The sequence below is a fragment of the Emydura macquarii genome, unplaced genomic scaffold, assembly GCF_026122565.2.
Source record: "Emydura macquarii macquarii isolate MOO-44397 ecotype Brisbane River unplaced genomic scaffold, CSIRO-AGI_Emac_v2 contig_71, whole genome shotgun sequence".
Classification (NCBI taxonomy): Eukaryota; Metazoa; Chordata; order Testudines; family Chelidae; genus Emydura; species Emydura macquarii.
The window spans coordinates 2,203,192-2,275,280 of NW_027130208.1; positions in this window are offsets into that span (position 1 = coordinate 2,203,192).

The window sequence follows — 72,089 nt, forward strand, 5'->3', positions numbered from 1 at the left end:
TGCATAAGAGAGAACGTCTGTTCCTTACTCCAGCGCTGAGAGAGAGTCTGGTGCAAAGAGAGTGTAATTTACCGTAGCTGCTCCTTGGCCACACTTCGCTGAGTTTCTGGATACAAAGCCTCGTGTAATTCCTGACTTGGTTTTATCTATCCGAAGTGACGATTTGGCAGGCAGCGGCGCCTCTTCCATGTTTAATTAATTCCTTTAATTTTGTGGTAAATGAGAATAATGGAGGCTTCATTTTGCTATGTACGTAGAATTGATTGGGAATTGTGGCGCGCACAGGACATTTGGCTTCAGGAACCACAATTAAGTGACCTCTCCATCGGGATGACTTGGCACGTCTCCTTCGTTCGTTGGGAGAACGCAGACATGGCATGGACGCAGATGTCAGTGAGCCGCAGTTAGGTTACGGGAAGTCACAATATGAAAATGTCTGGGACTAGATTGGTTTCAATTAAACGGATGCGAACTAGCACTAGGGATGTCGTGCAGGACACAGCACAGAAACTGTTCCTACCAGAGCCAATTGGGACACTGTCGCTTGACCGGAAATATCAAGACAACGTGAGGGTTCCTCGTAAGGTTTTTACAACGCTAGGTGTAGGTAGAGAAGTCTTAGAAAGCAGCTGTGAGGAGCAATCACTTTGTGGCTCAGGCACTGAAGTGGGACTCAGGGAGCCTTTTCCCTCCCTGTCAAATGGGGTGAATAATACAACTGTGGCTGTCTTGGCTATTTAGGGTGTAAGCTCTTCGGGGCAGGGACTGTCTCGTATCATGAGAATATACAGTGATTAGCACAATGGGGCCCTGGGCACTGCTGTATGGAAGTAGCAAATAGAAATCAAACCGGAGGTGCATTTGCACGCTGCCGCTCCTGATCATCCCCAGCGTGCAGGGATGTGGTGGACTAGTGCTGCTGTGAGCGTGAACTTGCCACGCTGCGCCTAGCAGGGACACAGGGCTGCCGCTCGCTATGCAGCTGGCGCGGCCCTTTGTGGAGAGGAACGTTCAGTCTCCAGTCTGTGAACCCGCGCCCCGCAGGCGGAACATGAGCGCGGGTGGGAGGGGACAGGGATCTGAGGAGGTGTTGGTCGAAGTGTGAGTCTCGGAAAGCTGACGAGGACCGTGGCGGTCTGTTCCCCCTCTTGGTGCCCCGCAGCAGGGTCTTGTTGTGCTCGTCTGTATTCCCTCCCCTGCTCGTTGGTCTGAACCTTCTGCTTCTGTACGCCGCACTCCGGCCTGGCCTCCTGCAGCTTCCAGCCCTGTGTGAGCCGGTGTTTGAAGCACGTGGGACTCAGGTTGGGATGAAGCAAAAGTATATCTCGGCCTCCATCCGAGAGGGCGAGATGCATTTGTGGGGAGGAGGTGCAATAAGGCTTGGCTAAATAGGGCTTCTTTGAGTTTAGCCTCAAAATACAATTTCAGAGGCAACCACTTGCAAATTTTCTACATCTTTTAGTTTTAATGTTGAAAGCCCCTTGCGTTCCCCTAGTGGCAATGTTCAGCCGCCCTTGAAATGATTTCCAGTCTACATCTTAAGTTTCAGAAGAAGGAAGCATGGGGAAAAAACCAATCTCAATTCTCCTCAGCGAGGCTGCCTCAATTCTTGGAAGAGCTGTATAACGCTAAGCACACTGGAGCGGAGCGGAGCTAGCTGTGTGCTAGCTAACGAGAGGATTAGCTGTGCCTGCAGATGGGCGGGCATCATTTAAGCAGGAGGGCAAATGTTTAGAAAAGTCGAACTTGCCCTCTAGGGAAGGCTTTGCTGCTCTCATGACCTCCTCTCAGGAGCTTCCAACACACACAGCAGCCAGGAAACGAAGTCAAGGCAAATGTCTGTCTGGGACTTGAAATGTGGTTTGCAGTGAGTTAGTGCAGCCTGGTTCAGACTTTGTTACTAATGCTAGTAAATGTCTTTCTAATCCTGACCTGCCAGAACACTCAGTGTCTCAGATGTCAGCATGAAATGCAATTAAAATATATTCACAAACAATAAATCTCCTCTCAAAGCTCCGTGACTCGCTCTGCTGAAAGGGGGCCTGCGGAGCAGGAAGGGGAGAGATAATGACTCTAAAACAAAGGGTTTTGCAGCTAAAAAACCGTTTAGCAATATTTTTTTAAGCAGGAAACGGACCGAGACAGTTCTGGTGGGGTGGGCATGGAACTCATCCTGTGGCCCCCTGTGGCCGAAGGCTGGTAGCCCGCTGAGCTAAGGTGCCATGGTGGGTTCCCTAACAGCGTGTGGAATGTGACTGCAAGGACTCCTCATCGTCATAGATCTGAAGGCCAGAAAGCACCAGTATGATGATCCGAGCTGACCTGCAAACAAGTGAGAATCTCACCCTGGAATTCGTGCTTCAAACCCAAGCTTTTGTTCTGAGCTTTTACAGGGAGATGCGGGCTTGACTGAGAGATTTCCAGCGATGGAGACCACCACATCCAGAGATGACTTGTTCCAGCCCCGGTGACTGGCATCAATAATGCAGCAGGCGCTTGCGTTGCAGCAACACCTCGTAAGAGCAAGGAATATTTCCCCTGGGACACTTTCCCAGCTGTGAATTGTCCACCCAGCTACAGCAACGCAGCCACCGCGTGAGAGCGACAGTTGTGATGTTGCGACGCCCCCTCCAGGGGCAGAGGTGGGGTGGACGTGCGGGGGCGCTGCCTCCCCAAACTGCATTTTTCCTCTCCCCTCCCAACCCTGGTCCTTCAGCACAGCCCCAGGGCATGGGCCTTGTGTGGATAGCGTGTGTCGGGGAGGGGGGCTGGCAGAGAGGGGTTTTTCGGGGTGCGGGACGCTGGGGTGGGGGCAGCAGCAGAGACAGCGGGAAGGTTTCCTCCTCCCTTCCTCAGTTCTGGCTTGCAGGAGGGGGAGTTGCTATTTTGCAGTGGGGAGTAGTGGGGACCCCTCCCCGTGCCCTGAGCTGTCCCCTCCATCTCCATTGCCGGGGGCGGGGCGGGGCGGGGCTGTTTTGCAGTGGGGCGTCACTGACCTGTCCCCTTCCCCACTCCCATCTCCGCTGTCCATGCCAGGAGCCACCATTGCAGGCTGCGCACACTGCCCTCCCCAGCCAGCCGTCCCGCGCCAGGGGGCCAGCAGCTGCATCCGCAGCCTGTCCCCGGCAGGGTTTGCACAGTCGGTGTGTTGACTGGGGGCTCCCCTGTCCCATTCCCCCCAAACTTGGGGCTCCCTCACCCCACGCACCCCAACTGCTCCCCCCACAAAGTGGCTGCCCCGCCCCTTCTGAAACACTCTTCGCCCTTCATAGGCCTTGGCTCAGACGACACTCCCCAGAACAGCAACAGCGGCTCAGGAGCAACACAGCACAGCAGCCGCTCGTTAGTAGCAACACATCGGTGCCATCGTCCTGCAATTGGCCACCGACCTTGTCCCAGATCAGCCTTTCAATGGCTTCGCCTGGATTCAGTGTCAGGCTAACCGGGCTGTACTGCTTTTCCCTATGTAAATATTGGGGTGAGATTTACATTTTCCCAATCTTTTGGATCTTCCCCAGTGCTCAAGGTGTGATTGAAAACGAATATAAATGGTTCCGCGAGCCCCTCGGGCAGTTCTTTTAATATTCTTGGGAGCGAGTTATTCAGTCCTGCACATTTAAAATGGTTTAACTTGAATAGTTGCTCTTTAACATCTCAGCTAGCTATTGATGGAAGAGAAAGTATTTCCTTACCATTGTAAGATACGAATACATTATCCTGCTTTTTAAGTACAGAAGAGAAAGGTTTGAATTCTTCTGCCTCTCCTGCATGGTGGACAATTTTATCATCCTTATCTAGTACTGGATGTATGTCTTTTCTAGGAGTTAATTTATTCCTGATGTATTTAAAGAATTCCTTCTTTTTTTCTTTAACTACAGGCCATTTATTGAGAATTTTTGCTTTTATTGAGACCTTCTGCCTTTCCTGGCTGCTGATTTGAACTCATTTCCGTCAACTTCCCCATTTTTCCACTTGTTCTATATTTTTACCTTTTATTGTTGCTTTCACTTCCCTTCTGAACCAGGATTTTTTATTCAGAGAAGCCTTTTGTGATTGCAGAGCTGTGCTGGCGTTATCATTTTGGCATCTCAGAAAAGTCCCAATGATCACGCCCATGTTTGTTTAAATGTCTCTGCTCAATTTCCCTCCGATTGTTTTCAGCTCTGAGAAACTGGCCTTTGGACAGCATCACCTATCTATAATTCCTGGTCCGGACTATATTCTGTTTGACAGACCTAACGCATGAAATTAGGTCCTGATCTCTTGCACCTAGGCAACAGTCAGCATTTAGTTCTCTGATCAATTCATCTTTCCCCATCAGCATGAGATATAACACAGAGTTACCCTGAGCTGGGGACAATATTTTTTGCTGTAACAAAGTTATCTACGTTGATGAACTCTAGGGATAATTTTCTGGTGGCAGCATGAGATCTCCGAGACGTGTCCCCATGGGAACGCAATGTTTCTCTCTGTACATCTGTAGACAGATGAACGTAGGTCAGACAGGAGGGGCTCACGGAGGATGGCTCCAATGTACTGAAGTCCTCCACCAATGTGCTCTTTAAAAATAAACAAGCTGATATCCAAGCTGCCAATTTGATTCTTATAGCATCTCAACGGGTCAAGGCCCAAAGCAGAACCACTGCTGCCTTCTCCACAAGCTGCAAGCGAGGAAGAAGCCCTACCAGTGAGAAATTGCAGTGATGGTGTCTGACGATCGGGAGGGGCAGGCGCTGCAGATACAAGATCAACACTGGCTGATGAGGGCCAAGGTGGCTTACCGTGGAAAGAGGTTGGTCTAATGGGACACCAGAAGTCTTTGCCTAGGTCACTGTCGAGCCCCCACAATACATGTTGACAGGACGGGCCAGGAACTGGGGAAAACAAAACTAAGAGTTTATAGGGAACTTGCAGCTCCCCCAGTCTAACAGTCTGGAGAGACCATCCCCTGACCAACCTCTCTCAGATTTGAAGAAGGTACCAGTAAAGGTTTTTTGTTGTTTTAATGCAGCTGCCTTTGTCAGAGCACCTGCTGGTTCCACAATGGGAGGTTCCAATCTCCTCTACTGCAGCAACCACAACACAGCAAATCTTGTGAGCCGCCTTCAGGGTAAGAAACTACAGTTGTGCCTGAAGAATCTATTCACGGGATGAGGCAACCCGGATTTAATCCGAAAGTGATTGATCAACTTTAGGAGTTCACCTCATGGAAACAAAGAAAAAAAAAATGCAAGTATCAGCTAAAAGTGCTTGAAACTCCTTGGGACTACGGCTCTGAAGGAAGTTCTAGAAAGCCACTAACAATGTCTTTCTAGAAAATTAGCTGATGATTAACGCCTATCTTTTGTTCATTCATAATACCTAAAGGCAGATGGTAACACCTTCCTGTCTCTCCACCCATCTTCGCAGGGGGTTGGACTAGGTGACCTCTTAAGGTCCCTTCCAACCCAAATATTCTCTGATTCTGTGCTTCCCTCAAGGAGTTCTATGAAAAATAGGATTTTGGCATTAGAGTCAGCCCTTCATTACCATGTACAAGTAAGACTTGTCACCACTAGCACTTACGCTGGCACAACTTTTGTCAGTCAGGAGTGTGAAAAAACACACCTCTGAGTGACACAAATCTCGCTGGCATAAGCACTTGTGTGGACAGTTCTAAGTCAGTGGCAGACACTTTCACTACACAAGCGCTCTTACCATGGCACGGTTGTACCGATACAACTATGCCGCTGTCAATTTTAAGCCCTAAGTTATCCTGTACATCTTACCAGGAGCTGTTCATATACCTATCTGCTGTAGCTTAGCATTTTACAAGCATGGGCTGGATCAGCTGGTAAGATTTTTTCCCCTTTCACAGTTAATTTTTTCTGTAAAATAATTCTTCCTGTGCCTGCAAACAACCCAAACCGTTATCATGTGTGTTTCTCACAGGTAAAAAATGGAAGAGTGTTTTCCCAGTTAGACACAGAAAAGAGAGACTGACTATACCATAAACAAATCTATTGACATGATGCCCCTGCCTATCTTTATTTTGTAACAGTTTGGTTGTGGTTCGTTTAGAATGAGATTACAACTGCTCACTCCCTGCTTGCTATCTACTTCCCACATCACTCCATTCACTGATGTATAAAATAAAACGGAGGTGACTGGAAAGCCTAAGGGATCAATTCCAAATATCACTGTGTAATAAAAAAACGTATTTCCTTAATTTTTTTATTGATTCTGCACTCACTCTCCTTTAATATGGCTTTGATGATAAAACTCACTGACTGACAATGGCCTCCTGTAAAACTCATTTAAATAGCAGTACCTGGGAAGAAATGTGCTTTGCTTCGCCAGCAATTTTGCTCTAGTCAGGTCACAGGATCTCTCTTATGGGCAGGAATTTACCATATGCCTTTTTCCCTTTGACATTTATCATCCATTCATCTAGGGGCTCCATCCTGCATGCATGAAGTCACTGGGATTCTTGTTGATTTCCCTGAGCATAGGGTTGGGGCCCTTAAAGGGAACTGGAAATATTTAGAGATCTCTGTGAAAGTCATTTATATATCTAGCGCAGATAGACACAATCATATTTTTTTTCAAATGCAATTTTCAGGTTGTTGGTTGCGTGGTATACAACAAAGTTAATACAACAAACATGTTGGTGCACTGGCCTAGGGGTGGAAGTTGGTTAACTAACAACACTTAACGTTATCTAGCATGCATGGCCGGGAATTTCAAAAGAGCCTAAGGGGTTTAGGCATCCAAATACTATTGAAATTCAGTGGGAGTTGGGCACCTAACTCCTCTGGAAATCCCGTCCTGCATATTCAAAGAGCTGTGCGGTTAATTATATTGCGTAAACCCCTTGGGTCTTTAGCCCTAGACTGGAAATCTCATGACAACAGGCTTTCTCATCTCCTGCTGCCAGCTAGACCATAAATAGTGTGAGCTGAGTCTTTCTGGGGGTGCTGTGGTACCTCTCCGGGTCCTGGCTGGAACACAGAAATGCAGAAGAATGCAAAATAATGAAATATAACTGGAAGTTCACCACCCGCTGTTGAGTGTGTTAATCCCGTGGTGTCAGTCCCTGGAGGATGAGAGTCTGTTTCAGGGTTAGTGAGATTTGGTTTTTAGTTCAAGCAGTAGTTGCTCATGCTTTTCCTGGCTTAATCCCTGGTGTGCTAGCCTGGATGGTGGCTGTCACACACACTTCAGACCCACACCAAAGACTTGGTCCATGTTACATTCCAGATGTGGGAAATGCTTAGGTATCATGTTTTCCACAATGGTTCTACCTCCGTTGACGAACAGATGGACCCAGATATGAAATGCTGCTAGAATTTAATGGACACAAACTTCAGCATTTTTGACTCACGTATCCAATCAAATTGATCCAGCTCACACTCTGCGGAGCTAGAACTTTTCACAGAAAGTGAACACATCGGAGAATATCCCAGAGTGCTCATTGACAAATCGGGAACTGCAAAAGAGACTAAAGCTGTTGAATAAACTATTTTGTTCTGATCTTTTTTAACAGTAGAGGAGCAAACTGGACATTTTGATCCAGGTTTAGGGGCCTTAGTCCTTGGCTAGCGATGTCTTTATTTAACAGCAACAAAAACCTGCACGAGAAAATCCACACCATTGACAAAGTACAAAAAAATGCTTGTTTAGAAAATTACTGTTTATATTGAACAAAGGCCTGATTTTTGCCTATATCAACCACAGACTGAAAGAGCTAAAAAAACCAGTTAAGATCCTGACCTGCAATGAAATCTGCATGAACTGACCCGGATACCTGGGCAGAGCTGTATTGCTGTTAGGAGCGATTCATGGGAGCAAAAAGGTCTTTTTGCCCTGTTCTTACTGCAGGATCAGGGCTATATCTGCTCTGAGGTCGAGGTTTGATCAGCAACTGCAAGGAAAATATAGAGCTGGAACCAAAATATCACACCCAATAGACCCTGTCGTATCTAAGAGTATCGTATCGTTATGTCAGTTCAGGCCAGCTGCACCTGTATTCATCCAGGATGCTCCAGCAAGGACACCTATTCTAAGCTCCCGCCTCCTCAGATGCACATCTCTTGGGCAGAGACCTGCATCTCTCTTTTTCCTGGCTGCATGGTTCACTACGTACGCCGTGAATTCCCCAGCAAGTCAGACTGCCTGCGCTGGTCTGCTTTTTTTGCTTTCTCCTCAGAGGCTATGAACAGTGTGATTGCGACAGTTATAAGGTATCGCACAGCTTTTCTACGCAAGCACATTTATTCTTAAGATACAAGCATTTCAGAGAACACTAAAAGAACCTATATGCCTGGTAATTAGCTTACCAGAGAGACCTCTCCCAATTCCAGCAAGGGCTCTAATAGGACTCAGTCCTTCAACCCCAGCCAGGGGTTTCCTGTGGTTACCCCTCTCGCTCTGACCCGGAATCCATGTGTGCAGGTTAGCATTTCCTCTGTACCGCCTGGGTCTTTGATCTGTACAGAGCAGGAACAGGTAGTCAGCAGCCAACCTGAGTCTCCTCAAGGCGGAGCGTCACCAGTTTGTGTTTGGAGGTAGGAATGTGCGTTCCCCTCCCTCTGGGTATTTCCTAGGAAACCCCTTCACTACTTGTCTGGCACGTTGCTTAAAATAGTGCTTTGATGCTCAGAACACTTCCCAGGGTTTATCCCGCCCCAGTGTACGCCCGTTACGTATGATGACAAAGCTAAGTGTTTATCACACAATGGACGTCAACGCTATTTCAGCTGGAGTTGATAAGGTTTCACAAATTACCGTTTCTGTCACGGTGCTGATTTCCTGTACAGCGTTGTGCGTGATGTGGATTACGACACCCCCCTGTACCTCCAAACTGGAGTAAAGGAGGATTCTCAGCCAGAGATTTGAACTTTCTGTTAGCTGAAGTCAGGCAATGATACAGTTTTGAATGTAATACCGTAAGAATAGCAACTGTACTTGTAAGAGAGAGAGCCATTATTTAGGAGCTCATTAAAGTGATGGCTCTGAAAAGATTTTTCATGCCTAATATCCTCTTCCATCACCGTGTCAAGACGAAGACCTAGTTTAGCAAAGAGCTGCATGCCATTAACACGTTTAATTATCTCCCTTTACTTGTGGGGGGCTGCTGGCTTCAGACTTCGTTCAGCCTTGAGCTACCCCACTCTGGACCTTTTGTCTTCTGTTCCCACCCATGCCTCCATGTAAACTGCTGAGCAGCTCCAGCAAAGTCCTGCCTTGGCCCTGGTTTCCCTTGAACCCAATGGGGGTCAGGCCCAGGTCCACAAGGGAGGCATTGAAGCTGCCTGCCCATAATGGCCTTACAGCCGTTTTCTATATACTTGAAAAAGGTTCCTTCCTCCAAGGAGCCAAGCTGGGCTGATTTCCTTTGAAAGCACACATCTGCCAGCTAGTTTTCCTCAACTAACTAATCCACCCACCCACCCAGTTTTCTTGCCTCCTCTCATGAGTGTGACATTCGCCTCATGTTGTTATGTTTCATGGCATGCAAACAAGTTAGATTAAAAACCATAAAATGCTCTCTCGGGAAGGTTACAAAGTAGCACTGCTCTATTTGTTAAAATCCAGAATGATAACCCATGAGAACCCCAACGCAGACGTTCAAAGCAGGCTGTTCTCTAAAACTGAGAAAGAACTCACCATTTTAATAAATCTCCTTCTTAATTAAGTTAGGTAATTTTGATTATATTCCTCTAATGTCCACTACCTTTTTGTTCTCATCACAGTCTGATTTTACGATGGGAAGTAGTGTTCAATTATAATTGATGTAAGCTGTAATTCAGAGCTAAATTATAACATATAAAGCCATATGATCATTGAGGAATATAATAGATGTCCACACTAGTGTCAGCTGGATTGATTAGCAATGTTTTCAGAGTCTTATTAAAGGTGAGAAAAGGCTTAATTGCAAAGGACTTTTTTAAATACAGATACTCTATTCTGCCGCACAGCTGTCAACACGAACACTTTTGTGAATTGGTTAAGCCACACCGTTACCCACTTGTATTTTGGTTCTAAACCTGACCTCCTCTGATTTCTGGAACAGGGGACTGGAGGTACAATTTTATTTAGTGATTTCTATTAAATCCCTCTTTTGCGTGACATAAATGCTTGCAAACTTGATACGTTACTGCTACTACCCAAGCATGAAAAGCAGGGAGATACATAATAAAACAAGCCTGAAGGCATGTTCAGGAATTCATTGGAATATTATAACACAACTCCCATAGTATCTGAAATATTAATTCATCACCAGGAAGATTCCCACTTGAGACCAGGCACGAGAGCTCCGTTAGGACCAGGGCCCTGATTTTTTAAAAGGTATTTAGGCTTTGCTCCGCCTCATGTATCAAGGTTTCTAGCCCAGATCTTTAAAATAATTGAGGTGCCGCGCTGCCTATTTAAGGTCCCGTGTGCACCATCCAGACACCACTGACTTCTCCAAACTGCTACTCCGCTGCCAGCTGACCCAACAGGTGCCTATGTTTCTGCCGGTCAGCCTGCCTGAGCCCCGCAGCTGCCTCGCAGCTAAGGCATTGCTCAGGAAGGAGCCCTGCAGTGCAATGCTCAAATTCAGCGGGGGAATGACAATTTCACCTATGGGGGCCGATCCTGTCAGCATCCGTGGCAACCCACCTAAGCCCTGGTTGTCAGTAAATTTTGGAGCACTGGGGAAGGTCCGGAAGACTGGAAGAAAGCTAATGTTGTACCAATTTTTAGAAAGGATGAATGGGATGACCTGGATAATTATAGGTCTGTCAGTCTGACATTGATTCTGGGCAAGATAATGGTGTGGTTGATACAGGACTCGATCAATAAAGAATTAAAGGAGGGTAATGTAATTAAAGCACATCAACATAGCTTTATGGAAAACAGATTCTGTCAAACTAACTTGATATCTTTTTTTTTATATGAGATGACAAGTAAATGTCTTTTGATGTCAGGGCAAAAGCAACTAAACAACCATGCTCACCTAAATGCTGTAAAACCCGGATGGGGCCCTAAATGCACTTGGCTCTAGGTAAACGTTGCCTTTCAGGTCATATATAATTTTCTCTGCTTGGTTCACCCACACCCATGCTCTCATTATATATTCACATTATGAACTTCCTGGGTATTGACCAAAGGTGGAATCTATACTTCTGCGTGTGAGTAGATTCACCTTACACCTGGAATTTTATGTGAAAGGCTATAATGCATCTGTTCACACCACACTAATCGCCATCTACCCTGAACTGGAATTGGTTGGTTAGTTGTTTGTTTTAAACATTTTGTAGGTGGGTCGGTAAATGGCAGACAGATTCTCAGAACCATACAAGGGAACCACAGAGAACTGCCTGCCGTCTCCCAGTGGGCGTTGTGGGCCTGGACTGAGGTCACTATATGGAGCTTCTGTCTAATCATCAGTAGGCATCCAATGTCTGCTTCCAAAGTGACATGAGCAGAAGAAGCACTTCTCAGAGCTTCTGCGTGTGTTTTGTTGCTAGGAGACATCGTCTTGAGGAGCAACATTAACTTGTTGGAGGTGGATACAAAAGCACGAATTAAAGTAATTTAAAAACCCTTTTACCTTCAAACATTAATTGCAAACATAGGCAAATTATCCTGGAATTTAAGGTCTGTTGGTTACTGTTTAAAATGTGCTCATTTAATAGAATGTTTGGGTGTTTCAGAGTGGGGCTGAGAATGCACAGCTGGTGCATAATTATTGCTCTCTCTGTTACGGTGTACAAATGATTCTGAATACAGTGAGCCACGGTTCTCAAACTCCTGCTTCTGAACATCCCACCCAGGCCACCAAAAAGCCAGAGACTGTTAGAAGTGCAAGCACAGTGATCCTGGAAAGTCAGCACTGGTGAAACAGTTCCCTGTTGGCAATACCTGAAATACAGAGGTTATTCCCTATTCCTAGCTTTGGAAGTGGGATGGTGAACACCAGAGGCTGTTGGTAAATGATGGTTCTTTAATGATTACCACTGCAGTATAATACATATTTGCAAATGAATGCAGATATCACGGTGAGGAGGACAGCATAAGAACCTGAGGAGAATAGAATAACATACGAATCCAAGGTGCTTACAAGACTGTGAGCCATCCTTCTCCAATCGGAGCTAGCAAGCGCAATCCCAGTATAGCAGTATACAACTTACAGCTGCACAGGTTCAAGTGGGGTGTGGAGTGTGGCTGCAGGTAGCAAAGGGCACCCTCCATTTTAGAAGGCAGAGTTTTGGATGGCCGGGGGCAGAGATGACAGCACGTAAACCAGGCTGTCTTTGTAATGCTTGCCTAAAAATAATATCATTGTTAAATAGACATTCGGTTGCTTTAATACGAAAAACACCACGGGACATGCATGGCTTGGTGTGGAGGATATACACGCAGTCTATGCATCACGGCAGTCTCACTTGACCCTCCAAGTAGGATTTCAGTGGTACATAGACCTCATACATGTCCTCTATCCAGAGGAGAAGTGCCCCCATGTAAAGTACCTGCTCTGATTTTTCTTCATTCACCATTTTATGATCTTCTGACCATGATTCATTCTGCTTTAGCAATTTCTAAACATTTGACTTCTTCTCTTCTAACTCCAACCCCCGATGCTCCATATCTCTCTCTCTGTCTCTCGCTTGCCCTCATTTTCTCTGTGTTTCTGACCTCTTTCATGATGTTAACTCCCACCTCAGAATCTCGCTCCTCTTCTTAATTCTCCTTCTACGAGCCATGTGATATTTCCTCCCCTTCTGACAACCCCATTGCTGGGCTCTCGTTCCACTTTGCCCATTGCCAACATGTTTGCTTCCAGAGCTCATTAGAGTTGTACACTGTGCCCATGTCTAATCTTTCCACAGATCAGAGGAGCTAGATTAAAAGATCGCAAATATAGAATGTAGGGAGGATAAGTTAAAGGTAAATGTGCTCAGACACTATGGTGCTACAGGCCATTGAATACCAATGATACTTAAAGCTACTCTTAATATATCTGGACAGTGGACCATAAAAGTCATGGTGCCAAATCATTGACTTCAGTCGGAAGTGAGTTTGGATGAAGACCAAGGATAACAGTAAAATCTGGGTCAGGACCTTAGGGTTTGTCCCATGGTAGAAGAAATAGGAGAAAGTAGAAGTTGGATGAATTATCTAAGGGCCAGATTGATGTTGAACTCCTTATTCCTGTACACAAGTGAGCCATTACTCAGATGAGTGATGCCATTGGTTTCAATGGGACCATGCAGGTGAGTAACTGCGCACCCAGGGCATCATAAGCTGGTCCTAAACCTTTGTGGAAATCTGTACTCAAGAGAACAATGCCGTTTGGATCCTTTCGTATCAGCCAAGTCACTCCTGAAGGGCTAGACTGCGTCTGTAGACTCAGTCCTGTGCAAGGGCCATTGTGTAACTGCTCTTCCCCAGGAGGATACTCACAATCCCCCTCTCATGGCCTCTTGCTCTGGTAGGTAACTTGCAATAACTCTGTGCGGGTTATAGCATGATTCCCCTCCTCGTGGTCTGATTCAGCTCTGCTGGCTGATACCTTGCAGGTTGGAGCTGGTCCTGGAGTCAAGATGCAGAGAGACTGGGCTGGAGTGAAAAGGTTTTTACACCCTTGTGTGGCTGCATTAGTGACCCTGATGTTCTGGCCCTACATATGTTGCTCCAGCAGATTGGCTGGGCTGTGTGCTACAAGGAACTGCAGTAGGGCAATGCAAATGTGTCCTCTTAGCTCAGAATCTGTGTGAAGACCAGAGCTGACTGCACATTGGTGGGATGTAGCAGAAAATGTGAATGATACCGCTTCGCTCCAAGGTGGTGCGTGCCAGAGCTGCAAGCCTCAGAAGAACTGAATGTCTTGAAGAAGGGATCGTATCAATGCTGATAATCTTGTCCAGCAAAAATGAAGTGGTTCATGCAGCGATTGGACATTGAGGGTCTGCTGACATTAATCTCCCTTAACTTTGATTTTCTCTCCTATCAGCTAGAATCATGGAAGATGAGGGTTGGAAGGGACCTCAGAAGGTCATCTAGTCCAACCCCCTGCTCAAAGCAAGACCAACCCTGAGTAAATCATCCCAGCCAGGGCTTTGTCAAGCCAGGCCTTAAAAACCTCTAAGGATGGAGATTCCACCACCTCCCTAAGTAACCCATTCCAGTGCTTCAGCACCCTCCTAGGGAAAAAGCTTTTCTAAAACTTACCAAAGGTGAAAGCAGAACATGTGCCATAGAAAATTTCACACTCTCCCTGCCCTTTGCAGATGGCTGATACAGAAATCTGAGACAATCCTAAAATAATTAACAGAGAAAAATAAACTAGGGCATGGAGCTAGCTCATAAGGCAGTAGAAAGGAAACTTTCCATGCATTCCAAAATGCACAGTTTAAATGTGAGCAGATCTTATTAAGATTCTGCTTGGCTGTTAGAGAATCCTCAGCCATCACTCATTGTTTAGAATCACTATTAACAGGGTTAAGAGATTATTTTAGGCTACTTCGAGACACCATTGATACACACAGCAGGCTTCCCATGCTGCTTGAACTTGTACATCACTGTCCTGCTATGTGACAAGTACAATGCTGAAAATACATAAGAGTTCGCACATAAAATCCGTGTCTTCTTTATCCACCCTGTCAAGACTAGAAAAATTCTTGGGTGAGCTGCAGAGGTCAACAAATCACCAAAACAGCAGCTAAAGAAGGAAGTTCAGCATGAGTTTAACTCATTAGAATTCTCCTTAATGTATGCTACAGAGCCTCTCTCAAACCACTGGACTGAACATGATCTTGGCAAGTGGAAGAGCGTGCGTGGACTAGTAGGGAAGGAGAAAATGGACCTGGTTGATGTGAATGACCTTCAGCATTGATACCTGATTGTTCTTTCATTTGAGATGGCTACGTAAGAAGAAAAGGTCTTCAGGTTTGTTTGGTGTGGTGAGAATCCTGCTTTTCTGACCAGCTCTCTGTAACAAATCTAACCCAGACTGCAAATAAGCGTGTTGTATTTATCTTTGTGTGCTCTGCTGGTATTTGCAGGGGGCACAGCTCTCCAGCTGGTAGCACACCCCCAAAGGAAAGGCGCACTGAATTAGGAGTAGGCAGCATGAACGTTTGATTATTTGTTTGGAAGATACCTTCCACTAAGGACAGTACTTCCTATAAGCAACAAGAGATCCATATAAGTGAATAAAAGAGGAAATATACACTTCACTTCTGTTTCCCAGAGCAGATCACGTAGTCCAAATCGGTCCAATCCTGCGTTGCTTACATTGGGCAAACTTCCCAACAACTGCAATGGAAGTTCTGCCCAAGGTCTGCAGCATTGGACCCTGCAGCGATGTCTCCATTTATTCAGTAGTTCTGATAGTGAAGACAATAGAGGTTGGACAACTGAAATGACGAGAATTGCTTATCTGTTACTCTTCGTTAAAAAGCTGAAACCGGCAATGAGAGAGCAAAGACATTGCAGTGCCACAAGAGTGTAAAAGAGTCTCCCCTCTCCTTGTACAATATGCACATGATCAGAAGACTAAAGACAGCAAAATTATCTCACTTCCTTATAAGCAAGACAGTACTAGCCACCCTTTCAGATGCGTGGGTAGTAGAGAATTTTTCTTAATGAGCAAATTTGGCTGTTCAAAGTATAAAGTGTCACTGACTTGCAAAAAAAAAAAAAAAAATGTTATCCTTCTACTTAACTTGGAACATTAGCATTCAACAGGTGCAGAATTAACCTTATCAAAATAAGGAAGATATGACAAAATACAGTAATGCCTACTCATAAAGTGTGCTCGGAAATTAGCCCCGACACTGCATGTTCCTTGCCTTACAGTGTGTCTTTCTCATTTTAAGTAGCAAAGATCTGACTGGTCTTTATTTTCCCCCTCTATGCATGGAAGGGAGTCTAGAACAAGGAGACTTTCAAAATGTTCTGAGGTTTTGGCACGCCCTACAACCAGGGTTGGTTTTAAGATATGAAGAGGGGAGACAAATTGCTGGGATGGGTAGAACAGGCAATGCAGTGGATTGCTTCCTCCCACTCTGGGTCTCTATGAGAGAGGTGGACACATCAGCCCCATGGTCTGTAGTGCTTGTGTTGCTTTATGGGTTCCCAAGGATCTTCTAGCTTTTTGTGCTTAATGTTTGCCCTACCCACCAGGTTCAAATCTCATCAGAAGATCCCCTTTTTCCCCTAGAGGGCCTACCTTGTAAACTTTAACATAATAAGCAGAAGTTTTAATTAAAAGACCAGTAGAGGGGTGTGATAGAAGTCAGCCCCTGCCCTGTCCGGGCAAATGAAGAGTTCATTAAAATTTAGCCTCTTGCAGACTCAGTGACCATCAAAGAAGCTGCACCAGGAGCAGGAAGGTGCCCGTGAGAAGGATGTTGTTGGGCATGTTGGTGAGGAAGCCTGAGCTGGGGGATATTTATGGTTCCATTTTGGTAACTGAGGTACACTGCTGTCTTTTGAAAGGGGGAATCCAACTAGCTGAGCCTGTCTTTTTGTGCTGAGCTGCTTCATAATGTTACAAGGAGCCGCGCATGACATGGCATGGCATGCATTTCATTTGCGTTGTTTTTATATTGACTTGGGCTTTGTCTGCATGGCAGGGCAATGCACCCTCTAGGGTATGAATTCTAAAGCACACTAATGTGCTGCACATTAATTGGTCCGTGTAGACCCTACTGGTGACGTAAGGTTCCCTCTTGTGCTTTTATGTAGCACACTACTGGGCTTAGAAATCACACCCCCATAAACCATATTGCTCCACTGTTTAGACAAGCCCTCAGTCTCATGATACTTTGAGCCTCACCCTTGGAATCTGTGCACAAATAGTGTCCGGTTTCCAATGGATCTCTACAAAATATCTTAAGCCTGGAAACAATCTCAATTTACTCCCTAAGTGTGTAGAACTTGCTTCTGCTTAAATCTGTTCATGGCCATCTCTCATCACTTTTTAAATTTGCAGAGCAGGAGTATTACTCATTAATGTCAATACGTAAGAGCAAAGGAGTGAAAAGCATTACCCCCTAAAACAAAACTCACCAATTGTCTTGTCCTGCCAAATGCCAGTTTATGAATGTAGGCCAGACTACATTACCCAAGCCATTTCCATTTCTACAAAATCCTGTTGGAAGGCGGGTGTTACATTTTTATTATATATAAAATTCTGGGAGGTCTCTCAACTATCTGATCAACCTGATCATGTTTGTTGATGACTTCGGCCCCACTATGGACCGCTGGGTGTGTGTGGAACCTCAGTGACTTTGCGGGACAGAAAGAGTGTATTGCAGGATCACTGCCTTGGACGACAAAAATACTTCAAAACCTTCAAAGCCCAATCCTGCAGGTGAAAAGGGCAATGAACATGTATCTTGTCATACGGCTAGGGTCTAAATCAGTTACCTAGCAACCATACCAACCACCATCCCCTACTTCTAGTGCCTATGCACCCAGCATACTCCATCTCAGAGAATACTCCAGCATGTTACATCACCCAGCATATTCTGTGTCCTGCCCAACACCTCTCCACTCAGTTCCACCAGCATTTTCTTGCTGTGACTAATCGAACGGTCTTCCACTAACACACAAACCTGTGAAATTTTAGATTGGGAAACTGGCTGGCTTTGGGACCTGAGTGCAGAAGCTGTGGGACCCATTGGTGTTAACACGCAATTTAGCTGGAAAAATAATTCCTGTTTGGCCTTGTCTTCATTAGGAAAAACTGGTGTCATCTTAACTCCAGGTAGCTAATGTAAAATCTGAGGCAAGCCAACACAGTTTGTAGTTTTAAGAGGAGTTAGACAATTGCCATTAACGCTAAGCTTCTCCATCTTCGTTAATAGAACTGGGTGATATCTTTTTTTTAACCAAAAAATTTTTCAGCATAAAATACAGAGTTAGTAGTTAATATTTGCAAATTCATGTCAATTTCACAGAATTGTTTTAGTCAATCTGGGGGTACTCCCCCCACAACATTTAAAAAAAAATCTTTCTTTTTGCTACTGTTGAAATGAAACTTTTCAATTTTCTAATTCGAAATAACATTTCATTTCCAGCTTTCTTTTAATTTCATTTTTTATATTTAAAAACATAAAAAGCTCAATAAACACAAAAGGTATTTGACCTGAAATAATTTTTTTTAATTGCCAGTGAAGTGAAAAAGTGATTTGTACAGTTCTGATCTGTTAATTAGACTTGCTAACTCATGTTAAAACGATATAGTGCTTTGCCTTTCGTCGGATTTCATCCTGGGTTAGCTAATGTGGTAAGAACACTTTTTCCTCGCTAAGACACCTTTTATGTAAAGCTGTCCTTCAAAAGTTTAATTCCGCTTGCTGTATCTCCCATATTGGGGAATGGAAACATTGCTTTCCCCTGCATGGCCCCTTTTCACCGAAAGTTTAGCATTTTAATTCCAGCATCATCAGACTGAAATGGCAAAGCGCCTTTCTCATGAATCTATTAGTGTTAACTGAAGCTTGGCTGGCCAGAAAGAGACATGCACGCCTGACAAATATTTACAGATCACATTCTGAGTAGCCCAAATCTTGTTTGTTTTGCAGATGTGCCGTTTGTAATGCCGGGCCTTGTCCTTCCTACCTGTCTTTCCCATGATTTTTATCCTTTATTTATCTTGTTCTCCCCTCCTTTGCTTCCTTGACTTAAGCTTAAAAGGGAGGTTTTAATTATGTTTTTATTCCATTTGAATTGATACAGTAGTTATTGGGTTATACAGGTTTTTGAGCACTTTCGGCTTGCGTTGGTGCGCGTCACAATTATTTCTTGTGTCAATAATGTACATTGTCAATGAGCTACCACCAGGTCTGCACTTGGTGAATTTGAGTCTGAGAGGAGAGATGTCCCTTGTAATGAGGGCCACTATTGCCAGAAGCGGTGTGGACATTTAAAGGAATGAAATGAACACGAAGGTATCCCAGTCTCCCCAGATGCACGTCTTGCCTCTGCCAATCAGTTCATTCATGTGCTATCCTCTAGGAGAGATTCAGGCATTGGGCATGTAGACCCATGCCTAGTCCCCAGCTCCTGGAGGCATGTCACTGCACCGGAATCTCAGCTTTCATTTTGAAGAAGGAGGGGAATCTAGGTCTCATGGTTGCAGAGAGAAGCTAGAAAATGTGATGCAGGTGTATCCAGAGCAGGGATGTCTGCCTGAATCTGAAGAGAGCTGGGAACAAGAGCTCTGAGCGGTGTGAACTGGCCTATTCATCTCACTGGAGCATTATATCCAAGACCGCTGCGGGGGCTCAGTGCTTGGCTGCAGAAGACTCCAGAAGGCCCATCCCAGCCATGCAGACGGGTGCACCTCAACTACGTGGCGAGAACATGGGCAGAGGGAAAAGGGGGTCTGCTGCCACCCCTGCCACCGGGAGAACGGGACTCCTGCCACTCCTAAGGAGGAGAATGGGGGCCCCATATCACTATATCCGCCTCTCTGGAAGCCAAGTGGGGGCCCTGGCATTCTAAGTATTGGGAGCAGAAGCTCTGTGTCATGGTGAGCTGGGGCCCCAGGTTGCCTTCTTTTAATCCTTACTGCACCCCCAGAGAACACGTGGGTTGCACATACTGCGTAGTGCACTCGTGGTTTCTAGCTTCTGCACAACCTCTTGCTGTCACCAGAGTGACTTGTCCGTCATCAGGGATCTTCTGTCTGATCCAGAGAAGCATCGCATCCTTTGCTAGGCTAAACTGACTCTCTCAAACTCCCTTGATTCTATCTGTGGCTGTAACTCACTGCCTGCGAGATAAAAATGGAAGGTAGTGGTCTGAGAAAGATTAAATGAGCAGAGGGTGAAACCTGAGCTGAATTTTTGGAGGCTAATTAGTGATTCTGGTGCTCCTGAGAAGACTATTGTATTTTACTTTCTTCTATCATCTGTGTGTTATTGGGGAAAGGCCGGGCAATTCCCTCCTGATCCTGCTCTAATTAAAAGGCCTCTCTGGATAAGGCTTGGAATGTTATGAAGGAGCAATAAATTAAACTGTGTAAATTCTTTGCACTGAGCTCAAGATTTAACAGTAAATAAGTATCTCGCTCTCTCTCATAGAAATTGGAAACCTTTAAGCACCGGCTGCTGCACCACAGTGAAGACGCTGGTGCTTTTTTCTATTACAAATGTCAATTTTTAGGTGCCTGCAACAGCCACGTTTTTTTATCTGAGGGGCTGAGTGCAATGGTTTTTGCACCTTTTAATCAGTTGATTTTATGGAAAATGAAAACACTCAATTGGATGACCTCATTTTTGCTGACGACATTGACATGCTGAGTTCAACACATAGAAGGAAAAGACCCAGCTTTTGGCAGACATGTTTATCAACATGGGGAAGACAAAATATATGGTTATCAATGCCTCCAAATAACCCTCCGAGTAGATGGAGAAACTCTAGAAGAAGTAAGTCATTTTACCTACCTAGGGAATGAGATGTACAAAATGAACAAATAACTTTCACAAACTTGAAAAGATTTGGAAAAATAGCATAACTGGCACGGATACAAACAAACAAATTGTTATCACTGGCATCATGTCTGTCTCCTTTATGAATCAGAGTCATGGAAATCTGCAACAGAAATCGATAAGGAGATTGACTCATTCCAAAGTAAATGCCTGGAGAAGGTTTTCAGAGTCCACTGGATAGAATTTCTTGCAGTAGCAGAAATTCTAAGCAGAGCAAACCAACCTAAAGCATCAAACATGGTAAGAAGACGACGATGGACATGTTTAGGACACCCTAAGGATGCCACTAGCGGGACTTCCACATCAAGTGCTAACATGGACTCCGCGTGAAAAGAGGGGGGAAAGAAGGGCAACCTAGAGAAACATCACACACAACAACAGAGAAAAGAAGCTAAATCCATGACACAGCTCTCAGAATCTTGAACAGACCCTGCAAAAGACCGACATAAACGGTGGAAACTGGTGGACACCCAGTGCACTCAAGCCTACTGGCGGAGGAAGCAAGAAGAAGAAATCAGTTGAGCCACAGGCTCAGGATGCTGTACGCAGCACTGTGCTGTGTCCAGACATTAAAGGTGGATTGTGAGACAAGGGTCAAATCCTGCCACATGGGCGAGGCCAAGGTAGGGCTCTGCTGGCATCAGGGGGATGGGGAAGGAATCTCCTTCTTCTGCAGTCCAACGAGATCAGCAGAGCCACTAAAGGCAGCTACTGCAGCCCACAATCTGCCTGGGCTTCTGTGCGGCCCAGTACACGGGTTAGCTTAGTTAGCAGAGCTTCAGGCCTTGCATCATAACTCCTTCACCCCCAAAGCTCCTCCCTCAGACCCAGATCAGGACCAAGTAGGGGCTTAAGGGAAAAACAGCACACAAGGAATGGAGGTGGACTGGCCACGGGTGGGGCAGCACTAGAGTATCTGCTAATTTCAGATCCTCCCTCCCTTCAGAGGGGCTAGGGGCTACTGGACCTCACGGATACAGTGATAGCTATCTCATGTTCTCCAAAGCTACTGCGGCGCCCGGGGAAAGGCAACTACTCAGCGCACAGCCTTCTGTTTGGGCTATGCACTGGACAGGAAGGTTTGTTCCGTTAAGTCTCGATTGATTTTTTTTTCCCCTTTAAGTGGAACTCATGCATACTGTAAACACTTAGAGCAGAAAGCACATGCCCTATTGAATTTTCATAGGTAAGTGTTTCAAATCCAGGCTTCCCCAAAGCTCCAGACATGCATTATTTACAACCCTGAATAATAATGTAACAAAGCTGTATTATATTAAAATTGTTCCATAAAATATTAGAATTACTTTTTTGTAGCTTGACTTAAGGTGCACAATTTATATAAAACAATATGAATTATTTTCTGTTACAAAACTATTCAGTATGGGTTCTGTGTATTACAGTTATTAATCTTTCTATTTAAATGCAAATTTTCCCTTGCAACTCAGAGCTAAAGACACTTTTTATACAACTAATAAAACACAACTTTGATCTTCTGATTTATCCATCAGGGAGATGCCTAGTTATGTTTAGTATATCTAGTTGTGTTTAATATATGTCTGCCAGAATGCACTGTTCTTTTATTGCACAGATGCTTTCTTCATAAATATATTTTTAAAAACTATGCCGTGCTGGAAAATGAAATATTCATTTCTGCATTTTGGTGGGATTTGGACAATCCTTAGGCTTGTAAAGTTGTTTTGTTTTTATAATAGAGAAAAATCTAATTTAAAAAGGATAATCTCCTTTTTTGTGGACAGGTTATCCCTGCGAACAGGGTGAGTAATTAACCATTGGAACAACTTACCTAGTGATGTGTTGTATTCTCATCAATTGAATGTCTTTCAAGATCTGATTTAGCTCAAACAGAAGTTTTGGGCTTGATGGAGGAATTACTGGGTGAGGTTCTTTGACTTGTCTTATGCAGGAGGTCAGTCTAGATGGGAATAATCGTCTTTCTGGCCTTAATCTATGAATTTATGAAACTTTGGTCTTGCTGTTAATCAGAATGTTTGTTCTGCTAACTCCCTGAGAAAGGACAGTTGCATGTCAGCTCCACTGCAGATATTCCCCCAAAATATCAAATCATCAAATACTTGAGGTAGGGGTGAGTGGGTCATTCTGCTATGTAGCAAATATGCCAGAAACACTTTGGTTACTTTCTCTCTTTTTTTACCCCCTTATTTTTTTGTTGTAAGGTTTAAAGATATGATGCAACTCAATGTTACTTATACCCCAAAATAAAAAACATGGTAAGAGGACCAAAAAAATGCCACTGTGGCTAAACAATGAAGTAAAAGAAACAGTTAGAGGCAAAAAGGCAACCTTTAAAAAGTGGAAGTTAAATCCTATTGAAGAAAATAGAAATGAGCATAATCTTTGGCAAGTGAAGTGTAAAAAAAGAATTAAGAAAGCCAAAAAAGAATTGGAAGAACAGCTAGCCAAAGACTCGGAAAGTAACAGCAACATTTTTTAAAGTACATCAGAAGCAGGAAGCCTGCTAGACAACCAGTGGGGCCACTGGTTAATCAAGATGCTAAAAGAGCACTCAAGGAATACAAATCTATTGCAGAGAAACTAAATTAATTCTTTGCATCGGTCTTCTTGGTTGAGGATGTGAGGGATATTCCCAAACCTAGGCCATTCTTTTTAGGTGACAAATCTGAGGAACTGTCCCAGATTAAGTTGTCATTAGAGGAGCTTTTGGAACAAATTGATAAATTAAACAGTAATAAATCACCAGGACCGGATGGTATCACCCAAGACTTTTGAAGGAATTCAAACATGAAACTGCAGATCTACCTATCATTTAAATCAGCTTCTGCGCCAGATAACTGGAAGATAACTAATGTGACACCAATTTTTAAAAAAGGCTCCAGAGGCGATCCCGACAATTACAGGCTGGTGTAAGCCTACTACAGTACCAGGCAAATTGGTTGAAACGATAGTAAAGAACAGAATCTCAGAAATATAGATTAATATAATTTTTGGGGGAAGAGTCAACATGGTTTTTGTAAAGGGAAATCAGGACTCGTGAATCTACTAGAATTCTTTGAGAGGGCCAACAAGCATGTGGAAAAGGATGATCCAGGAGATATAGTGTACTTAGATTTTCAGAAAGCCTTTGACAAGGTCTCTCACGAAAGGCTCTTAAGCAAAGTTAGCGGTCTTGGGATAAGAGGGAAGGTCATCTCCTGGATCAGTAACTGGTTAAAAGACAGTAAACAAAGGGTGTAGGAATCAATGGTCAGTTTTCAGAATGGAGAGAGGTAAATAGTGGTGGCTCCCAGGGGTCTGTACTGGAACCAGTTCTGTTTAACATATTCATAAATGATCTGGAAAAAGAGGTGGACAGTGTGGTAGCAATATTTGCAGATGATACAAAACTATTCAAGATAGTTCAGTCCAAAGCAGACTGCGAAGAGTTACAAAGGGATCTTACAAAACTGGGTGACTGGGCAACAAAATGGCAGATGAAATTCAGTGTTGATAAATGCAAAGTGATGCACACTGGAAAACATAATCCCAACTATGCATATAAAATAGTGGGATATAAATTAGCTGTTAACACTCATGAAAGAGATCTTGGAGTCATTGTGACTAGTTCTCTGAAAACATCCACTCAATGTGCAGCGGCAGTCAAAAAAGCTAACGGAATGTTGGGAATCATTAAGAAAGAGATTGATAATAAGAAAGAAGATATTGTATTGCCTCTTTATAAATCCCTGGTATGCCCACATCTTGAATACTGTGTGCAGATCTGGTCCCCTCATCTCAAAAAAAGATATACTGGAATTGGAAAAGGTACAGAAAATGGTAACTAAAATGATTAGGGGTATGGAAAAGCTTCCATATGAGGAGAGATTAATAAGACTCTGACTTTTCAGCTTCGAAAAGAGACAACTAAGGGGAATATGATAGAAGTCTATAAAATCAGGCACGTGAGGAGAAAGGAAATAAGGAAGTGTTATTTGCTCCTTCTCATAGCACAAAAACTAAGGGTCACCAAATGAAATTAATAAGCAGCAGGTTTAAAATGAAGAAAAGGAAGTATTTCTTCACACAACACAAGTCAACCTGTGGAACTCCTTGCCAGAGGATGTTGTGAAGGCCAAGACTATAATGGGGTTCAAAAAAGAACTAAATAAGTTCATAGAGGATAGGTCCATCAATGGCTATTAATAAGGATAGGCAGGGATAGGCTGGGAATGGCCAATGGAATGGATCACTTGATGATTACCTGGTCTGTTCATTCCCTCTGAAGCACCTGGCATTGGCCACTGTCGGACACAGGATACTGGGATAGATGGACCACTGGTTTGACCCAGTCTGGCCATTCTTATGTTCCTATGTATGTTCTTATTTTTAAAAAATTGCCATAAGGCAAGAGACCAATGATCCAGGATCTAATCTGTGAAAGCAACCAATGCCAGATGCTTCTGGGGGCTTCCATATGCATGTAACAGAAACACACTATGCTAAGGAAAAAAGTACTTCTGACCCTAGCTGGCAATCCATTTATATCCTGAAGTATGAATTATAAGAATCTACATGACTTCTGGCTAATTCCTAGCAATTCTTGCGAAGGGAAGTAGTACTATTATCCCAAGCAGCCTCAAGTACTGTTCCCATCATAGATTTGTAGCACCTGGCTCCTGGTGACCACTCGACTACATTAGCAAAGGAGATGCAAAGCTATGCTCGTATCTACTCTTCCTCTGAGTCCTGTCCGAGCATAGAATTTCATTATAAAATGGATTCAAGCGTTCTGAGAAGTCTCAAATCCTGGTGGTACAAATGCGTTGAGTTCACGCCAATTTTCTCCCATCTATCTTCTGTGAGGTACTGGAGTGGGCTGCATGCTTTTGTGCTTTTCTGGAATTACTTATCTCTGTTTGCTGGACAGCTCACTTTGCCCCCTGCTATTTTTAGCATTACTAACCTGTCGGAGGAAGTTTACCAGGTCAGCCAATGAAAACACAGGTAATTGAAAAGGTTAAAGCAGTGAGCAGTGTTATAATGAACTGACTATATTAGGCATTTTACCATTCTGACACCTTGCAAGAATGAAAATTTAATGAGAACACCGAGAGGCTCAGGAGTAATCCATTTTCATGGTGGAGATTGTAATGAAGGTGTGAAATGATGCACAGTAACTAAACCTGTCTGTAGCAGCCTGACTGTTGTATGGCTGGGCTCTGCCAGACTTTAACCGATAAATTGCATATACGTTCTTCATAACTTCTGGAACTGTACTAATACAGAGTATAATACATCATTCACTGAATGCTCCAGCTAGAGTCCAGGATCATAAAAGTCGGTAGGGACTGATCTGTGAAACAAAACATTTATTGGCAATGAATACTAAGAGGAATGTAACCAAGTGAACGCTCTGTTTGTGCACCATGGAACAGATCATGCACTGCGTGTGTGGTAGCAAGGCAACCATCAGTTCTGAAATGGGATCAAGCAAATCTCTGCAATCCATACTCATCAGCGTGAGCAGTTTGCTATGTTCTAATAGAAACACACTAGTAATTAGGATCATTTATTATTTATATCGTCATATCACCTCAGAGACCTAGCCCTGGGCTAGGACCCATTTGTGCTAGTTGCTGTCCCAGCACAAAACAAAATGACGATCCGTGCCCAGAGGAGTTTCTAGACTTACGCAGGAGACCGGAGACAACAGGTGTATAGAGACAGACACATGGGGAGTCCAAAGAAACAGTGAGACGATGCTGGTCAGCATGACAGGCGCTCGTCTCTGCATATCAGCAGCTGAGCCGTTGTCACTGTTTTTGTAGGTCTCACGGAAAAGGCGAACGTTTAAGGAGTGTATTGAAGGATTCATTGCAAATCTACTATGCAGGTGGCAATGAATTACCATAAAGACATTCACTCACTTATTTGCATCTGCAGATTCCACAGCCATTTATTAATATATAAAACAGAAGTAGCAGCTTTAACAACGTTGCCATATGCAATAAACTCTTGCCGTTCATGGCCAGGGTGTAATCTCTTTGCCTTAATTGACGGTTGGGACATCACAGCAGGGTGAAATTCCCCCAGGCACAGCGGGCCAGTGCCAGACATGCACCCCTGTGGTGAAGTGAGATTACCATGGTGCGTGCTAGGAGGCCGAGTGCTGGGCCTCTGTGCAGGGATGAATTTCACCCACTAAGCTGAATTCTGACAATGGCTGCTTTCCCCAGACCGTCTCTCTGCGTCTCAGGGATTTCCAGTGCCCAGGCAGGATGCTTGTCCAAATTAATCTCAGAATGGCTTGGTCCAAGGAATGGGTAAATTCTTGGGTAATCCAAACATACCGTGCTGTCCGGGTGTAACCTGTGCAGCCATAGAGTGTCTCTCTGTCCCATCTAATGGCTGGACCACATACAGGATCGAGTCTGTGACTGGCTTTGCGCTAACAGAGCTGGGCTTTTAGCTCAGGCGGGAGAGGCTCATGCTTACATACTAAGAGGCTGGGGGGTCGTCCCTGGCGCCCCCAGCCCAGGACCTCACATTACAAGCAGAGTCCCTAGGGCTGAGTCTGAATCCCTCTTCCCATTGCAACACACACATTGGAGACTTTAGGACCCTCTGTTACAATACTGTAACTTCAGTACAAAGCGTAGCCTTCTTGACTTAGTGGAATACATGGATTATATTCTTAGTGTAAAAGCTAGTCGGAGCTTTGGAGTGGGAACCAGAATTACCCATGGTGTTGTGAGGGGGAAAATTGTTATGTTGTTTGCCTTATCAGCAGAAGCACATTGCTTCAGCACTGGGAGCCCGGCAGGCAAGCCGGCACCACCGATCTGTATGGCTTCCAGCAACAAGTTAAGTGTTTACTGTTACTTTAAAAGTTGCCAGTATATTTTCTGATCTTGTAACAGGAAGTTGGCAACCAGCTGTTACATGGAGTCAGAACAAACTAAAAGTAAGAAAAGAGCAGAACAAACCTGGGGAAACAAACAAAAATGGACCCATGAAAGCCTCCAGGAAAGTTAGGGTTTGAAAGAAATGCAGCAGAAAAGTGGAGAGACTGGAAGCAAGGTTCTGAGCTGTACGGCATCGTGAGTGACGCAGACAAAAATGATGACTAGCTGCAAGCAGCATTATTTCATCAGGTGGCAGGTGGAGACGCGAGAGAGGTATTTAATACTTTGCAATATGATGGTGCAGCAGATAGAGAAAAAATACAGGTCTTTCAGAATAAGTATGGGGCATACTGTGCACCACAAAGAAATTTCAGGTATGAGAGACAAAAAGCTTTCACCAGAAGTCAAGAGATGGGGAAAGCATAGGCCAAGATGTGACTGATTTAAAACTGCAAATGTAGAGAATTGTGTGAAGAGCCCATCCTGTGTGTGTTGCGTCAGACTCTGTGCGAGCCAGACTGCTGGGGGAGATCAATGTAACCCTTCAATGTACTCTGGACATATGTCATGGAGATGAAACGGCTGCAAAACACTTGAAAGGTCTGGGTGAACTGGAAAGACGTGTGCACACACTGCAGCATTAGTCCACCTTTAGCAATTACCCAGACATGCAGTCACGGACTGGAGGATGTCCTGCTGCTAATAAAAGCCTGTGACCCCGAGAAGTGAAAATAGAGCAGTCAGACGCAGCTAAGACCCATGGCAGTGCCGTAAAGAACTGTCCTGCATATGGAAAGAAGGTTGAAGATATGGCAAATGGAATTGTTACGTTTGGGTACTTGGAAGTTACTTGCACTCAGAGAGAACCAGCAGACAGGAACACAGAGAGCTGCAAACACACACAGAACGAGTTTATTCTCCTACTCTAAGACCAGAGAGAACTGGCTGATCTATCCCATAATATTCTAGCTCTTTTGGCTATGGCAAGCTAGGCCGGACACAAAACACACAACATATTCCTCCCCTCTTAATGAAAACGTCCATTTAACAGAACAAAAACTAAACAAGGGAATGAGGCTAGACTGCCTCATTTCCGGCTAAACCCCGGGGATTATTCTGCCCCGTAAACATGGATTTGCCCTAGCTAAAGATTCAACCATTTGTGGAGGCCTTCTCTCTCTAGGTGGATTATGGCGGACTTCTGGTGTTCTTGTTACTGGTGCGGATCTAACAATGAACTCAGGACTCGCAGCTCAGACAGGCGAGGATGCTGTATCTGCTGCAGTATTCAAGTGAGCCCACTGCCATGGACAAGATGTAGAATGGCATTTCTTCTTCTTCTTCTGACTGGGTGTCACTTTGATCATCATGAACCTGCAGGCCAGCTGGTGAAAGTGGGAGGGGATGGAGTCTCCGGGGGCAGGGTCTCAGGAGGAAGGGGTGAGGTGAGGTGGGGTCTTGGGCAGAAGGGGAGGCAGTGGGCTAGCCTCCCCAAAGGAGGGGTGCATGTGCCGCTCCTGGTGCAGATTATCTTACTCTGGTTGGTTATTTTTTGAAATTCTTAGAAGTCTACTTGCTTCCGCGCCCCACTGTCATCAGACACTGCAAGTCTGTATTTGCAAGTGTCTGGCATACCGTAGAAACCCCTTAGTGACAATGGACAACAATTTTGCTCTAGAGACTTTGAAACATTTGCAATGCAATGGGACTTTATTCACCAGACATCAGGTCCATTGTTTCCACAATCGAATGGACTGGATGAGAGAGCAATTCAAACTATAGAAAGGATTCTAGAAACTCTAGCGTGGATAACACAGATCTACATCTTAGTGCAGCAGGCTATCAGAATACGTGTATGGGACATTTGGGATTACCTGCTCAGCTAAGGACCAGATTGCTGGCTTCATCACAAGTGTTGCAACCCCACTGATATAAGGAGACTTACAAACTAACCTAAAGTTGAGACAAGGAAAGCAAAACTTTTTCTTTGGCAAAGGTGCAAAGCCTTTGCCACCTCTGGAAAATGGAGGGACTGTTTGTATTTGTCAAAAAGGAGCAGGGAAACCTGTGAAGGTGATTGACCAGTGCGCTTCCAAGATCTTACTTTGTAGAGATTGAGGAAGGAGATGTCTATAGATGAAATGGAAAGGATTTTAGAGCGCTAAAAGAATTCTGGAGGAGGGGAATGAAAATATGGAAAAACAAAAACTGTGTTAACATCCAGCTCAGAAATGCAAGCAATGCCAGACCAGACCACTCAATCTACTCATCTTCAGCGGTCAATTCAAAGAAGAAAAAAAAGAGGGACACAGATACTTCTGTTACTACTTCCCAAGGCAGAGTGATAAGAAAACCTGCTAGATACAGACTAAGTGTTCTACACTCTTTAAACAGTCATTAGAGTTATGGATGCTAAATTAAGTTGAGGAAGTTAAATGAAGTTGAAATGTAGTTAAATTATCTGTATGTAGTTTAAAAAATAAAAGGAGATGTCATGATAGGAACTTTGGAGTTGGCACCAAAGTTACTCAGGGTACATCTACATTGATGGCGGCAAAGTCGCTGCAGTCAGATTGACTCAGTGAGTGGTCAGTGAAGACCTGCTCAATCGATCCAGAAGTCGACGCTGTTAATCCACCCCTGCAAGTGGTGTAGCGCTGCGTCGACAGGAACGCGGTTCCCGTCAGCACAGTGCAGTGAAGACGGCGTGCAGAAGAGAAGCACAGCAGTTGACGGGAGTTACGCAGGCTACTCAGCGTAGCTTGTGTAACTCCCGTCAACTGCCGCCGAATCGCCAGGTAAGTGTAGACCGGGGCTCAGTGTTGTATGGGGGAAATTATTCTGGAGTGAGCCTTATCAGCAGAAGCACATTGCTATGGCATTTGGGAGCTAAACAGATCAAGCTCCTTGAGGCTGTCGCTATAGGGCAGGGATGACTCCCCTGAGCAAACCTAAGCTTGCAGGATGGGGCCCTTAGGATTTAAAATAGATCCATTTTCCATGGCAGCATCTGGTGAAGGTTTATAAACTCTTGGGCAGGATTACCATTCCAGCTATCCTGCAGGGAATATCACACCCTGAAGGGCGAGTCCATGCAGTAACTTCAAGATCCTGTAAGGAAGAAGATCGTCTTATGGCTCCAGCACAGGATATGATGAATGGCAAATGACACCTACATTGCCATATGCCGTATTGATTTGGGGCTAAATCTGGAGATCTGCTAAGCACCAGCAGTTCTCAGTGGTGCTCATGTTACTTCTGTTTAGCACTTCTCGGGATCTGGCAGAATACACTTCAAGCAAAATATACTGGAAGTTTATGTAAACATTACATTACCTTTATGTGTCTCCTGTATGCCTTCTACAGTGTAGTGAAATGATCTAACCATGTAGTTATGGCCGTGGGCCAAGACTCTATTGCACCTATTAATACAATGGTATAGTTATTTAATGGAAACACTTCCGTTATTTTTTCATAAAGAAAACAAGGGGATCCCTTGGGACATTATCGTAAAGATAAAGACGGATATAAGCACAATTAGTGAAAGCACAGAAATGCAACGTAATGATGTAACGTGCAGTAAAATATGGTGGGTATAGTGCTTTTGTATAATATACTGTTTCTGTGATGTTAGTGTACAAGAAACTGTATTGGAGAATGAATTAACATATAAGTGCTTCTTTTCCTATGGCCGCTTCCTAAACTGGGTTTCTAAGAAATTTTCTTTGGTAATCTAGGTCAGACAGTGAAAGTCAGTTGCCTAATTCTAAATTGTTGGAGCTGTCACTTTGAAATTCCCGTTTACTTTTTCATTATAGTGAGAGCACATATTGTCCTGCATTATTTTTCATCTTGCTTTCCCCATGGAAACAACCAATGCTAGTTTCTTTTTTTATGATTCTAGTTTAATATTTCTTCGAGGTGGAATGTACAGAATCACCCAGTCTAAGCAGCGTGTGGGAGAAGTAAAAAGCTGCTTACACAATAAAACAATAACTCTGCTGCCAAGGGGCCAATCCCACTTCTTCAGAAGCTAAAGACAAAACTCAAACTGACTGGGACTGCACTGGAAAGTGTTATGCCCCTCTGCCAGCAACAACAGAGCTGGGTTCATGGTACTGTGGCAAAAAATGCCTGAGTCCATTAGATACTTGTAAGTAGAGCTGAGAGGCTAATTGATATTTTTTAGTTTGTTTGACCCCAAATGAATAGTTTTTGTTAATTTTGGGTCATTTTTAGGTATTTGTCATCCCCCCCCCTTTTTTTTTTAAAGCTATATTTTTAAATGAAACACTGCTTGAAAATGAAAAGTCAAAATGTTATGAAATGGTTGAAATTAAATGTATAGCCCTTTTCCAAAAAAGAAAAAGACAAAGAAACTGGGAGGGGAGGGGAAAGGGCTATACATTTAAATTTTATTTTTTGAAGGCCAAAACTATTCTTTCAGTTTGTGAATAGTTTCAGTGCCCTAAAAATAGCATTTTTCAGCAAACTTATTATTCACCACCAAATTTCATCCAGCTTCGTTTGTAAGGCTCTTATCACAACTGTATCCAAGGGCCTCGCTGTGAAAAAGAACAAATTCTTTCCCTTCTATACCTGTAGGAGGAACTTGAAGCGTAGCAAGGCTGGTGGGGAAGGGGAGAGCAATGGAGGAAGAGCCATGTTTTACATTTAGTTTGGTTGTTTTTGTTTCCTGTGACGGTGAGTTCCACAGTTTAGGCCGTGTTCTCATGACAAGTCCATTCCAGCACTCCCAGGCCTTCCCCTACAGGTCAGCCATTTCATGTAGAATATTTAGGTATAAAGAGTCCCATTACCAATCCATGTAAAAAATGAAACAACTGGAATTTATTTCATTTGTCCGTCCAGAATGGATGACATTCATAATATTACTTTGCCAACGGCTTTTGTCATCATGAGCTTTCATCCTACATGTAGGGATTAGTGAAGAGTTTTGAAACCAAATAAAAAAATTGATACTTTTATTTCCAGCCCAAAAACAAGAGGTGGGACTGAAACTGACATGGGAACTTTATGGGAAGCCAAATTTTCTGAACAGAGGCAGAATACCCAGCTCCAGGCCATGGTCCAAAAACAAAAGGGAAAATGGAATTCAGTTAACTTTCAATGGAGCTGAACCTGTAACCTAAGCCACAGCATAGAAAGAAGAGAAGGATATTTTTAAACTAGAAGTTACTATATTAAAACCTCTAGGAGGAGGCTGGGGTAGTAGGTGGAGCTTCCTCCAGCAGAACAGCAATCTGTTTCAGAAATGCAATTATATTTTCATTCTTCTTTGGAAATGAAAGTTCAACAATTCCTCTGATCATCAGTCTAATCATGATCTTGTTGAATATTTTTAAAGGTATCTTCATCTATTTTGCAACCAAAAAAACAAAACACAAAAAACCCCACATTTTCCCTCCTACAAAGATATATTTGTGAGACAGGATGGGGAATGAAATCATTTTATCAGTGCTGGTAAACAATTTGATCATCTTTATGAGAGTGTTTTGCCAATGTTTCCATTGAGGTCTTCGGAGAGGAAAATACAATGCTGTTCTCTTTCTGAACAATGAATAAATTGGGTTCCTATGCTCTGAAAAATAGAAAGCGTTCTTGCAACTTTCACTTCAAAATGGTGTTTACTATCTGTCTAAAGACAGCACACAAAAATAAAGCAATACAAACAGCACGGCTACATTTAATGGCCTGGGATCCTCACAATGTATTTCAGCGTATATTATTCTGGAGATAAGAATCTTTAGATACCAAGCGAAATACAGCGTACAAACATTGTATGGTGCAGTCTTGTATGCTATCATAGCTACTGATTCATCCCCTTGTCCTTGTGTTAGCAATTTAATTTTAATCCAGTGTAATAATCAAAAAGCATATTACTGGGAAAAACAGGCTTTTTGCTATCCAAGCTCCTGATAATTTTAGGTAAATGAAATGCATTTTCTGTTGACAATAACAGACTATCTTCAGTTCTTCCAGGACAAGCAATGTCTATGAGAAACAGCTAAAATAAGGCTGCTAATGTAATTACCCACCATCAGCACAGAAGTACGACATTTGTAACTCTTACTCAGGAACAGGTTCTGATCTCCTTACTCACACTGCGCAAGTAATCGCACAGAAGTCAATGGCCCCGATCCAGGAAAGCAGTTAAGCACATGTTTAACTTTAACCACATGAGTAATCCTATTGACTTCATGAATTCTACAGTCCAGGCACTTCAGTGGAAATCCAAAATTAAGCATGTGCTTAAGTCCCCTCCTGGACTGGGGCCAATATGAGCGAGGGTACTTTGGATCTACCCTCAGTGTTATCAAACCTATCCTACAGGCTAATGCACAGCCCTCTGAGGAGGTTGTGATTGCTTTCACCAGCAGTGTATGGAGAATAGGGTGACAATAACCAGGCTTCCTTTGAAGAAGCAAACATATCCTAATATTTAAAAAGAAGTTGGTGGTGCAGGCATTTATCTTACAAAGAGCAGCTTACCACCTTTAATTGCCAGTGGCCAGCACGGCAATAATTCACAGCCAGACCACCTAAACTATTGAGTTAACATCTCATTTTATGCAATTATTAAGAGTTTCTGAAAGACTCTGAGAAAATAATGCTGCATATTTTGCTTCCTTGCTTTGTTTGCATTCTGAGTTGTAGTAAATAAGCCTCAGACATCCATGCGCTGGTTTCAGTCTCCCTCCTGCCTATTCCTGACCAAGGGTATAAACCAAGTGGATGTTCGCCTTCCTGACATCCTGTCTAGCCAGTCCAAATACAAACTCATTTGCTTGCAAAAATACTATAGACGGTGTCAAGCAAAAGGCTCTTTGTGAGTACGTCTGTCTGCTGTACCCATGCAACGTGCACATCCCCTTATTTACATGTGGAAATGGTGGTAGGTGCAAATGCAGAGGCCAGATTGGGGCTAGTTAGAAAATGTGGGTGAGCATTTTACTTATTGCACTGAATGCTCAAATAAAGCATTTTTAATTGAGTCCCTGCTCCCATGTTCAAGAAAATCTAGCTTCTCCTAGCAACCTGACGTGGAAATGAGAAGATGTATCCGTGTGTCATTTCCCTAAACTCCACGTTCCTTTCAGTGCATGAGGGTGGAGGCATTATAATCTCAACAAACACAAATCTGTTGCTAGACTCCACGCTGCACAGTTTGACTCAAGATTTTGAGCACCCTGAAATTTAAGGGTGTTCAAGCCTGGTCTTGTTTGGCTTGATCCACTTATAGTACAGTCCTGTGAAAGTGAATAAGGATGAAACCAATTGAATGGGATGTAAATTACTTAAAAAACCTGAAGTATTGACGTGTAAATGAATGAGCATTGTTTAAACAGTTCCATGACTGTGACTCCGAATATGATCCCAGGCATACAGGCTCCTTTTTATAAGCTTCAAGTAATATCTCTAGCTATAGGACCCCCCCTCTGCAGTAGCAATGCATGGGGTAGTGCTGATGAGACACTCAGCCATACACTGGCAGGTCACCAGTTTGAATCCAGCTTCGTTCTGTAAGGATTGAAAGTCGTTTCCATCTAATGGATAGTGTGAATCCTCTGTGAGATGAGTTTGGAGCGTCTCTGAGCTTGCCTGGGCTGCAGTGGTATAGCTACAGACTGCAGCTCTGCCGCCATTGTGTAGATGTTTTCTACAGCAACAGAAGGGTTTTTTTCCTGTTGCCATAGTTAATCCACTCCTCCAAGAGGTGGTAGTGAGGTCAACATCTAGACGGGGGGATGGGACATCCTAACTGTGGTGCTCAAGGGTGTATGTTTTCCAACCCCCCGAGCAATGTAGTTTTTTGGTGTAGATGTGGCCTCCATTCCAGTTCCCACATCATAAACTCACCACCACCCTTTCCACTGATTGGTAGAGAGGCCAGAAAGCGAAAGGGCCATGGAGAAGGAACTACCCCATTAGCTGTGAGGAAGAAAGTCTCACTGTAGTTCAGGGCTGAAGCATGGTGCCAGGACCATGTAGATGGGATGGTTGCCCTGCAACTACTCTGTAGATAAAAAGAGGATTTCATTCACTTGGACTGTTTAAAATATTAGTGCGTTAAGCGGTCACACTTGGAACTGCACGAATCTTGCAAACTATGCAACCCTTAAAGTTTGGTTTACATGCATTGGTATACGTGGCATGAATCTGCACTACACTCGAGAATAAATCAGTCTGAGGGAAAGATGAATGAAGAACAGACTTTACTTGGGATCTGTGCAGCACCTAAAAAGAATTGCACCACAGCCATCACTAAGCATGTGATCGAGAATGACGTCCTTGACATTCAGATAAACAGATTTGGCAAGACCATCTGCAACAGTGTTAATGATACACCGTTAATGGTACACCTTCCAGTCTTAATTTTAAACAGCACAGCTGTATACAGGCTGAGCCATAGCCACGAAGGGCAGGAAACGTGTCATAAAGGGACATCTGTGAAGTCCTTTTCCCATGATAAGCAAAGCAAACATTAACATGACGTACCTTGCTACCAGTGCACGCTAACCGGGCTGGGACAGCGACACTCAAAGTCAGCTGCTCTCCTCTTTTAAGAATGATTTCCAATTCAGGATTTTCAAAGCTTTGCCCCTAAGGTTAGTCTGTGATAAGCAATATGTTTGTGTACACACGGCAGTGTGAACGTACCTTTGTACATTTCAATAGGCGAACGTTTTCCTAGGCCCAGGTTCCCCTCGGAGTTCCTCAGCGAGCAACGGAGGATGTGTCATCTTTTGAGTCATCTCTTACTTTTAAGGCATTTCCCGTCATGAAAGCTGTTTTGTTTCTGACTCCCAGCACATCATGCGGGTATTTCACATTCCTGTGCCCCAAGTTTTGTAGTAGGGAGAAAAAGACGCGTAAAGCTGCTGTACGGCCTGGCTTGGCTGTATGCCTCTCACTTCTCCCGCTTTTTTCATCAGATATTCTCTTTGGCCCCCTGCCCACTGGGATCCCTTGCTCGTGGTGGCTCAGATTTTGAGAACAACACATGCTTGGCAGCTGAGAGGGAGCTCTGTGTGAGTCGTGCTGCCTGGTTAGTTTAAATGGATCTCAAGCGCTTGTAATTCCACCTGTTTATTTTCCTCGTTTAAATCTGCCTGTCGGAGGTTCCTCTCAGCCCACAGCGGCCCAGAGCTCAGCCAGCTCTTCCCTTTTGCAGCCCATGTCCCAGACTCTGTGGTGAAAGTGTCTGTCACACTGAACTTCACGAGCCGAGATTCATCGGCCGGGTGTTGGCCTCAGGGTGTGAGTGGCGCGTGGGCCTTCAGCTCCCTAGCAGGAATGGAATTCACCTGCCGCCCTTCTCTGCTCACACCCATCGGGCACATCACACTTGTGTTGCAGTCAGCTGTTGGGGGAGACTGGAGCGGTCACTGCGGAGAGAGGGTTGGAAAATGAAAACCAGGTCCCCAGAAAGGTTTGCAGAATGTTCCCCGTATTTGTGTTGGCGGATGTTTTCTGAGCAGCTCTAGGGCTGATCTCTATGTCTCCCCGTCCCTGGACACAGAGAAAGCCGTCGCAGGGTGGGGGGGCTGGAGGGGCGGGGGTCAGTCCCGGTATGATGGAGGTGATGCTGAAAGGGGATGGGTAGTGGTGGGTAGTAACAGGGCCCACACACTTGGGGTATCGCTAAATTCATCCCCGCTCACAGATCCGCAGATGGCATCGCCTGCCAAAAACATCTCTCTGTGGCTGAGCGCCCGTCGCCTCTTCTCAGACATGGCACCGTGCCCATCCAGACCTGCACGATGCCTCGGCTTGTCCGCTGCAATGCACCCTGGCAGGCACTCACCTGGAAAAACACTCGGCAGCGCCAGCTAATTCCAAAAACAGCTGTTCACACGGAGCCTGGCAGAGCGGCAGGAGCCAACCGTGCCTGTGTGATGCTCTCTGCACAGCCTGACAGGGCAATTTAAGGTGCTTGTCCCTCGCTACCCAGCCCCCTGGCCAGAGGCTTAGTTACAAACGACCTGGAGCACTGCCTCTCCCTTCCTGACTCATCATCTGTTCTTGCAGCACGCTTGTGCCAGGGTCCCAAAGGAGAAGCTCAGACACCGCCGCGACCGGTTATGGGTAAGAAACGAAACAGCAGAGAGGAGCTAATGAGACCTGGGGGCCAGGCTTGGTCATGGGCCCTCACCTCTGGAATTTACTCTGACCAGAAATACATTGAAGTCTCAACCCGAGCTCCTCTGCAAAGAGCTGGAAGGCACATCTCCCAGGTTTTCCGCTTACTCAGTGCTGTGAAATCCTGGGCACTTAGCCAGCTGGCCAGCCATTTCTCCCTCCTTTAAAGTGGTCGGTTTTCTCCGCTGCTTTCGGAGCATTGCTGCATCCCCGCTTTAACCCGATCCAAAGTGAACTTGGACACCCTGGAGCTGGACGCCCTGCTGCTGAGGCAGGCACGAATGTGAAATGTTCCAAATGAAAATGGAAACCCAGCAGAGCTCCCCGTGCAAGACCCAGCACTGCTGCAGCCACGGATGGGAACAGCCTCGGGCCTTCCCAGAGAAGCCCGGTGGGCTGAAGTGCTAGAGAGCAGAGACCTCCCCGTTAACGCCTGGCGGGGGAATGGGAGAAGAGCAGCCCAGAGCTGCTTGAGAATTGCTCATGGGCGGGGGCTCCACGTGGGGGAGAGCTCTCCGCCGGCCTCTGTTGGTGAGCAAGGGAAAATCCCTTGAATGGGCCAGGTCTCCTCTGCCTTTCAGTTATGTGACAATTTCGTTTGTAACTCCGTTCAGCCGTGAGTCTGGGCGCCATAAAAAGCTATTTATTGTCCCTGTCGGGAAATTTCGGGACACGAGAATGCACCAAATCTCCCTGGGATGAGAGTCACCCTGACCACTAACCAGTCAGGCACAGTGGGGTAAAGGAGCCTGGACAGGACCAAAGAGAGAGGGGAAGAGCTTTTCCTTTCTGTCCAGTGCAGGCTGCCTTCTCAGAAGATTCTGCATTGAGCATCTGTAGGACGGGGGATTATTTCAAGGTCAGAGACTCAAGGAGCGGAGCCGAGGAGCAGCCGGCAGCGCTGTGGGTTGGCGGGAAGTTGAAAAGACCAGCTGACTACCTGAGGGTCTCTGGTGCAGGCCTGCCGTGGCAGCACTTTGGTTGGATTTGGCGGTAGCGCCCCCGGAGCAGCCCTAACCGGCCATAATCCTTGGACTCCACCCGCCCAGGACGACAGACTGTGAGTGCGGGAGCTGGGGAGACGGGAAGTGGCTATACTGCATCAAACACACACCTGTGCCAGAGAAGGGCTGAGGATGGTTGAGCCATCATGGGGGGGGGGAGGTCTTACCTCACAGAATTCATTCATTTACCGATTGCCGACTTCGACGAGTAGATTCTGTTTCCCCCCTTTCCCCTCCCTGATTGAGTCCCCTGTGTTTTAAACCCCTGGACTCGGTGCTTGCAAATGGGGAAGTATTACCCATCCAGGGTGCCCACAGAGGAATGCTCCCAATTATCTGAATCGCGTGGTGGACACAGATTTTATTCGGATCATCAGGATTTTGGATAATGGAGAGGGCAGAGCAGAGTCCTGGCAGGGGCTGTCTGTTCTGCCCTTCCGGGACCTCAGCCTTCCCTGCATCTTGCACCGACGGAGATGGGGTGTCACCGGCCCTGCAGCGGCGCAGGGAGTCCCCTGCATCTCCGCTGTCACGGCCCCCTTCACTCACTCCCGTCAGAGCGGGATCTCTGCACTGCTGCTTCAGCCATTCGGCAGCGGAGGGGCCTCCCCCCTTGCAGTCCTAGCTGGGGGTCTCTGCCCTGGTTTCCAAACCTCCTCATTACCTGAATCTCTTCCTTGTGCCCCAGCACGAGATCTATGCTGCAGGAAGAGATTCGGATCAGGCGGCGGTCTGGATAATAGGGGTGTGCTGTATAGACTTGCCCAGGTTCCCCGGTGGGGGCTCAAGCTGGCATTACTTAAGACTTCAGGATGAAGCCCTAGAAAATGGAACCGGCCCTTTTGCTGCTGAAAGCAGCTGGTGTGCGGGTTACACACCGAAAACACCGGTGCCGCGACTCGCCGGGTGACAGCCAGCGGTCTCTTCGTTATTTAGCGACGCTGACAGAAAATTCTTATTCTAGACCAGTGGGAGACTTAGAGTTAAAGTCTCGTGGGAAATGCACCTTGGAGTTCACGTGTAGGACGGATGGATGGATGCTGGTGTGTCCACACGTTCAGTTGTAGGCCTTACAGTATCAGCTCATCTGTCACGCCTGCAGCTGATCCGGCAGGCAAGGCAAGAGACCAGGGACAGGTGGCAGCAATAGCTCGGGCTACCTTCATAGACAAGAGGTTAATACAATGACTCTGTAATGCAGGTATTACCTGACACGTACACTGAGGACTTCAAAGCAGCTTAGTGTCCGCTGCAAAAAAAGTTGCCCAACGAGGAACGCAATATGAAGCAATGCTTTCCCAATCTTTCCACCGGCACTCTGCACCACAACTGCCTTCTGTAGTACCTGCAAATCCCACTGGGCGGTCCACATGCAACAGCTCCCGCTTGTATTTCCCATTGTTGAACGTCAGAAGCAGTGGAAATGGCAGCTCAGCGGCCGGTGACGGAAGTGTGCTGGGCCAAGTTGGAAAATAATTGATTTGCTTTTTCGGGCTCCGTTCAGCAAAGATTCAGTTCCACGGGGGCTGGGTTTAACACAGGTTCAGGAGACACAGATGTCTCAGCTGCAGATGAAAACCACCACTTCGGTTTTTCATACCACTAGGATGATATTATTAATCATGTAGATTATGGTAGCTGCTAGACGCCCCAAGCAAGATGGGAGCTCCATTGTGTGAAACACTCCACAAACACGTGGTAAGGGACAGTCCCTGCCCCGCAGAACTTACCGTCTCCAGAGATAAGACAGAAAAAGAGTGGAAAGGGAAACAGAGGTACAAAGAGATGAAGTGACTTGACCAAGGTCACGTACGCGCTCAGAGGCAGAGCTGGAAATAGAAGTGGGCAGCCATGGCTTAGCACGTTTGGTTCTCTTATTCTTCCCCAGACGATTCTGTAGCTTGAGATTATTAACATCTGCATATGGATTTCGTGCAGTTGCCCCAAAGGCTTATGGCCATTTCCCTTCTCCCCCAGCCTGTTCTTCGACTGATACATTTTTAACATCAGCTGCTTGGTGTTCCTGCTCAATTCCAGGCAGCACGGAGCCCCCTTAACTTGATCAATTCCTCTGTGCCCTATGCCACTAAAGATTTTTGGATTGTTAGCAGGATACAGCTGCCAGACTAACTACTGTATAACTATAAAAACAAATACACACATTCACAGGTCCGTCAAAAAGTAGCCACGCCACTGTCTGGAGATGGACCCCGGCTCTGAAGAGTCACCTGAGAGCTGCAACACTAGTGGAGAGAGAGAGAGATCTCTAAGCGGAATGCGGCCACTCACGAGAGAAATACACTTGCAGACGGAAGCTGAAGTGCCAGAAGACAGCCACTGGGGAGAGAGGAAATCCTGTTAATGGAAGAAGATCAAACCACTCAGGAGCAAGAGAGAGACACAATTCTCCCCACGGCTGATATTTTAGTAGCTGGGTATTGGATCGTTGGGGCAATATAACGGGAAAATAAATGGAAAGAGTTGACCTGATTGGGAATTCAAGGTGTGAAAGGTACCCGAGTTAGGTCTTATTCCTCCTCTAGCACCTGGTTAGAAATAGATCTGGGCAGGGGATGTGACTGGAGCCCACTACATGGTTATTAACACTAAGCAGGCAGCTGAGCAGGTCCAGTTACTTGCTATACAGGCAAAATAGCAGAAATAAAGCCAGTTTAAGGACACGCACAGCGGCTGCTCTCAGGAAGCAGGACTACAGGGATCTCTGGCTCTTTACTTCTTGTGACCTGCAGTGCCGGAGCTCAGATAACGAGTCCCTGAGCCTTCACTGCTCCACCAGATGACAGCAGGGCAGCTAGGCTCCTGGAAGAATTGGGAAGGTTAGCTGAGGCCAGGCAGGTCGCTAATGATCCAGACGACACTTGAAGAAGGTTCACCTCGGATAACGTCACCCAGTCTTGACTGAGTGTCCTGACCCCCGTCTTTTCACACCACACGCCAGACTTTCCCGGACAAGGGTTTTTTCCAGGGAGACCAGAGTAACTAGCAGCAGGCAGACGTCAGAAGGTTTGGTGCCGCGGTGCAGACAGGCCTGCCGACGTCTGGGTGCTTATCTGAATGCTGCACTGCTGAAACGTATGGGTGAGACCAGCCATCCTTGAGTCATTCCGAACGCAGATCAGACCAGATGCACCACGCGATGAGCCCCCCACTGTAGTGTTTGGGGCCTTCAGGTTCCAGTCTCAGCTGGTCCCAGGAGTTTTGAAGAAGCATTGAAACAATTGTTATTACCATTTCTAATTTGTTTACAGTAGCCACCCCTAGAATACCGAAATTCAGCCGGTCCTGATGGTGGTAGGCACTGTGGAGAGAGTCCCTGGCCTTACAGTCTAAACAGACCAGGCTGACATGGGAAGCCTTATTATCCCCATTCCACAGGTGGGGAACTGAGGCAGAGATACTCAGCACCTTGCCCAAGCTCAGACAGGATGTCTAAGGCAGAGTTGGGACTTGAACCCTGATCTCTGAATCCCAGGACTTGACCACCAAGCTGTCTCTCTTCCTCAGCTGTGTTGTGCGCCTGTTGTGTTGGCTTTCTACACACAGTCGCGGTACGGGGTTGACAGGCCGGAGTGTTTCTTGAAACAACAACTCTTAAGCAAAGATTTCAGACTATTCAGGGAAAGTGACGTCAGGGTTTGCAGGCTGCTCGTCACTGCACTGCGGCTCTGGGTGCAAAGGAGGGCTGGCTTGAGATCCCATGGGAAGAGTCGGACTTACTGGGACGCCTCACGTCGAGGGGTGGCGGGAAGGAAATGTCCTTGAGGGGCATGTGCACTTAGCCAGCCCACTGCCAGCGTCACTGGTTCAGCTGACTGGCTGCTGCGTCCACTGGCCAGAGCCTGCAGGGTTTTAAAAAAGCCAGGCCAGGCCTTGAAAACTGGGACTTTTGCTGGATCCGTGACCGTCCTCCTGCCACAATGGGCGTGGTATAAAGCAGCTCATTTCCATTTACCTACAGCTGGCTGGCACGGAGCTGACGAAACGCTTTCTGCCTCACCAGAGGCTGTTTCACTGAAGCCGACATCTTTTCCTGGAGACGTACGGATTTCAGCTGCTGGGGAATTTCCGAGGTCCGGGGTGGACCCTCCGGTCGCGCCCAGAGTTTTGAGCTGAATAAAGACATTTTGATACAATCCCATTTTGTGCAAATGCTCTAAAGGTTTTGGCTTCACTCCAATGTGCAACAAAAACCAATTCTGGAAGCTCGACCAGTGTCACAAAGTGGAATCGTTGTTCTCTGGCCAGCTTTACATTTGCTCTTTCGCGTCATGCCCTCCGCCAGCTTGTGTCCCATTCTCAGTCGCTGAATCTACTTGGAGCGCAATGAGTCCCAGCTTGGCGACGATCAAGCAAACGTAGTGTAAGGGATTATTATGAAGTGCAGGTCCAGCCCTGCAGTGTGTAATCTCGCAGTGGGGCTGCGTGAGAGACTCTCACGCCATTTCAGGCCCATAGTAAGATTTGAAGCCAGGATGTTCAGAGCTAGCCTGAGTCTCTGCCACGTGAGCCGAGGGAGTGACTTCTTCAGCTCGGTGCAGCAGCAATAGACTCTTTTCATTTCATGAGGACCAGTCACTAGGAGGTGACACAGACCCACACGTGTGTTGGCACAGGCGAGACTGGGGCTGCTGCTTCAATGGTGCACAAAGAAAACTGATTTGGGCCCCATGCGTGTGCACCCGCTTGAACACTGTCTCTTTTTTGCAATCTGTGCTGTGCAGAAAAACCGCGGCGGCTTTGCTCTGCCTGTCACCAGCTTTAGTTTTGCTCTGCCCGCCTACCGGCAGCTCTCCCTCTATTCCGGGGCCCTCTCTCTGATCGAACGTGCCCTCGTGCCTTTTGCCAGATGCACCGAGCATGCTGCCCAGCTGGCTGCAGCACCTGCTTGACAGCGAGGTCAATAACCTCCTTTCCTGTAGAGTAGCCTCAACAAACCAGAACTACGTGTATCCACCGCGCTGCGTGATGGAAATAGCTGGAGCCCTGCGACGCTACAAAACCGTGGCTCCGCAGCCGAGCCGCAGCCGCGAGCATCAATTCAGATCCGCCCTGCCACCCACAGTCTATCTGCACCCGCAGCCCGGGGCCCCCCGCCAGTTGGCTGTTTGGAGGCCAGCCCCCACTGCAGCCGCCGCCATTGATCAGCTCTTCGGGGGCCAGCTCCTGCAGGCAGTTGCTGAACAGCTGGTTGGTGGGGCTCCACGGAACAGCTGCTGGGCGGCCAGCGGGGAGCCCTGCAGAACAGCTGATGGGAGGTCAGCCCCCACCCCCGGATCTCGAAGGAGGGGAAGCAGCCTCGAAGACGATGGGATGCACACCTTTGTGATCCAGCATCCGCAAAGAATGGGCCGCGGCTATCCACAGCCGTGGGTCTAAAGCAGATATCTGCAGATTTGCAGGGCTCTAGGAATAGCCATCAGGCCCCAGGCTACTAGGTTACGAACCTACTGTGCAGTGAAAACTCCTCCTGGCCTCTGAAAACACGTTCGTATGTCATTTGGCAGAGAGCAATCCTGCGGACTGTCCAGGCTGACGCTGTTTTGTTACTCAGATACAAACATCTAAAAATCAGCACCTGACACCGATTGTGGAGCCAAACCAGGCTGCTGTCACCGGTAATAAAACAGCAGGATGAGTTTCCCTTGTCTAATTGTATGGCCAAAAGCCCCAGTGGAGAGCAGAGCTTGTTTATTGATCACGGTTCAGATCTGAAACTGGACGTTACCGCAGGGAGCTCCTAAAGGAAGGAAACCGTTGAAAGTACATTTTAAATGCTCCTTTGCAGAATTAATGAACAGGAACCTCTGCTGTGTGTTAACAGGATGCATGATAAAGTAAATGTCGGTAACCTGCATTGCATTCGATTCCATGCGAGAATTCTGCTTAATCAAAGCTAGAGAGAGACAAGAAATGAGAAAGGAGCCGTTTATTTCCAGGACCCCAAACTGGACTAGTTTATTACTGAGAGACTTCAGCAAATTCAGAATTGATTAGAGAGATAATGAAAAGCATAAAATCACATGGAACAAATAATAGACAGTGAAAACCTATCAAATTATCTAGTCATTCCCCTGGGGCTAAGTGCAAAATGCATGAAATACCTCCCTCCCCCGATTCTTCAAGTAGCTACGGGAAATTCATTGGGCAATATAGATGGACTGCGTTAATTTGGTGGGTGTTTCAACACAGTCTCATAAGAAAGGTTAGTGCCCAACTCAGCACTGCCACAGTACATTGAAATGCCGGATTCCGGTGCTTCCCACTATTCTGCTGTTTCCCATACTCACCAGCCGGTCTAGTAGTTGTGACATGGTCGTGCATGTTGATATCACATGTATCCTCTCACGGATTCTTTGGAGCTTCACCTAGAGGCTTTGTGTATCTGAGCCATTGTTTCAGGCCAATAAAAAAAAAATCAGTGGTGCACAGCTGTGCAATGAAAATGTTAAACCATGTATTGCCTTTTCAGGAATCGGAATAATTTCCACAATCTGCCAACCTCTGAGAATTATCCTAACACCTGCAGTTTGCCTGGAATTCAATCTCGGGTGCCTTCCTGTGGCTCGCTCCGCTTATTTCCAGCTGCCTTTTATTTGCTATACGCCCTCTTCAGCATAGGGGTTATTGCTACTGACGCGAGGTTTATGAGCACAGGAGTCAGCTGGAAGGAAGGAAAGAATGCACGTCTCCTTCTCTGCATGGGGTTGCTGTGCTGGCAGAGCCTGTGACTGGCTCTTCATCGATAACTTGGACAAAGTCTGACAGCTTTGCTTTTGCTCCCTCGGGTGCAGAACTGGTTGCCACCAAATAGGCCCTGAAACCAGTTAGCCCCGTGGAAGGAGTTGGTGTACGTGGGGTTACAGACTGGGTGAGTGATGCACTATGGCTCTTACTCGTCTTGCTAAAGTCTACTTATTATTGTAACTTTGCCCTCGCAGCCCACCCCTGTTCCGTCTGTCTCCCCCCCCCCGGGCATCCTGTCTGACTGGCAGAGTGTGAGCGCTCTGGAGCAGGACTGCCATTGCTACTTGGCTCACCAGAGCTTAGCCCCAGGCTCTGAGGTTAGAGTGCAGTTCCGAGGTGCTACTATAATGTAGATGATTAATAACAATAATGGACGTGTGTAATAAGCTATGGCGTCTCTGTCTGCTGAGTAACTCTTCAACCCATCCCAAGGCCTCGCTACGGTCACTGGATCCACGTTGGTGCCGACGCAGAGACCCACTAACTTCAGTGGCATTTGCTACGGCCTCAGGGCCCAGCTTCAGGATTCAGGACCCCGGCGGCAGCGACAGACACTGGTAGCCATGGTGGCCGTTGGGTCAGAGATTTGGCCAGGGACGTTGAGGGGAGAACATTCTGTGTAGGCATCCATTCTAGGCCTTCAGTTCCTTTGGTTGTGCAATTTTCAAGGAGAAACAGTTTAAAGGCAACTTGCCAACGCTGGGCCAGAGTCTTAGCTGGTGTTATCAATACACCTCCTTTCTCAGTGGACCTATTCCAGTTTACAGCAGTTGTGGATCTGGCCCATTAGAGGAGGAGAAGGAGGTATAGGGATTTTTTTTTTCCGGTTGCAAATGTATAAATGAAGAACTAATGATGGTCTCTTTGTGCGGATGAAGGATTCGGTGGAAACGGGAGAGAGGGTGGTTGGCAGATGTCATCGGGCTGAGCTGAGGGCTGTCCCCCAGCCCGTGCGACGTGATGCCGGCGTTTGTCTGCACAGGATGTTTTCATTGCCAGCCAGCCGTGGCTGCGAGCAGTTTCAGGCGTCAGGCGCCCAGGCATGGAACGCTCATTCTGCACGCAAAGAATGGAGCGCATGGGGGTGACCTGGTAAAGCCACAGCAGCGAAGATGTTGCTATTTTCTGTGTCAAAAGAAGCCTGGAAAGGGCCTGAGAAGTTGCCTAAGCACCTGGGCACATACGCAAGGGCAATCAAAGCAGGGCAGATGGGATTGTTTTTGATTGGCGTCTGCACTGACAAACAGTTGTCTTTTCTGCTCAAAGAAAATCGTTGCACTGTTAATGAAGCAGCCACCCCTGTGACGGGACTTTACGCGCTGGTCACCTTGACAAGGCAAATACCTAGAACAAGAGGCACTCAATGCCCGAGTCAAACAAGGAACTAAAAACCAGCAGCCCGGTTCCAGATGGCCCTTTTTATGCCCATGTCTAGCAACCTGCCTGCTCCTGCCAACACCGCTGTCAGACTGACGTTGGGTGTCGTGCTGGAGCTGCTTGCTACCTGTGCGTGAGCTGTGGCTTGTTCTCAAAGGTGAATGACGATCTTGCAGGCTTGGAGCTTGATTCTGCCAGGTGCTGGGCACTCTGGTGTTGAAATCAAGGGCAAAGCTACCATTGAGTTCAGTGGGTCAGGCTCAGCCCCATGTTACTGATGGTAATGCACCAAGATCCCGGGTGCTAAGAGCCATTCTCCTGCATTTCTTAGGCTGCTGTTTTTACTTTCTGAGCAGAGGCGAAGTGTCCAGGGCCAGTCCTCAGCTAGCGTACATCAGCAGAGCTCCACTGGCAAAAACAAAGCCACAGACTCTAGGAACACTGGAAAATTTGGGCCTATAATTATGAACCGCACGTGCTTTACTAGGTGTGCTCCTTTATACAGGGCATGTGGGTGCATTCCCAGTGCAGTACAGAGGCAGTTAAATGTTAACGCTCACAGACCCGCCCTGACTGCAGATTTTATTTTTAAAATTTGAAGATCAAGAAGAATTAATGTGCGCTTTGAAAGCCCTTTTAATCTAAGGGGAAAATTGATTCTGAAGCCTGTCAAACAAAATCCAATGGCCATTTAAAAACAAAACAACCCTCCACTGACATTCTCACTGGTCCATGGCGCTCCTGGAAGGTAAACAGCATCAGTGGAACCTTTCCAATTCATACATTTATGAGTCACTTTTATTGACAGTGACTCAAGTTCTCAGGTCACCGGGCTCTGTTATGATTATACTGGGACTGCTACAAGGGCAGTCAAACTGCTACATGATTCTCCCCAAATTTCTCCATAAACTGCATTGTTCTTGGTACAAAAGAAGAATGACGGAAGAGTGCAGACGTCTGATTTCTCTCCGACTGGAGCTTGCCCATTAACTGTGTACCGCTGAGACAGTACAAAGGCAGGAGTTTGCAGAGGAGGAATCATTTCTTTCCATTTGAGTCACATTATCATTTTGCTTGGTAAGAAATGGGGTGTGAGGCCCCCCCCACACTTTTTTCCCCCTGTGTGTGTGGGTAGGGGAATCACTGTGTGGGCTAAGGGCATGTCTGGCAGTTCTTTGGTGGCGAGAACTGTTCATCGGTTTGCTTGAGGATACCGCAGTGATCCATGCTTTTTGGTCACAAGCCATAGTCAGCTCTTACTGTCTTGGGCCAACACTCAGTCCCTTAGGGAGGTAAAGTCTTTATTGAGTTCCGGGTAACAGCATTCCATTTGCTGTTCAATGGCAACAAACTTTGTTGGGGAGATGGGAAAAAGCCAGCTCTGGCCAGCGTCATTTACATTAATTATAATGTTGTTCACCCACAATTCCACCTTCTACGTTTTTTTGGTTTGGTTATATTTTTTTATGGTTTGATGCGCAAATGTGATACTAGATGATTGTCTTTCCTGTACTCGTAAAAGGGCCTGGGATTGTACAGGAGATGCCCTAGATGAGGGCTCACTCTAAGTTTGAGTAATGGCTTTCAGTGGGTGATGAAGCTTTTGTTCATCAAAAGTAGAAGAGGAAGGGAGCAAAGAGCCTGTGTCATGGCCCTGTTTTTCCTCTGGGGAGGAATCTGTGGGGTTAGAGCAGGGATGGCCAACCCGCGGCTCGCATGCGGCTCTTTGCTCAGACAAATGCGGTGCTCGGGAGAAGAGGGGGAGTGAAATTGACGCGCTGCCTGAGGGCAAGGTAACTGCGGCACTTTGTCTCTCGCTGGTTGGCCACCCCTGGGCTAGAGCATCAGGATTACAGATGCTGGCAGAGCCGAGCTGAATCTGAGCAAGGACCAATTAACCCAGCCACCCTAGGGCAGAGCTGGCTGCAGAGTGAGGACTGGCAGTGAAAATACTGACTTGACTTCAGAGTGCTCCAGCCCATCAGGCCTGGGGATGCAAAGCTGAAGTCACTGATAGCTGTGTGTGGGAACCGGACCTGGGGGAGTAGTTCTCCTGAGCCTGGAGCAGGGCAGTGGTAGGATGGCCACCCACAGATATGCGAATGGAGTTTTATGTGGGTGAGGTTGGCAGTGGGAGAGAGTTTTGGACCAGACACTTATTATTTCAGAGGAGGGGGCTAATCAAAGGCCTGACGCTTTGTTTGGGGTGGCTATCTTTCTTATGTGCAAACATACATTCTGTATTTGTACGTTTCTTTTGACCGATTTCTCCTTTCCCTCAAAATACTCAGATGCCTGTGTTCCATGTTCCCAAAGAATCCTGAGTGCTTGCCAGTGGAGGGGAACACGACCTGCAAAGATGGCCAGGAAGGCTTGAGTTTAGTTTCCCAGAACTAGAAATAAGAGTATGGCTCGTGGGGGGTTGAACCATAGCTTGCTTGCTTCGTTTTGTTCATTGATTTACAGGACTGATTCTGTGCTCAGTTGCACGTTCGTGATTCAGAGCTGTTCTCCCCCACTGCACGTGAGGGCTGCACGGGGGCATCTCTGATTTATGCCACTGCAGTAGTATTCCTCAGAGACCTTATGTCACTTGAAAACAGGTGCAGTGGTGCTCCGCTGTGCCCTCCCTCCTTCCCTGGAATCACTTCAATACGCTTCTTCCAGACGTCCAGCAGTGGGGGGTTCCCCAGCACAGAGCAATTCTCCTTTCCAGATGCTTTAAGGATGCTGAGCTGTTCATACAAAGTGGCTTTTGAGACCTTGAGAATCCAGCCCTTACAGTCTGTGAGAAACAGTGTGGAGAACTGAGCTGCATTTCAGATCACAAATGTTGTATGTGGGTTACATTGGCCAGTTTCAGATGCAGATGAAATATGCAGGTCGCTGAGTGAATTAAAACTGAAGTCAGTCACTTAGCTGTATATACATTTGTATGTAGCTTACAGGCTCTGAGGCAAATTCTCTGTTGCCATGACTCCAGTAAAGTCAGACAATTTGGCCTGCACATGTTGGATATATTTGAAAGAGTTGTGCCCAAATGTGGGGCAGGTAACATTCAGATAGGCAGGTTTGGTATGGGGAAGTGAGTGAGATGGGAAAACTGTCACACTACACAAAAATGTCTGTAAAATGAAGTTCTGCCCTTTCTCACTTTTAACCATGTTACCTAGAGGGTAGCAACCCTCGGACCAGATCCACAGCTGGTGTGAATCAGTCTCACAAAACTGAAATCAGCAGAGTCACGCTGCTTTACACAGGCTGAGTGTTCGGCCCTTAATTTTAATGTTTTTGGGTGGCACTGTTGCTGTTGCTGTGGTTTGTTTTGTAGCATTGCATTAATAATGGCAGTGTGCTAGAAGAAATGCCCCTAGTTTTTGGCCTTAGAGAAGTAAATGGGGAAATTGGGTTTTTATATGTGCTAATGTACCCAAAATCACCTCATTTAAACATCACTGAGACTAAAATACATTTAAATGGAGATCACTGAAACTGACTTTGTCTTTGTATCAAATGCTGCAAAACATGGTCCCCCCGCCTCCTCTCCCCCCCCCCCCAAAAAAAATAGGCATAACATAAAAGCTTAAGTGCCTGTAAAATGCCATTTCTTAAAAAGAATCTTGATTTCAGCTAGAGCTTGGGAGAAATGCAATGAAACTATAAGCGAGTGAGTTAAACATCCCTGAAAATCAGGTGTGTAGTGGCAAGACTGACAGAACCTCCCTGGCCGTTCAGTTTCACTGTTATAGCAACTATCGGCAAAGAAGTAGAATGGACAACATAGAAAAAGCTCCTCCAGAGAGGAGTGAAACATTGATTTAATATTGGCATACAATGTGACAAAGAATTACAGAACTGAGTGCATGGTCTATGGGGCTACGTACGGTGTGATGGATGTGCTCATAGGTACATTTGATTTTGTATGAGGAAAATAGAGACTTTGTTAATTATAGAATCATAGAAGATTAGGGTTGGAAGAGACCACAGGAGGTATCTAGTCCAATCACCTGCTCAAAGCAGGACCAACCTCAACTAAATCATCCCAGCCAGGGCTTTGTCAAGCCACACATTAAAAAATTCTAGGAATGGAGATTCCACCACCTCCCAGGTAACCCATTCCAGTGCTTCACCACCCTCCTAGGGAAATTTTTTTTTCTAATATCCAACCTCGACCTCCAACACTGCAACTTGAGACCATTGCTCCTTGTTCTTTCATCTGCCACCACTGAGAATAGCCTACCTCCATTCGTTCTGGACCCCCCCACTTCAGGGAGTTGAAGGCCACTATCAAATCCTCCCTCATTCTTTTCTTCTGCAGACTACATAAGCCCAGTTCCCTCAGCCTCTCCTCATAAGTCGTGCTCCAGCCCCTAATCATTTTTGTTGCCCTCTGCTGGACTCTCCAATTTGTCCACATCCCTGCTTTAATGGGGTGCCCAAAACTGGACACAACACTCCACATGTGGCCTCACCAGTGCTGAATAGAGGGCAATAGTCACGGCCTTCGATCTGCTGGCAATGCTCCTATTAATGCAGCCCAATATGCCGTTAGCCTTCTTGGCAATAAGGGCACACTGCTGACTACACTTCGTAGCAGTTCATGTGATTCTTCCATCCTATGTGCAGGACTCTGCACTTGTCCTTGTTGAACCTCATCAGATTTCTTTTGGCCCAATCCTCCAATTTGTCGAGGTCACGCTATATCCTATCCCTACCCTCCAGTGTATCTTCCACTCCCCCCATCTTAGAGTCATCTGCAACCTTGTGAGGGTGCAATCCACCCCATCCTTCAGATCTTTAATGAAGATATTGACCAAAACTGCCCCCAGCACTGACCCCTGGGGCACTCTGTCTGTTACCGGTGTGAATAGAATATGGCCAACATCTAGTCATATTCTTAATTTTTCTTTCTGCTTTTGTCTAGTTATTTTAGGTTCAACGGATCTTTTCCAATCACAGCCACTCTTCTGCTACATACTTAGGGCTTCTGATTTTCAGTTTTAACCAATAAACACTGATAAAACACCCTTGATCCAAAGAAAGAAAGAAAGAGAAATCCACTACAACACAGAAAAACAGTGCAAAGTGGTTACTTGTATTGAAGGCAACACTTCCCAAACATTTTCCCTGCGTGACCCCATTTTCACGTATGTTGCTTTTCACGACCCAGACAACATGGAGGACACCATTTAAAAATGGCGTCTCCCTGCAGTATGAACTCACATGCACCATAGGTGTGCGAGGTCACACTGCACGGAGGGTGCTATTTTGTAGAGTAAAATAGCATCATCCATGCAGCATGACCTTAGACGTATGGTGCGTGTAAGGTTACGTTGTGCAAAGGATGCCTTTTTGTCCACACACTCAGGATTGCAGCAACCCCATCTGCGGAAGGAGCAACTCCACTTGGTGTCACAACCCACAGTTTGGGAACTGCTAATCTAAGGGCTTGTCTATGCAGAGCAGTCATGCGAAATACAGAGTTGTGACTTCCAAAGTGCACTGATGTGTTGTGCGTTAAGTGGTCCGGGTAGACCCTGCTGGTATGTGCTAAAGGTTCTCTAGGTGGCTTTATTGTAATGCTGTTTGAACCAGTGCTATGTTCGAATGTGCTAGGGAACATAACAAAGAGATCACTCGTTACATTATATACTGTCTAATATTTGTTATTCATTGCAGTAAATATAAAAAGCCCCCCCCCCCCCCCTAAACCCTGAATGTTGGATGGCTACATGCAACTCAAAAACTGCTAAAAATAAACCTTGGAAAACGATATTAATAAACCCCAGAAAAACAGCAGGCCTTTGTACATGGCATTGCTGCCATTTCTGAATTCTTCTTCACAAAAAAAGGATCCGGTTTCACCTCACCTCTGGGACTTCTTAATGATTTTTCTGTGGCCATGGTTCATGAACAGTGGGGTTGTAAGCAAACTCCCAGAACGAGTGTGTCACCTGCAAAACCCAGCTCAACATGGTGGACTACTTTGTGCATATAGCTCATGGTGTGAGCGGAGAGTGTATCTGTGTGTGTGTGTATATATATATATATAGGGTGTTGCCAGGCTGCATATCCCAGTGGGAGCACCAGGAGGCAGAATGTGTGTGGGAAAACACACACAGCTCCATCCCTTCTGGGAGCAGAATATTTTCCTCCATTTCCCAATGCAGCTGACTGGCACATAGACTTTGTGCCCATTAGATGGGACTGTACTTTGGGTCCAACGAGATGTGTTTATGTCCAGTTTTAATGTGTGGTTTTTCCCACCACCCCCACTTTGTTTTTATTGAACAGACCTGGAATTGGACCTTTGCACTGTCAGTCTTTCGTTGATGTCAAGGCCAGAAGGGACCCTTCTCACTGTCCAGTCTGACGTCTTGCATAACAAAGACCAGACTACCTCACCCAGTGATTTCTGTATTAAGCCCAATAACGTCTGTTTGAGCTAGACAGAGAGAATGTAGCGTAACCTTCCAGTTCTGATTGAAAGATTTGATGTAACAGGGAATCACCCCAGATGTAGGTAAGTTCTTCCAGTGGTTAATTACCCTCACTGTCTGAAAAAAAAATTGCATCTTTATTTCTATTTTGAATGTCTACCTTCACCTTCTCACCATTGGATCGCATTATGTCTTTGTTTGTTAAAGTAAAGCGCCCTCAATCCATCTTCTGTCCATGTTGGTATTTATAGACCATGATCAAGTCACCTTTTAACCTTCTCTTGGATAAACTAAGCAGATTAAACTTCTTGAGCCTGTCACTGTAAGGCAGGTTTTCCAGAGCTAAGATCATTCTGGAAGCTTCTTTGTTACATCCCAGCCACGCTCTAGTATCCAACAGCTTTTTGGCTACACCTGGCAAGATGACACCAACTCCCCAGTTTTTCCCAAAACCATGTGCTCTGCGATGTCCAGTCCTGTCCTGCATCATTCAGAGGAATAATAATGTTGTTCGCTCCTCTAAAGAGATAAAGTGCAGATCTTATCACTTTAACTAGAGTTAACAATCACTTCAGTTCAAACCCAGCACTGGGCTGGGTTAAATTAAAAGTAAAACAAGTTTATTAACAAAAGAAGAAAAGATTTGACATGAGTTCAAGTGTGAAGGATAGTGTTAGACAAGCAAATAAAAATAAAAAATGCTTTCTAGAAGCTAAGATTTAACAAAATTACAGTCTTGGCTCAAGGTAAGATTTTGATCACACCTCCTTCCAGCAAAATGGCTGACAACCCCTCTGGTCAGGATCTCCCACAAAGTCCAAAATGCTCGGTAGCTTTGTCTTCTAAGGTGAAAAATCACATGGGGTTCTTTGCCTCTCTTTTATAGTCTGGTGAACCTCTGAAAGAGAGTCTTCGGAAGGTTACTCCCCAGAGTTAAATTCATTCAAGCTGTGATGAAGGAGACATGGAGTCTGCTGGTGAAGGAAATTCCATGCTGGTTTCTTCACTCACTGGTGTTTGTTAAAATGCAAATTGATTCCTGCAGTCTCCCCACTGCCATGATGCTGAGCGGTTATCTTCTCCCCTTGATGGCTTGCTGGTTTTGTTTACCTTTCATGTAAATTGCACTCCATTGTCTCCTAATGTGCCTTGGAAGTACCTGCAAGGGGCTGAATGACATTCCTTTGCCTAGGGTGGAGTAACTTCAGCCCTGCCCAGCAGACATCCTTTAAGAACACAGTTTCCAATAGGTCTGTAATTTCGAATTGGTCCTTCCTACATACACCATGCAGTCATATTAATGATCAGTATGCTACTAGCTTTCTATTGAGATCTTACAGGGCACCTGTTAGATGCCAGTTATGACATTGGTGAGTTGGGGTACGCTGAAATGGTCAGGCCAGCTGAAAATCAATACCAGCTACTAGTGAGCCCCTTGCCCTGTTGCATTGGGATGCTGTTAGGGGCACAATCACAAAAGGTTAATGTGGCTCGAGGTGACTATATTTGCAGAAACAAAGCAGGTGCAGCTTGACAAGCACAGGGACTGCATAATTTCCTGGCAGAGGGTAAAGTGGCTTTAAGAGGTCTTGAACCAGTGTCCTTCCAGGCGTCATACTGTAGGGTGATGGGCAAGCACTCAGCCACTGCACCACAAGTTAGGAAGGCAAAATTTCAAGGGCTATTGAGCACTCTGTGAATTTCCACAGTGGCACAGGGCAACGTTATTTAGCACAGGTGTTTTGGTAATTGTGATACATTAGGAGAATTCACAGTGCTCAATGGCCCTCAAACTCCCACCTGTTTGGTGTGGTGGTTAAATATTAATGCAGTGGATTATAAGATAAATTATGCAGGGTTACAGGCTGGCTCCGGGACCTTCCTGACACTGGTTTCTTTGTTTGCCTATGATTGGTTTGTCGTTTTGCCCCACAAGGGGGGGTGGAGGGGGAGAAGGTGCTGTACATTTAGAAAGGGACAAAATGGATTTGAACAGCTATGAAAGGTGACAATCTGCTACGTGCCATGCACATATACTGACGCCATCTGACCGTTCCGCTTCCCATCAAAAGCACAAGTGAGACGGTGATGGTGAGAAGCGTTGCACTTGGACCACAAACTCCACCTGGGATGGCTGGTGCTCCCCAAAACCCCGTTACTAGGCTGCACAAAGGCTACAGCGTCTCAAGAAGTGTTCAGCTTCAAAATGCTGGGAAAGGGAAAAAAAAGCAGCAGCTGATTTTAAAAACCGCATTTAAGACTGGAGGACTTGCCAGTCTTGGGTAGAGTTTTCTTTTCATGATCACGTGCCGGGTCCCATGCTGATTGCGCTAGGAGGGGCTCTTCGGGGAAGGACACACTCTCCTGTCCTTTCATGCACAAATGAATTGATTAGGAAGCTTTGCAAGGATGTAATGTGAACATGAACAAAGAGTTGGGAGAAAGCAGCTTTCATTTTGCTTTGCTTTTCCCCCCTGACAATGGACTAATGCAGCACGAGCTCTCACTGACCTAGCGACGTGGGCCATCATGAAAAGATCATTAAGAAATGGAAAATAGTTTTCTCACCTCTGGCACTGTAGTTTCCTAAGCTGAATCACGGGGCTCCGCCTGAACGCATTTACACTTCACTCTGCTCTGAAGCATGGGCGCAAAGCAAAGCAAAGCAAAGGAAAGGGGCTGAGAGGTAACACGGTTTGCCTTATGCAGCCATGAGTGGATGTGAGCGAGGGTGCAAATAATGAGATTCCGTCCCGTCTACTGCCTTCCTTCTTCATCAACAAACAGCGCTGACTGGCACGGGTCCATCGACTTCTTCCTGTCCTACGCTCAGCCCAGGTTATCCTGGAGAAAGGCCTGGCACGTGACCACTAAATGAAAGCTTTGAAAGACACAAAAGGGCAGCAGCTGAAGGAAAAAGGGCCACAGGACATGAAGAACGGGTGACCTGTGGCAAACGGTACGGAGCGGGAGGGGTATTTGGAGTCTAGCCGGGGGCCTGCCATTTGATTAAGACAGGAAGCTTCAAGCGGGGCAGCCACTCCAAGGGCAAACCCGGTCTCTGCCACCGCTGCATTGAAATCAACAGCTGTTCCAGGCGGGTCGGATTTGGACCCAGCAACCCCAGATTATCACAAAACGTGCCGACGGGTATTGTTAGTCAGAGGCGGCTGGGGAACATATCCTGTGGGTGGATGAGCCTGCCCCACGCTTGTCCGGCAGCACTGTCTCCTGTCCTACAGGGCTGGGCCTAGTCCCCGCTCCAGCCTGCTGGTCCTCGCCACTCTCACAGGCAGAGGAGCCCACCGCAGCATCACTTGACACGCCCGGCCATGTGCAGGCGGGGCCCTCCCCGCACAGCGCCCCGCACAGTGCCTGGTCCTGGAGCTGCCAGATGTGGGGCCTCAGGATCCTCCTCTATCCCCTCAGATTTCTCCTTCCACTGGGACTCCCTTCCCCACCATCACCTCAGGAACACGAGGCTCTCGTGGGGCTCAGTGCAGATAGCAGGAGCTGATTGCAGGGTTGTCTTCCTGACCTTGGAGACTTAGTTGGGACTAGCGCCATCCGCCGGGCCCTCCCCACCTGACACCCCAGCCTGGCTCTTACCTGGCCCTGGGCCACTGGACAGCGCAAGACCTGGAGGGGCTGAGTCACCTGCCACCTATGCGGTCATTACTCCTCACGTGTAGCTACGGTTCACCCCTCCACTGTTCATTCATCACTTCTGCTCCTGTCAGCAGATGAGTGGAGTCTGTCCGCTGTCTGAAACAACGAAAACTCAAGTTATTGCCAGAAGAGGGCAAAATAAGTCCGTAGCTGCCGGTCAGCTGAAGAGTGGCGGTTGTTAGCCTTCACAGTAAAGATTTCTGGATACCGAGTTAAGCTGGGAAGATTTTTCTCACTCACGACTAGTCAGTATCAGGTCACAATCCAAGAAGCTAAACTAACAATTACTTTACCAGTTACTTTGAATAGACATCATATAGCACGCATGGGAGGCCCTCTTTTTAGTCACTCCTGGATGGAAATCTCTCGCCTTTACTTTTTCTAGGACACGCCATTCCAGAAAATTAGGTGTCTATTGTACCTTTTGTCAACTTCCATTTGAAAACTGCCAGTGCTAATTTAATTAGTTGTTGCATAATCATAGTTTATCATTTCCAAGTCTAATGTATTATAATGTTGTTTGTACTGATTCTGATGATTAAAGGCCTTGTCAGAGCTTTTGTTTCTTTTCAAACGCAAAATGTATTTATCACCTTTTTCCCCCTAAGAAGTGCCTTTCTTACTATGCAAATGAGACATGCCAGATTAGGGAGACTGATTTCATTTGAAAAGATATTTAGAATAATTTTCATAGACTTACTGCTGTTTTTATTATCTGTGGTGCCCTTGAATAAACACTGCAAGAAATCTCCCATAAGATTGTCCATTATAACACTTTTGTTTCTTATTACACTAAAAAAAAGATACTTCTATCTCAATAGCAGCATCCAAAGTGCTTACAGTCACACCACATGGTGCACCATTCTCCACGACATGGGAATAATCTGTACCATAAAGAGGAAACCCGCAGGCTTTGTATATGCCAGCCTGTTTTCTGAAATGCTTCCCATTGTTACAGTGGCATGAGGGGTCGGCTAGGGTGGGCTCCAGGCAGCACCTGGTGTCTATATGTTGGCTATACCTGCTCAGAGCAGCTCCAAAAATGGTGGTTAAAAACACGAGGCTCTTGTGAGGCGCAGTGCAGATAGCAGGAGCTGATGGCAGGGTTGTCTTCCTGATCTTGGAGACTTAGGGCTAGATCCTCAACTGGTGTAAATGGACATAGATCCAGTGATGCCAGTGGAAATGCACTGAATTACACTCATCTGAGGGTCCAGCCGTTATGATACAACTGGGTAATGGAGACATGGTTTGGCATCCCTGCCCATCCTGGCTAATGGACATTGTTGGATCTATCCTCCACAAACTTATCTAGTTCTTTGTTGAACCCCGTTATAGTCTTGGCCTTCATAACATCCTCTGACAAGGAGTTCCACAGGTTGACTGTGCACTGTGTGAAGAAATACTTCCTTTTGTTTGTTTTAAACCTGCTGCCTATTAATTTCATTGGGTGACCCCTAGTTCTTGTGTTCGGAGAGTAACACTCCCTTGTTTACTTTCTCCACACCAGTCATGATTTTATAGACCTCTATCATATCCCCCTTTCGTCGTCTCTTTTCCAAGCTGAAAAGTCCAAGTCTTAGTAATCTCTCTTCATAAGGAAGGTGTGCCATACCCCTCATCATTTTATTGCCATTTCTTTATCTTTTTTCCAATTCCAATATATCTTTTTTGAGATGGGGCAACCAGATCTGCACACAGTATTCCAGATGTGGGCGTACCATGGATTTTTACAGAGGCAATATGATATTTTCTGTCTCATTATCTATCCCTGTCCTAATGATTTCTAACATTCTGTTAGCTTTTTTGGCTGCCGCTGCACATTGAGTGGATGTTTTCAGAGGTGACTCCGAGATCTCTTTCTTGAGCGATCACAGTTAATTTAGACCCCATTTAGTGTCATGGCTGCATACCGTCAGATTCCAAATGGCTCCTTAAATATTTCTGTACTCTAGGGGAGTTGATGCGTTTAAGCAGAGCTCTGAGCAAGGGGTGGCATATTAACTGTGCCCGCCAGAGTATCCTCAGGAGCCATTGTGCCTCAGAGTCCCAGTTCCTCCCCTGTCCTTCTCGTCTTCCCAAACCAAGCGAGGCACTGCAGCCCTTGAATGACTGTGTGTAATTCTCCACACACAGCTGGCACTGCCTCCACCAATGTTCTACCCACGCCTTGCCCCTTATTCCGCTCACGTATATGGAGGACTGTCTTGAGAGCAGGGGATGACTGCTGCGGCAGACCTCGTTAGGTGGTACTCTGCCGATCAGCTGTGATGTGGTTTTCCCTTCCCTGTTCAGGCCAGTCAGACCAGGTACAATTGAGCCTGCTTGTGTTTGTGGTTCATTAGTGTGGTGAGAATGGCCAGAATATTCTGCAATAACGATGCTGGAACCAGATGATAGAACAGACTCGAAATCTTTAATAACAAGAGATGAATGCCCCCTCCCCCAAACCCACTCATGGTGGTTTGTTCATTGGTGCTGAAGCTGCATGACTGAGCGAGTTTGTTTGTATCATCAATTCCAGAGTTTGTTATTTCAATTACAAAAGCTCATTCTGCGTGTTGGTGTATACACGGCACGTTAGCAAGCTCTGCATAATGTCCCAGCAAGCCGTGATTGTCTGCTGAGGAACGCAGAGGGAAAGATGACATATCGGGTTGACAAAAATACCGCTGAGTTCAGAGATTTTCCTGGAACAATTGTTTTCTTTCCAAGAAAGCCTTCACGGAGACTATGCATGAGTCGGGTATGAATGGTGGTGAGCACATGCTAACATGGCGGGCGTGGGTATTGTTGTGGCTTGGTAGGAAAGTGCTTCCGTCAGCTTGTCTAAGATCCATCATGCAAACAAATCCCAGACTTGAGCGGGTAGTGTAATTCTGTGCTGATTTACTGTAACGACAACCAGCAGGTACTCTTGCTAAGACGCCCAGTGGATGCATGCAGGATGTGTCTCAATCATCACCTTTCACTGGCTGGTCATGCAACTCCCTCTGGGGCACCCCCGAATCCCCAAGCGTGCTGGAGTCTCTTGTTCCTCCTCCCTTAAAACTAGTGGGCCCTGGGTTGCTACTGGGCAGGTGTTTGAAGGACCAAGAGCCTTATGGCCTCTGGGAAATGATTTAACTAGCACAGGGAATCGAAGCCCACCTAGAAATAAATGACAGTTGACTCCCTGGCCAGGAGAGGGATCAGCTAAAAGGAGGAGAGAGGAAGGGCAAAGTTGTCAGGGATGATCACAAAGCACGGCCCCCGCCAGTCTGCAACAACTAAATCTGTACAATGAGACGACCCCGGCCTCCTCAGGGCACTGGGCCTGGAGCACCGGCTGGAGATCCAGCAGCTTTCACTTCCAGGGATCCCTTCTACCTGGACATATTGAGCCCTGGCTCCCAATTCAGGGGGTGGGGTGGGGGGGGGGCGATGGTGGCTTCTGCTGCTTGTGAGTTCCCACGGTTGCTGCAGTTTCTTGGGTTCAGACTCTCTGGTGTGGAGCTTCGGGCGCTGGGTCAGTCGCTGACCGGGAGAGTCAAAAAGAGCTTCTCCTGCTGCTGCGTTTGCAAAGTCATCACTAGCCTCCCTCCCCGCCAGCTCTCTCTCTCTCTTCTCACATGGTCTCTCAGCCTTCGCTGCCCAGGGCCAGCCCTGTGTCAGCTCTTTGGGGCCTGCCTTTGGTCATCCCAGCCTGTCCGTCAAGAGCCTGGCGCAGCCCCCGCTGGCTGGGTGTGTTCCTCCAGCACACCAGATAAAGGAGCAGCTGATACGAGACACCACTGATCAAGCATGAAAGGAACGTCTCTCAGCACGGGTCTCTGGAACAGAGATCCCGTCAAACTAACTCGCTAGCTTTTTTGGATCGGATGACAAGTTTGACTGATAGTGGTGCTGTAACATACTTAGGCTGCGGCCTGGCATTTGGCTTGGTACCGCACGGCATATGGATTAGAAAGCTATCGCTGGCGATTTTGAAATCAAGGGTGGACGTTTTTATACACGCAATGCTGTCGTTCGAAAGGAATCGGTTAGGGGAAGTGCTATGGCCTGTGTTATACAGCAGGTCAGCTTAGCTGATCCCAGTGGTGCTTTCAGCCCTAGGAATCTGGGACTCTCTGAATCGAAGGCAGGGAGTCTTGGTGATAGTCCGAGTCTCTGCCCCTGTGTGGGTGCTGAATCTACAGCCTCCAAACTGGCAGGGAGGGACTAAATCAACAAAAATAAATCTGTCTGCGCTAAATACTGTGTCCCTTTACATCCCTGAAGCCCCACTGAGGACCATGCAATTGCAGTTTGGAAGTCAGCATAGCAGTTGGCTCAGACTTTGTCACTACAGCCAGGCTGAATGTCTCCCACTCTTGGTGGGTGTCAGAAGGAGGCATCAATCAAAGTGTAAACACAGCTGGTTACCAACCCAGGATTGATTTAGGCTCACCTTTAGGATTTGGGTATTGTGGTGAGAATGCAACTGAGATGCAAGCAGATTCCACGAACTTTGTCTCGGTGCTACTGTATGTCCCATCAGAGCGTTGCTAATCGACATCACGTGGTGCTAAATGTATGACTTCACCTCATAAACTCCAGTCTCTCTCTTAGTCAAACACTCCAGAAGTCTCAGTAATCTCTTGTCCTGAAACCTCTTGCTTGACATGCTAATCCCGCTATGTACATTTCGGCGGGCTGAGATGGAATTTACTTTGCCAGCAAACATTGGTGGAGGTGGCAAAAGCTCATTCGGGTCATGAGCAATTGCTCTGCAATGCAAAGAGAGTTGATCCACCCTCCATTTTGAGTCTGTCTTTAAGAACCAAAACAGGACGACTATTTTAACTGAGCTGGCCAGTTCAACGTGCAGCCTATAAAATATGAGCTAGACTTTAAAAGGAACTGAAACTTACCAGTCTGCTGTGCAATGGAAATTGTTGGAGCCTTGCTCTCATGTAATTAAGGGGGCCTAAAGGGTCTCACAATTCGCTTCCTAATCCCTGCTCCCTGCTCTATTCGATATGTGCATGTAACCATAATAGAAAAACTGGCTACATCCTAATGGAGCTCTTGCTTGGATTGCTATGCTACTGGAACCTCTTCTTTTTGTAGCTGGAATGGGAATAGCTAACGCGTGGAGTATTAAGGGCTTGTTCCTGACTGGAGCGAGGTGACTGTTTTTTGCGAATAGTAAATTCATGGAAAAATTAATTTTTTGGGACACCAAACCTGTTTGCGAATTTAGGTTGAATTTGGCTGAGGAAAAAAGCAACCCCCAAAAATTCACAAATGACTTTTCTAACTGACATTTCATTTCTCAAATGTCAAGTCAAATCGGCTTTTGAAACATTTTGTTTGGCCATCATGTATTTTTTCCCCCCAGTTTTTCATTTCCGCAAGCAGAAAACAAAATCAGTTTGGGTTCAAAATGAATCAAATTTTCTCCTGATTGTCAGGCTGGCCAACAAACCAAAAAATGAATGAGTCACTCAGTTCTAGTCCTGACCCCAGGGAATGAATAGTGTCTTGCCACGGTGGCACTACAGTGACAAACCAAACTAGAACCCGGCTCTCCTGCCTTCTAGCCTGGTGCCCTATTCACTAGACAACGCTGCCTCGGCGCATTATAGCATAAGGCTGAGTATTTTGAGAAGCCCGAGGTAACTCCTGAGTCTGTGTCATTTCCTTTCACGGAACTACTTCCTGCTGCTGCTAACGATGGATGCTCTTCCTTTCTGCAGCAAAACATTTTCAATAACAATGCTGAGTGTCAAACTTTTTAAAACTAATTTCAGTTTTTTTAAATTTAGGTATAAAAATACCACCACAATACGTGTAACAGGGATTTTTCCATACCACATCATTTGGCTGACATGAAAGCTAACCTAGTAGTTTTTTTCCCCACACAGTTACAGCATGATAAGATTACAGTGAAATGTTTTATTCTAAGGCACTTAAACGCGAAGCATTATTAAAACCTTTTATAAATAAATGTAATTAAAGGCTATCAAACGTTAGAAGGAATGATTAAAATGCTGGCGGCATTAATTTTTTTTTTGAAGGGCCAAATTCTCAGCTGGCGTAAAGGGGCACATCTCTACTATCCACGCATCCTTCAGTAAACAACTCTGTGTTATTTGCAAACATCACTAAAATACCATTCATTTTCAAGGTGACTGACATTGGCTTTCTTTCGTTTAACACTCAAAAGCCCACCCTAGTCACTGGACTCCACAATATGGTGAGCTACCTGCGGCTAATGGTGTGAAAGAGCCGTCTGCCATCTTTTTTCCCTTTAAACAGGATCTTGGTCTTTCTCTAAGGAGAGTGACCTTGACTTGAGCTAAGCTGAGAAACCTTGTTGCTATTCACACGGACTGTAGACTATCTAAATAAATAGCAGGCAAAAGAACAAATCTTCTCTTTTCAAGGAATATAGGATATTAAGACCTAGCTTTGTAATGATTATAGTCTAATAAATAGTTCCCTGAGAGCAGATTTTTTTGCCTGCATCTCTCACCTTGAATGTCCCATTCATCTTTGCGGCAATGCTTCGTTCCCTGTATGTTTTGTGCACACAAAGACTCATTTAAAACTTACACTGCATGGTCACTCAGTGAGACCTAAGTGGGCTTTTTGGAAAACATGAATTGTGCATTTTTTCTATAGAAACACAAAACAAGTCAGTGGCAGCACATTAATCATTCAAGCCATTTGGAAAGTCTCCAAGCACTGACTTAAGGAGAAAAAAATAAAAAACCCCACACAAGCCACTTTGATAAGAATCAACTGTGAACATGGGTTTGTTTTTTAAGTTTAAAAAAGGAACAACAAAAATAGAAAAATTGGCGAGAAAACAAATTGAATGGTCATGGCCACTTGGAAGGGTGATGCTTTGGCTCTGGGGAGAGGAGACATAAATATTCATTGAATGGGAGGGTGCAGGGGAGAAAGGCTAATTCTGGTTTGCACTTGTTTATATGTGGGGTGGGTGGCAGAGTGCCATGGCCAAGCCAGGGCAAGTGCCATTTGACAACACTCGGGAACTGAATTCTACTGTACAAAATAAACTTTTCCTTACTATGAAACAGCTGGGGGTCAAGGAGCTGCATGGAATCTGTACCCCCCGCCCCCAAATCCCAAAGGAGTAGCTATATGGGGCGCTGTTCTGCAGAGATCTCCTTTTGAGTCACACCACCGCCCCTGCTGTCCCCTGGCTCTAAGAGGGAAGTAATCTGCTGCTGGTCTAGTCCAGTAAGCCATTACACAACCCCCCCTGTGCTGTCCCAGTTGTGTTGTCCAGTGCATTGTTGGGGGGGGAGGGGACGGAGCATGCATGCATTCCCCACCCATCCAAGTAAGAAGAAAGATGGTGCCCCTGTGTGCCAGCGAAGACCCAGGCAACCCACATGAATGTATGAGGGATGTTCTTATTCCCAACATAGACATGAAGCCCTAGTCACAACTTAGCCCTAAGCGGTGTGGGGACTTTTACTATTTGCTAATGGCCTGGAGTTTTTCAGCTGAAAGCAATAATGTTAGACTAGCTTTTAACATAAAGGCTAATACAGATGTGCAAGGGAGCGGCCAGTGAGAGCTTGAAGCAGATGTGGTGGCGAAAGGCCTATGTCCAGGATTTGGTTGTTCTAGTTGGGTTCTAATGTGGGTAAGGAGCTGCCGTTTTTCCCAGCGGTGTGCTGCAGAGGCTGGTGGTGTTTTAAGTGGACTAGCTCTGTTAGTAACACTGAAAGCTTTTCTTTTTAAACATGGTTCATTAGTTGTAGTACAGTAGCTCCTGGAGGAAACTGAGGTCCTGTTGTGCTAAGCACAGTACATACACATAGTCAGAGACGGCTGCAGGCTGAAGAGCTGACGCTCTAAATAGACGAGGCAGATGAAGGATGGAAGGGTAAACAGATCCCTAGAGACTGGCTCAAGGTCACACAGCAGGTCAGCCACGGAGCTAGGGATAGCACCCAGGGCTGCTGACTCCCTGGTGGCTAACGTCTCTACTGGACCATGATATACTTCCCTGAGATTCACTGCCATCTATGTCAACCTCCAGGGCATAGCTGAAAGCATGCACATGTATGTCTTCTTTGTTCCGCTGACTCATCAGCGATCGCACGCCTCTCACTCTGCTCAGTGTAAATCAGGGGTGACTCCTGGCGGTCAGTGGAGTAATGCTCCTGAAAAAGTGGTGTGGGAGGAGCCTTAACCAAAATTAAACGCTTAGAGCTGTAGCATGACGTCAGTCTTTGAGCAGAGCCCTCCACTGAATTACGTGACAAGTGCTGGCTAAAAGATGAAGGTTACGCTCTGCATTATATGACTTCTACAGCATGTCGCCCTAGTGATCTCTCTTACTCACACAGCTGTGTTATTCTTTGCATATGAAACGTTTCCCTCCTGGAGCATGGAACATTCTTTAAATGTATTGATGCGATTCTCACATGTTTTAGCTAACCTTGGTACGTGAGCACAGAGTGAATGACATCATAATTCCACAGCTTCCTGCAGCTGGGTAATGCTGACATTGTGGGACTACCAACAAGAATGAATAAACCTTTTTCTCACAAAGCCGGATAACATTAGCATTTCCAAATTTCTTTCTCCAGCTGAACCATACAGGCGTTTACTGTGACTTTATGCAGAGTCAGTGCTCAAGGTTATAAAACAACTTGATAGCACAGGAATTCTTTAGTAAAGAGACTGGTGAAGTAATACAGTAAATCATTTTAATAGCAGAGGAATAGCCTTAAATATAAAGTAAACTAAGACCAATCTTTAATTCATAGTAATAGTGGGAAACCTTAACGACAATTAATAATAAGGCCCCTATTAACAACAGCATAATATATTGGTGAATTATGCACTAATGACCTGGTTTAGATCTCACGGAAAGTCAAGAAAGATTCCAGTTGATGGCCAAAGTGTTTGCTCGGGATAGTGCAGTTACTGCATCGTGTATGTGGGCATGTACTTCAGAAGTAAATGATATAAGTAAACGGTTTGGCTTAATAATCACTGCAACCATATTAATAAAACCTGACCCTCTAGTAAACTACATTCAAAGAACTAACGACTGCTTGATCTCAAAAACCTTCGCCTTGGAATGCAAAAAACAAAAACACCTACTTTCAAAGGGAACGTGACAGAAATTGTGCAGTTATTAAGAGAAACTGGGCAAAGTTGAAGCAGAGATTAGAGAAAACAGTAATAAATAGTATCTGCTCTGTTATAAGCAACAAAATCTGACTCCAATGTAAGCTGTAATTGGCCAAGATGCTTTATCTAGCTAAATGTAAGGGCTGAGATTCATATTTGACATATCTTGAATAACTAGCCTTGCTCTGACCAGCATACTGGAGCACAGTCATGCATTTTGTTCTCTTCCCTCTGACTGTAGGTTCTGTCTTTGTCTCTGTCTCTCCCCTTCATTGGTCATAATACGGGCATCATCAGCTCCAAGCTGGCTGAGCTGTGGGATACCATCTTGAAGCTTTAACACTCCAGCTCTCTGGCAACGGATTGTCAATCCTGCACAATGAATTCCCCTGAACATCTCTCAATTCCTGTAAAAAAGGACTGAATTGTAAGGCTTCAGGACAGCAGTGTATTAGTCTAGTCTTAAATTGGGTTATAACTCATAACGTAGTGAGGCTAACCTACTGTAAAGGGTGGCCAGCCCATAGTAAGGTAGTCCCAACACATTTTTTGTTACCAAGATAAAGTATATAGAATCATAGTGTTGGAAGGGACCTCAGGAGGTCATCTAGTCCAACCCCTTGCTCAGAGCATGACTAACCTCAGCTAAATAATCCCAGCGAAGGTTTTGTCAAGCTGCATCTTAAAAACCTCTAAAGATGGAGATTCCACCAGCTCCCTAGGTAACCCATTCCTGTGCTTCACCACCCGCCTAGTGAAAATTTTTTCCCTAATATCCAACCTAGACCTCCCCCCCTGCAACTTGAGACCATTGCTCCTTGTTCTGTCATCTGCCACCACCGAGAACAGCCTAGCTCCATCCTCCCTGGAACCTCCTTTCAGGTAGTTAAAGGCTGCTATCAAATCCCCCTCATTCTTCTCTTCTGTAGACTGAACAAGCCTACTTCCTTCAGCCTCTCCTCATAAGTCTTGTGCTCCAGCCCGCTAATCATTTTGGTTGCCCTCCGCTGGACTCTCTCCAACTTCTCCACATCCTTTTTGTAGTGGGGGGCCCAAAACTGGACACAATACTCCAAATGCGGCCTCACTAATGCTGAATAGAGGGGAATAATCACTTCCCGGGACCTGCTGGCAATGCTCCTACTAATGCAGCCCAATATGCTATTAGCCTTCTTGGCAACCAGGGCACACTGCTGACTCATATCCAGCTTCTTATCCACTGTTACCCCCAGGTCCTTTTCTGCAGAACTGCTGCCTGGCTCGTCGGTCCCCAGTCTATAGCTGTGTATGGGATTCTTCCGTCCTAAGTGCAGAACTCTGCACTTGTCCTTGTTGAACCTCATTAGATTTCTTTTGGCCCAATCCTCCAGTTTGTTTAGGTCCTTCTGTATCCTATCCCTACCTTCCAGGGTATCTACCACTCCCCCCAGCTTAGTGCTGAGCGTGCAATCTACCCCATCTTCCAGATCACTGATGAAGATGTTGAACAAAACCGGCCCCAGGACTGACCCCTGGGGCACTCCGCTTGTGACCGACTGCCAGCTAGACATGGAGCCATTGATCACTACTCGTTGAGCCCTATGCTCTAGCCAGTTCTCTATCCATTTTATAGTCCATTCATCCAACCCAGACTTACTTAACTTGCTGATAAGAAAACCTTTTAAAAATCCTCCATTGCTGATCATCTCAAGCTTAGCTCTTGAATCCCAAACCAGACGTCCTAAGATTTTTTTTGGCTTTAGAGCTATAGAAGGGTTACTGGTCTAATGGCTGGGGAAAAGCAGTAGATGTGATATAGATGGATTTTTGTAAAGATTTTGACACAGTCCCACATAACATGCTCATAAGCAAGCTAGGGAAATGGAGCATAGATGCAATTACTATAAGTTTGGTGCACAACCGGTTGAAAGATCGAACTCATAGAGTAGTTATCAGTGGTTTGCTGTCAAACCGGGAATCTGTCCTGGGTCCAGTACTATTCAGTATTTTCATTAATGACCTGGATAAAGGACTAGAGAGTCTGCTTATAAAATTTACAGATGACCGTAAGTTGGGAGGGGTGGCAAGCACTTTGGAGGACAGTATTAGAATTCAAAAATCTTTGACAAATTGAACAGTGAGTCTGAAATCAGCAAGGTGCACTTCAGTAAAGATAAGTGCAAACTACTTCATTTGGGAATGAGAAATCAAATGTACATATGCAATATGGGGACTAACTGGCTAGTTGGTAGTCCTGCTGAAAAGGATCTGGGGTTCTGATGGATCACAAATTGAATATGACTCAATAATGTAATGCAATTGCAAAAAAGGCTAACGTCATTCTGAGTGTATTAACAGGAGTGCTGCATGGGAGGTACTTGTCTGCTTCACTCAGAACTGGTGAGGCCTCAGCTGGAGTGCTGTGTCCCATTCTGGGTGCCACGCTTTAGGAAAGCTGTGGACAAACTGGAGAGAGTCCAGAGGTGAGCAACGAATTATAAAAAGTTTAGACAATCTGACCTCAGAGGAAAGGCTTAAAAAAAACCTGCACATGTTTAGTCTTGAGAAAAGAAGACTGACGGGGGACCTGACAACAGTCTTAGAATATGTTAAGGGCTGTTATAAAGAGAACGGGGATCAATTGTTCTCCCTGTCCGTGAAGGTGGGACAAGAAGTAATGCTTAATCTGCTGCAAGGCAGACTTAGGTTAGATATTGGAAAAACCTCCTAACTGTAAAGGGTGGTTCAACTCTGGAACAGGCTTCCAAGGGAGATTGTGGGATCCCCAGCGCTGGAGGTTTTTAAGAACAGGTTGGACAAACACCTCTCAGGGGTGGTCTTAGTCCTGCCTCACTTTGGGGGATGGGCTAGATGATCTCTCAAGGTCCTGTCCAGCCCTATTTGTCTGTGGTTCATGAATGAACCTTTCTGACTTTGTCTTATAACCTTTTGCTTTCTACCCCAGTTCCAGACCCACGCCTGCTCATGCCTGCACCCGCTCCTTCCCTTAAAACATCTTCCTGTCCAGCCGCATGATTAGTTATAAAGTATATTTCAGCCTGCCTCACACAGAACTAGTGCTCTTACCCCCCCATCCCCACTCTCCTCGTCTGCACAGATAGTTCTCTCTCTTTGCATTGATACTCTTTGAATGCTCCTCATAGCCTCGCTCGCCAACACCTAGCGCTTTCCATCTGTCCATTGCCTAGCTTTAAAGCTCAGCACGTCTCCTCTTCTGACAACAGGCTGCCTTGCTTCCTTTCAATGGAAAGTGAGAAGTGCCGCGGCTGCAAATCCTTCACAAAGCAATGCACCTCAAAGGAGCCACTCAAAGGAAAGTCAGCAATAAGCTGTGCACCAGCTACGAGATGTTCTCTCAAGGTGCTAAAATATGGGACCGATTAACCAGAGCTGGAGTGCTTTCCACCTTTCTTCTGCACAGGACAATACCATCTGCTCTTCCAAATGGTATGACAGACTTACAACACATCTTCCCCTCGCTCTGCCGATACTAGCCCTGAGCAGCTGAAAGAGCTGGGTCGTCTAATAAGGCACGTGTCGTCTGACTATCTAAATAGGATTAAAATATTCAAGCCCGCTCTTCCAAGATCTGGTGTAATGCAATCTATAGCCCCAGCAAGGCACCTGGCTCAGGAACCTCCCCCACCCGCCGTGTGTATCAGGAGCTTTTCTAACCAGGTCAGGATATGCGTCCATCCTTGTTCAGCATCAGTCCAGACAAGCTTCTAAATTCACGGAGCAAGGACTGTGTATTACAACATCCCTGTGTAGTGTCTAGCACAAGGGGGCCCTGAATGTGACTGGGGACTTGAAGCACTACTGCAGTATGAATAATAAATAGTGCTAACACGTTACCTCTTGCTCCTAGAGTCATGGATTGCACCTTCCTCAGCAGTCACTGGCAACGATTGTCCAATATGGGGACGAGGAACATTTTTAAAGGGTTCAAAAAAACCCTTGATTATAAAATCTACTGTCACTGAAAGGCACAAGATTCACGCAAATACCCAGGTCATTATCCACTGTCCCCACTTCTCTCCAAGGTAGGGTTCTTCTTTGTTCTAGTGTTTTTTTTAAAGTGACTATCCACTCATAATTAGCTAAGCAACTCCTGTACAGGAAACGAGGCTAGAGACACGTGTTTCTTTCCTCTGGGCAGCAGTATGTAGACCATGGGCAGGGGGAAGGAAAATTAATGGAACGTAAGCACTTGTTTAAAGTTACACACATGCTTGAGTGCTGTCCAGAATAGGGCTGCTTTCCTGAAATAGGGCCATTGTAATGGAAGAGAAAATAATTGAGGTGTCCCACATGCAGGTCGGAGGCGTTGCTAGACGAATGCTGACATTTTTAATGTCAATTAAAATGACGAGTTTTTTAATGGTGACCATCCCCACAGAAGACCTCAGTAAGGGTCGATATTGTTGCTAACAAAGAGACTCTCTCATATGCCCTCCAAGATAATACAGCTCTGAGCAGCTGCAAAGGAAGGAAAATCCAAATATTCTGCCCTCAGGGCCATTCTGCAAAGACCACGCAGTCATTCTGAGAAGGAAATACTAGAGACAAGTTAGTCTCTAAAGAGCATACTGGAATGGTAAAGAAGTGGTGTATCGTTACATAGATTTAATTAATTGCAGGCATCTGTGGAGGGGGACTAAATTATCCCTGGGCCTCAAAAAAGGTGTGTAAATGATTAAAAACAAAGCCTGGAGCTACGCGCAGAACAATTGGAAGAGTTGTCAGATGTGCTCTTCAGGGAAATGAAAGGCTCAGACGTGGAAAGTGCAGCGCACACTGCCTGCAATCCTGCAAAGTATTTAAACACATGCTTAAAACTAAACTTACGCATAAGCGCTTTGGTGGCTTGAGTCTGCAGTGAGCAACTATCTAGAAAATGTATCCAAGTTTTGGAGAACAAGACCCTGATTCAGGAAGCACTTAACTTTAAGCATGTGCTTAAATCCCATTACCTTTAATGGGACTTATAAATGTGCTTAAAGTTAAGCCCTTATGTAAGTGCTTTCCTAACTAGGGATGCGTAGTTTTTCAGGCCAGAAGGAACCATTATATCACCTAATCTTACCTCCTATATATCACAGGGAATTAAATTTGACCCATTTACCGGTATATTGAGCCCAATAACTTCTATTTGTCTAAAGCATAACTTCAAAAAAGGCATCCAGTTCTGATGTGACGCCATCAAGAGATGGAGAATCCACCACTTCCCTTGGCAGCATGGTCCAATGGTTCAGCACAGACTCATACAAATATAGGCCTGGAAGGTATCTCAAGAAGCCTTCAAGTCCTGCCATCTGTGCTGAGATAGGACCATCCCTTTCCAACCTCTTTGTCCAACCTGTTCTTAAAAACCTCCAGTGATGAGGATTGCACAATGTTCCTTGGAAACCTATTCCGTAACTTAACTATCCTTCTAGTGAGACAGTGTTTCCTAATATGCAATATATATTTCTTGCTGCAACTTCTGCACATTACTCTTTGACCTACCTTCAGTGGACATGGAGAAAAATAGATCACGATCCTCTTTATAATAACCCTTAATATTCTTGAAGACTGTTAGCAGATCTCCCTATTCAGTCTTCTTTTCTCAAGACTTAAACAGGCCCGTTTTTTTTTTAACCTTTCCTCACAGGTCAGGTTTTCTAAACCTTTTATCATTTTTGTTGCTCTCCTCTGTGAAAACTTCAGTAATTCGTCAGTCATTTCCAGAATCTACTTTATAAGCCACATAACAGTGAACTAACCTTTAGGAATCTTCTATAATTTTGACATCTAATATCCTGCTTATAGTTTGCAACAGGAGGGATCATGTGTAATTTACAAGTTAGTGAAATATAATTAAATCAGTGTTTGCTAAGTTTTGACTTAATTTAATTTTTATCTAACTGAAAGAAACAATCTGAGCTCAACTAAAATTTTCCTTAAATGTCATCCTTGTTAGCCAGGAAGCATTTCCTCAAGTAAGATAGATGATTTTAATTTCCATGTTCGCATTGTAACACTTGGGGTCAATGTTTGCATACTTATCATAGGCAGTTTACAATTGACAACCACTAGAATTGTTCAACTTTTCCGTGGTAAAAACCTGATTGACTATTATGCACTTTATTTATTATGTCTCACACTAAAATATAGGTGATTGATTAT